Below are 72,089 nucleotides of genomic sequence, written 5' to 3'. Positions count from 1 at the left end.
ACATTGGCGCCTTGTAGATGGTCGATGGTCGAAACATTCTCCTTCCGACCAAACATTCAGCAATCGCCACGAGTTGTTGCAACCGCGAACAGCACAATATGTCCCGGAGCCGTGTCGGCGTGTAACACCATCCATAATTTACTTTTTCTGCGCTAACCAAAGACAGTAAAAGACGCTAACTCGCTAACCGGAAATTATTGGCAGACACAACCGGAAGACGTTGGCAGAGTGAAAGGATAATGGCGGCCCGCCTATTTCACTCAGGAAACTCGTCTATACGAGTGACGCGTCTTGCGTTATTCGTCTTTGATTATACACGGGACTGAAATGGTGGCTAACAAAGACATCTCTAGCATTAATTTTGATCTTGAAAAACGAAAACAATTTGACGTTCGTCGTAGGAGAAGTCACACTGAAGGACTGTGTGCCAAATCTACTGACACTGCCAGAATTTCGTCAGAGGTAAAATTTAATTGCAACAGTCAATCGGCTGTCTGTGAACATGTTAAACTAGCAATCAAAGACTAACGTTACAGATTTTAGCCTAGGATTATAGGAATGTTTTAGGATTCTCAAAATTTGTCACAGACGACCAAATCGTGGCCAAAATCGCACAGTGTTAATCCGGCTTTAGTTGACATGTAGTTGCAAAGTTACTTATAGTTATTAGGATGTCTAAAGTGGACCATCGAAATAAAGTGTAAAACCAAACGTTAAGGTTTGAGTTCCAAGAAAAGAAAAAGATAGAAAGAAAATCCAGCATCAGGTAACTTTTCTCACTCCCTGATTATCCACTAAACAGGAGAAAACTCTACATTACCCATAAACTTTCAACTAAACAGATTTCTTCAACAGAAAAATGCACATTGTGCCACATACATTGTAACCCAACACACTAAGAAGGATCGCTAAATTGTCTGAGACTGGAGGGTGGAAAACCTCAAATGCTGTGTGGTCTTGCCTTCTCCAGTGCTCTCTGCATCATTATCTTGAGGTCCCTGGGGCATGCACCAATCAGTGCGCGGACAGGGCCCGCATAGATGATTGGAAACAGGTGATCACTGTTATTGTATCAGGGAAGCAAGCACAGGGAGTGGTACACAGATTCCAGTAACACTTCTCACATGAATAACAACAAAAACAAATTATTACTATGTCCTTGGACATAACACTGAATAAAATTTCTAAAAACAAAAATAAAGTGACACCAAACTTTTGAACAGAAGTGTATGTAGGGAAGAGCGGGGCACAACCTCATGCTTTTTGACTTTCTCAGTTTGTGTAAATGTACTTAGGGTTCAGAGAATTTTTTTTTTTTTTCCACATTAATTTCACATGTGTCTGGTACAAATATGTGGCTTTGTTTCATTAATACAGTGTATACTTTTTTCTTTATTTACCCCGAAAGAAGGGAAAGGAAATGTGACAACATGCCCCATAGGTGGGGCACATTGTAACATGACCATATGACAACTAAAAATTTTATTTGATTTATTAAAAAATATATATACATGACAATCTAAAATATTTTGTCAATAATTACATTTTTTTTTCATATAAAATAATGGCATTTTTTTTAGAAATTCAAATTTAAATAATTTTGTGTTTTGACAGTGAACACTCTCACAGAACACGAGATAAATAGATGAGACAGTACAAATGCTGTACATTTCTTGAAATAATATTTTCTGAATGTTCAAGTTCTTCCTCTCAGTCTTTATTCACCTTTTTCCCATGGTTTCTTAACAGTCATTCATAAAAGTTGATTATGCTAGTTGTATCGTAACTGTATAGAATAGTATAGTTCTAATAGTGGGGCACATTGTGGGGCACAGAACCCTATCTGTGCAACTGGACTTTAAACCTGGTTAGTGTCTTCTGCTAGTTAGAGAAGCATTAAAGAACTACCCAAACTGCTAAACAACAGATTGGAGTTTAAAATAATATCAGATTTGTCTAATTTTAAATAAACACACAAAATATAGATGAAAAATTAGCTTAAGTTAGTGATATATTCCAAATATTTCAGAATTTTGGCACAAGTTTTTTCTCCATATATTGTCGATATGGCAACTAGTAAATATGTTAAAGGGGTGGTTCAATGGTTTTTTTCTAGGCTTGATTGTGTTTTTGGGGCGCAATTATCATGTTTTAATGCTTCGGGTTTTTTTTTATTTTTCATATATTTTAGCTTTATTCTACACCTCTGTTTCCACTGTCATATGAACGGCTCATTTGACTTCCTGCTTGAAGCCACTCTCTCCGAAATACGCAATGTGCTCAGATTGGTTAGCGGGCCCAGTGTAATCCAGAGCCATCGCAATTCGCTGAAGCGCCCGGAAACGCCATGCCCCTTACCATTTGATACCAGTTACGTGGGCTTCGGTTATATTATGCTCAATTTGATCATATTGCTGTATCAAATTGAGCCCGAATCAGATCCAGATGAACAGCAATCGCGGCTTTTAAAGGAAGTTTAAGAATGGTATTTCATTTAGTATTTGTGTCAAAGTGTTTAGATTACTGTAGCCGAATACATGACTGAGTATTCACATTTTTGTAAAGATAGCGTTTAATTTTTAACATGAACAACTCTTTGTCTATGAACATAGAAGTTTGTTGGTGTTTGTTGGAGAAGTATGCACTAGAATTTAGCTAACTGGCTAGCGAAGCAAAAACTAGTTGCTCTTTGTATATGTCCTTGATGCAACCAAAAAATAGCAACTATACATTTAAAAGACATGTACAAACAATAAAAAGTACTTTCAGTTTAAAGCCAATAAACAGCAGCTTCTGCTTTTAAATTGGGAACTGCTCCATCTTTCAGTAAAAGCCTTTGTGCAAATCCAGCATTGAACTTGTGTAGATTCTGGAAGCTGTCTTCAGCATTGCATCCAGTGTAGAAAATATCAAAGATTAGGTGTACACAACTCTTCCGCTTTCTTTATGCTGCATGACATGGCCTCGCCCACTTTGTTGCGTGTTCCTAGGGGCGTGTTTTGCAGGGTTTATGATGTCACCAACCCGGGAAGAAGCTCGTTGTAGTCCAAACCTGTTGTTTTTGTAGGCAATAAACTGCCATAACTTTAAAAGACAATATCTCCGTTTGCATTGAACTTTCAGCGCTGTAACTTTGCAGATACTGTTTATGCTCAAGCAATATTACACACTAACTGAAGTTAAAAAAGTGAAATTGCATTGAACCACCCCTTTTAAGTTTCTTCATGCTAGCATGTGTGGAAGTATTTAAACTATGCGTTTTACAACTAACCCTGCATTAGTTTGTGCCCCGCGCTCCCCTATTATATCCCCATCAGGTTTTGAAAGAATGACTAGCTGTGTTACAAGTGTGATCAGTTTATATTTTTGTACTATTTGTACTATTTTTGTGGCTTTGAAAATGTACACCTTGTAAAAATAGTACCAAAGTGAATTAAAAAAAAAAAAAAACTGTAAACAAAGCAAGTTACTTTCTTTCTTTGAAATCTGGACTGGAATGTTCTGTATATTAATTACAAGCAGAGAACCCTCGCAGCTGTCTGTTTTGGGGCCCCCTTGGTTGATATTCCTGCCTGTGTCCCTCCCTCTTTCTGAGTCAATGGAACAGTGTTACAGCGGCTCTGATTTTGAACACTCCTTTCTTCTGAATGATACGCCACTTAACAATCCACCATCACCAGGCTCAGAAATATCAGCCCCCAAAAGACTGTCTGATTACTAAACTGAAGACAATGCAATGTTAATTTCCACTTGTGCAGGAGGATAATATTTTCACTGTTGCTCAATGATGTCTGCACTGTTCTACAATGTTCATTTTCACATCTCTGCAATTCAAACTTTTTTCATACTTTTTTTCCCCCAATCTATTGCTTTAGTTATAATTGTTTTATTACTATGTATTTGTCTAATATTTAACATGGGAGAAAACAAATCCTGGTTACCAAATTTAGGCTTAGGATCCCACACATAAGCATATGCATGTCTGAAACGGAGCTTGTTTTGCAAAATGTATTACAGGAAAAATGATAAATAAGTACATTTAGTATTATTATCTGCTCAGTAAACCAAGGCCAATTGATTTAAAATTTAAAATTAAAAAGTACAAAGTACAAGTACAGCTGAATGTGTCAGAGAATGTGTGATAAACTGTCATGTTCCAGCTCTCATTTCAGCTCAATGTGACTATTGTTTTAAATAAATCATGTACTAAGTGCATCAATGTATTGGATGGATTTTGAATGCTGTTTTTGGGTGAATCTGAATAAATTTGTTTTTAAATGCATTTACTTTTGCTTTATACGCTTGTTATTTGGATAGATGTATGGGTTTTTGTTCTTATAGTTTTTCAACAATGAGGCCCATTTCAGAAAATGCGAGTCATATTTCCGAGCAGGATTTGGCACAGCGCCAGTGTGTGTGAAGTGATTTTTTTTTTTTTTTCTGTTACAAGCAATGTGAATTATAATGGAGAAAGCATGATTTTGAGTATTTTATTTTTTTGTTTAATTTAAATGTATGATGACAGCAATGAAGATTGGGTCACTTGAAAATTCTAAACAAAAAACTCTGCGAGAAAGTTAATTACACAGTAAATAACTCGTTAGACACTAGCACTAGTCTATTTTTAAATAAAAAAATAGATATAGGACAGAAAAAAAATTATTTGTTTAGTTTGTTTTTACAAGTCTTGAAAACATATTTCTTATATTCTACTCTAGTAAACATATGTAAGACAAGTTAAAATAGTCTCAAAACAGAAGTTAACATGTTAAATTAAAAAATTATGTCTTTAAGGTTAAACCATCACTGAACTTAATAATGATTGTCACTGGAAAGCTCTTGTTATACCATGACAATGATACAGAAAGTTAATCTAAAACCATGTTGGATGTGTTACATAATCTTTAGATTTAGGACCTTACACTACTTGATTTTTTAGCCTCTTTCTTATTGCCAAAGATAGCGAGAGAGTAGACTGGAAGGGATGGGGGGAGGTGGATGATGAGGGAGATGTAGGATTGGGAAATGACTCCAGTAGATTTGACCTCAGGTCACCACATAAACATGCAATGCAGCACATACTTTTTACCAGGCTAAATCTGCAGCCTCCACCTATATGTATGTGCAGAAAGCAAGACCACATATTGCAAGCATGCCTGATAAATGTGAAGCAGAGAAATGAAAAAAACAATGACCGTTTGTCCTGCTTTGGATAGACTGAAAGCTCTTTCTGGCAAGTTCCGCCCCAAGTCACGCCATTGGTTGAGTCGATGTTACAATGTTTGGCCACAACAAGGGGTCAAAATTTGTTTTTTTGGTTTAGTGTATAGTTAATTCCCAGCAAGTAGATGCCAAAAGGCCATCCAAAAATCTTTCTTCACTTACAGCAATTCAAATACATCCATGTATTTTATATTCCGGTGAAATATAATTTTTGCAAGCAACATATAAATTGAAAGTATTTCATTATATTTTCATTATATTCCCTATCAATATCCAGTGACTACTGAATTGTCTCTAGTAGTAATTTTAATCAAACTTTTAAATATATTTATATGTAACCACTAATGTTGTCATTTTGGCCACATCTGAAATGGGTCATACCATGTTTCCATCCACTTATTGTTATACAAATTTTGGGATATCACATAAGAAATGCTGGATGAAAATATGTGCATAAATTTAAAAAATGTGCATAGAATCATATGTGCTAAACTGAGACAGAAGAAGACATGCACATAATCTACAATGGAAACACATTTACCAAATAATGGTTTATAATTAAACTCAGAAGTCAGATGTCGGAGCTGGGAGTTGCGTTCCAGTATGATGGACTCATTCAGGTTTGTTCAAACTTGATTTGTTTTTTTGTTTTTTCATTTATAAATTGATTACTTTTAACAAGTTTAAGTAAACAAAACATTTTTAGCAATTTTTTTTACTTTGATCCAACAACAATTTTTTCAGCGTAAAACCCGGAACACACCATGCCGATAGTCAGCTGTTGAGCAGTTTTCTTTTCAGTTTGTTCTGCACCGTCGGCTAAAGTTGGTCCTCATCTGCTTTTTTTTGGCCGATTCAACGTTTGAGATGTGTTGTCTATGTGAACAAACAGATTATGGCCTCTTAGGTCTCTTAGGAAGTGCTTCACTGCCATGAAGACAGCCATCATCTCCAAGCAATTTAGGCGCTACGAAATATGATGACTCCTCCACAGACCCTTACCTAAGTGGCCAACCATTACCGCTCCCCATCCCGTAAGGGAACCCTCTGTCGTGAGAAAGACATGATTACAAATAAGCTCCTAACACAGGACCCTGGGACAAGAACCAAGGTTTCCACCACATAATCAAGGCGCATGATCTTGATCATACCAAGTGGATTGTCCCTCAAGGAAAACCCCTTGGTCTTGAGCCACCACTGAAAGTGTCTCATGTACAGCAGGCCAAAAAGTATCACATTGGACGCAGCTGCCATCCGACCCAACAGTCTCTGAAACTGTTTCACAGTGAGTGACTGGCCTAGCTTTGTCTCTTATGACTGTGATGATTGCAGCTACACGAGCAGGCAAAAGGACAGCCTGAATAGTCAATGAATTCCACACCACACCGAGAAAAGTGGTCCTCTGAATTGGAGAAAGTACACTCTTCTTGGCTTTCAGTCTCAACCCCAGCTTTTTTACATTAGCGAGAACGACATCTCAATGCCAAAATGCCATCTGCTTCAACTCTGCTAGATTAAGCCAGTCATCTCTGTAGTTCAGAATATGAATTCCTTGCAGTCTGAGCGGCATCTCTGTCAGGTGGAGGAACCCATTCTATAGCTACTTTTGCTAACAGGTACTTTACTTCTTGTTCCATAACCAGAGCTTATTCGGGATATACTACCATGTGTAGCACCCCATTGAATCGTGGTGGATGAGAACCAAACGGGATTCTGTAACCTTTTTCTATAATATGCAGGACCCATCGAGATACATTTGGAACTCATTATGGAGAACTGGGAAGAAAGGAAGGCCCCGTGGTGGGTGTAGTGCTTGATGACAAAAAGCGCTTGTCCAATTTGCTTTTCAGACGAGCGCCTTGTTTCTCGGTTGGCCAATCAATGTTTAACTTTGACACAGCATGAGAAATAACCTCCACCAGGTCCTCACACGCTGAGGGAGGAGGTGGCATTTCCTCCTTGATGCTCAGCACATCCATCTCCTCAGAGCCGGATAAATGAAGCACCTGGCTTTCCCCCTGGGCAAAAGAAACCTCAGAGCGGGCTTCCGATCCCAGCCAGATAGCGCTGGATTCCCCTGGCTAAAGCAGAGAAAGAGTGGTGCCTGTGTCTAACCCCTCTGAGAGATCCATCTGCCAACCCCATGATCTCAGTTTCCATGTTGCCTCAGCAGCAGTGGAGCCGGAACCATGAGGAACATAGTGAAGTTCCGCCTGTGAAGTTCCGTCTCGCCATTGGACTAGTTGACATGTGCTTCAGACTCAATCAAGCAAAGGCATCCTCAAAGTGTCATTGACATGGCTTAGATCATATCACCTCTCATCTGTCTGGTCCTTGCATATAATCAATAGCCGCTTTTCCACTGTCTGGCCAGTACGAGCCAGGGCTAACAGCATGCTGGGCTGGGCCTATGGCCACAGACCTTAGGCACCGAGGCCAAAATCAAGTTGCGTTTCCACTGTCGGTCCGCTAGCTCCGCAGCGCTGATCTAAAAACTACCCTTAAACACACCTCCCTTGATCAAACGTCACACAACCCAACCCATTTCAGCGTGTAGACCATTACCTGACTACGATTAGCTCCGCCTTTCACCTCAACCACGGCTCAAGCCCCAGCTGGCCCGCTTTGGAACAAGGTTTTCGGCAGGCCGAAGAACCCATGCCTTTGGCACAGAGGAAGCACCAAAGAGGCACAATCAAGCCCCGGAAGTGACAGTGGAAACGCGACCGGCCCTGGCACACACTACCATGCCTGCCTTTGGCCCGGCAGTGGAAACGCGGCTATTGAGTATATTATTCGACCCTAGAAGGGGAGCCTATAGCCAGATTAACCACGCTTTAAGATCCAAAAACTGAGGAAGATGACTGGTGAGAGAATGGGTGCAACCCCCTACATCTCCATCTGTCAGGCTCTATACTCATAGTCATGTGTGCCAGGGAGGAAATCACTGATTTAACCCCCACTTAATGAACTGGGGAGATTGACAGACCTTATCTGTCAATCTCAACCTTGCAGACATTCATAAGGAGCATAGCTCTGCTTCAGTACCCAATTCAATGGACTGGGGAGAACAACAGATGAGAGAGAGGGCTGCTTCTTGCGACTTAGTACACTTCAGTTCTCATGCGCCAAGTTCTACTCAAAAAAGGAATATATCTAATCTACCCTGAAAAGGGGAGCTTACCCCCTTGTTTTAAGGTGCAGTCTAATTATCGGGGAAACAACCAGTGAGAGTGAGAGCCGGGATAAACCAGCTCTCACCCCCTTAAGGTCTTATATACTCATAACGATATCTGTACAGGTACTGCTTTAAACCCCCCTGCAGCTAATAACTGGGGGGAACTTAAAATTAACCATATTGATATGCATGTTTAAAGCTACAATAAACCCAGAGAGGGCAACAACTGAGAGCAGGTCCTAGTCCAGCTCAATCTTTATTGATGCTCCCATAGGAGAGAGTTAGGGAAGTCTGCCTAGACTGTATGTTCAACTATCGCAATCAAATAACAATTATAAGCGATAAACTTACAAGCATAGCTTCTCAGGGGACTTTACACAACAAACTGGAAACAGATGCAATTGGATCATGCAATCTCTCTGCTGTGCAGAATGGGAACATGGCTGTTGTGCTTTGCGTGCTTGATGCTATGAAGCATAACAAATAAAGTTTTTTTGAAGGTAGTTTAACCCTCTGGAGTCTGAGGCTGATTTGGGGCCTGGAGAACTTTTGACATGCCCTGACATTTGTGCTTTTTTCAGTTGTTCATAAACATATTAATGGAAAAAGTGTCATTACACTGTATTCAGCACAAACTAGGCTACAATAATATGTGAGGAACATGTATGTACATGTTTGTGTTTTTGAAGGAATAACATTTATGCGTGGTTGTTGAAAAAACAAAAAACTTAAGTCACTGAAATAAGGCCAAAAAAAGTATAATAAATCTGTGTTCATAAGACTTTAGGGTATTGGAGGTTGTAGACTAGAGTTTTTGCTTCAAAATTATGTAAAAATTATGCTGCCTACTCCTTCATATTTAACAATATATTGATTTAGTTTTTGTAAGACACTTTTTGCCAAGAAACACAGTATGCGAGGAGGCGTGAATCACCACTGAAAATGGGCCATTCTCACCTGAGAAGACAAAAGAATTGGATAGTAATGAGCTGAAATGACTTGCATATTAATGAGGCATTTCAGTCAGGTAGGCTGTGAAAAAAAACCTTCTGTGATGTCTCAAGCTCATTATGATATATGAAACATACAGAAAAATATTATTACAATATAAAGTAATGGTTTTATATTATACTTTAAAATATAATGTATTTCTGTGATGCAAAGAGTCTGAATATAGGCTTTTAGTTTAAAAGCATGCACATTTGGAGAAATATTGGATTCTCATATGCTTATGTCAATTTTCTATACAGAGGAGTTATTTTTATTTAATATTCACTGTCATTACTATGAGCGCTGGTGTTTTCAATTCATCCTTGAAGTCGGAGGGCGCTCTGTGCATTTTAGTCCACAAATTCATCTAAAAGAAGAAGAGGCTATTCCATGAATGGAGTTTCCAATACATACAGCAGCAGGAGGGCGCTAAAGAAACAAAAACTCATCTAAAATTCATCTGTAGAAGACAAGTAAACAGGAAGTAACTGCATGTCTTCTAGAGATCGCTAACCATGACTTTTACATCCAGATAAACACTTTTCAAGACAATAAATACACGATTGAGATAATAAATGCATGTATTGACTGAATTTGCGTCTGAATAGCGCTGGCTCCGTGGGCGTGGCCGCATTAGCAGATAATGAGCTGAATCACGGATTTCTGACATGGCTCTCTTTTCATACAGATTACATAAACAAAGAAGGTTTGTTTTCGATTTGACTTACATGATTTAAAACCTGACATCTTAACGTTTTTTTAGACATAAGTGTAATTTTTTTGTCATTAGTATTCACTAAGTTACAGTTCATTTTCTGAGAACTATCAGATTGGAGTTCGTTCAGAGGGAGAGGAGAAATCACGCATCATGTTAGTTTTCTTTATTTTACAAAAAGCACAAAATTCTGTTTTTACTCTGAGTGTACACAAATGAAAGAAGATATTCCACAGATTAAAATGGTGTATAACTCTTAATTGTATGTGCAACATTGACGGAGTATTTTGAGTCTCTTTCACACTGATAAGAAAAAAACCACGGTGGTATCGCCGGCGATACCGTCAGACCTCAGAGTGTTAACTCAACCTATGGCGAACAGCGCCATCTAGTGGGAGGGAAGGAGTCACGTTAGACATGGCATTACAGGTATGCTAGGCATGCATTTATCCACTTCTCCAAAAAGTCTTGTAAGTAAGTGGCTGAAGAACTACACTGTAAAAAAAAATCCTGTAAAAAAACGGTAAAAAGTCTGGCAGCAGAGTTTCCAGACGGATTCCGTTAAATTACAGCAAATAACCATTTCACAAAATTACATACAAAAACTGTAAAAATACAGAACAGACTTTACAGTCAAAATTCATTAAATTACAGTATATTACTGTTGATAATTTAAATCTAGATTAAAGACGCATCTCTTTAGCCAAGCATTCACATAACGCATCTCATACCAGATCAACTGCACATGACTATCTTTGCTTAAAGTTATGAACAGCAGCTACGCTAATTGTTCTCCTTTTGCTTTTCTGTTTTACCTCGGGACACCCGCCCTGAGGTGACTAGAGAGTACATCAGCTTCAGTTTGGATCCAGCCTCTTAAGAAGACCTCAGATGACCATCACCTGTGAAGAGACGGCGCCAGCTCCTGCGAGGACTTCAGGAGACGCAATCATCTAGATCAACATTCACATTGCACAATCTCTATATCCTAATTTATTGTTAATGTAATTCATTTTCCTGGAGCTCATTACTTCTACCTTCAGTTAAACTGCTAATAGTGATTGTAATTACCTAAAGTATATTATTTGCTAACTACATTCTTTAAATTGTAATGTTGACATCCATTTTCTGTAAAGCTGCTTTGAAATGATATGTATCGTGAAAAGCGCTATACAAATAAATTTGAATTGAATTGAATAATAATTTATTAAACCGTGAAAAAAATGATAAATTATGTCAGATTACATAGAAAATTACTAACTTTCAGGTTAATCTCTGCAAATTTAAGGTTTTTATGGGTTATTTTATCAAGCTGCTCTGTCCATCTACAGTTATTTACTTTTAAAATATAGATTTTCCATGTACAATAACTAAGAAATTATTTATAAAAATGGCACTTAGCACATAAATTCAAAAACAAATGTTTGCATTTTACAGTATTAATCTTTATTTTTACAGAACCACTCACAACTACAATCAATATATAAATTAATTACTTAGAAATGCATAAAATTAAAAACCAATTTGTTAAATTAACAAAATATAGTACCAAATACATTTAATCAAAGGAACATGCACATGTACGGTATTAGTCATTGTACATAAGACATTGTATGTCAAGTTACTTAAATTATAGGAAATTCAAGCTTAGTATATAGAACATATACATTAAAAGACAATTTCTGTATACTTTTATACTGTAATATTGCTGTTACATTTTATCCAAAGTGACTACAAGGAGTACAACCCAGGTGGAAAAAAAAGTACATTTCTATAATATACTTAAAGTGCTCTATTTTAGTGCACTAAATTTGTACTTAATATACTAAAAATTTATCTTTAGTACTTCTTAAGATCATCTTAAGAACATCTAAGTGTACTCAATTGTGCTATTTTGAGACACCATACATTTGAACTAAAATGTGCTTTTAATATACTATCTCTGTATTTAAAAAAAAATGTATTTAGATACCACTTACAGTACATTTGATTCCATAGTGTACTACAAGTGGTAATTAAATATATTTTTTAAAAACAGAGATAGTATATTAAAAGCACATTTTAGTTCATATTTCATGCTGTCTCAAAATAGCACAGTTGAGTACACCTAGATGTTCTCAAGATGATCTTAAGAAGTACTAAAGAAGAAGAATTTTTAGTATATTAAGTACAAAATTAGTGCACGAAAATAGAGCACTTTAAGTAGATTATAGAAATGTACTTTTTCACCTGGGAATGGATGCAACAATAAGTACAATGACAATTTCCAGTTAGTCTAGCACAGTATGCATAGAAATTATTTTTTTCAGTTAATCAGATAGTATCATCAGGACAATTGTTCACACACAAAAAATGCATCTTTAGCAGTCTCTTGAAAATGGTTTGAGTTAGTCAGGTTATTCCACCAGCATGGGACAGTCCAGGTAAAGGTCAGTTAAAGTGAGTTTGTGCCCCTTTGGGATGGCACCACAAGATGCTGTTCACTTTCAGAGCGCAAGCTTCTGGAGGGCGTATAGGTACAGGCATGCAGAGCCAGTTGTTGTTCTGTTGTGTAGCATTTTCCGATAGGAATGGCCTGGTCTTCCCTATGTTGTACTGGGCAAATCTTCAAGATAAGGCAGTTCCAGCACTGTAGTCTGTGAAGTTTAACTGATTGATTATAACACAAAGGATGGGTGGCTGAAACCACGAGAACTTCTGTCTTGGCAAGGTGGAGTTGAAGGTAAATGTCATCCAGGTGAAAGTCGGAAATTTCCATCAAGCAGGCTGAGATGCGAGCAGCTACTGGTTGATCATCTGGCTGGAATGAAAAGTAGAGATGTGTGTGAGGATAGCAGTGATAGGAAAAGCCATGTTTCTGAATGATTCTAGTTACAATTACAACAAAAAATACTGTAGAGAACAGCAGCATGAAAAGATGTAAACAAAGAATTTGTTGTATAAGAATAGTACTTTCCACACCTGGACTGCAATGCTGCTGTAGATCTCTACAGTCTTTCCACATGACCTGAAATCATAAAGAAATAAAAATTAGTTGGCTATTACATTAATTCAAACATTCCTAAGACAATGCAAATCCTCAACCTTCTTTGATCTGGAATTTTTATATCCAACTATCCAATGTATCTAATGATTCAGTATTGACAATTTACTCAGGTCATGTAATTTTTTTTTCTATTATTAGTATTTATTATAACACTAATATATGCATACTACTCGTGTTTGCAAGCAGACTCGCTCAGAATATTTAATGTATAATGTTGTTCATATTGTACTCTCATCTGCTTTCATGTAACGTATAACTTAGACCTAACGTAACGTTATAGTATGAGCTGTACAGGCTGCAGAGTGGCAGTTAGCCACATTAATCGTTCAGTGTATCAAACGAGATTGAAAAAATGGCGGTACTATCACATCTAAACGAAGATATTTAACACTTGAATGGACTTTATAAATAACTAATCTTTCTTGGTTTAAAACAGATGGAAAATTGAAAGATACCTGCTGCAGTTTTGCTTTCAACGGCAGTTAACGTTACCACGTTATGTGTCTGAACACCGTTTAGAAATACTAACATTAGCTTTTTCAAAACTATAAACAATATAAATGTGTAGCCACACGATATAAAATATCACACATGTAGAATTTAACTCTTACCTCAGCCAGTGATCGGTTGGTATGATGTCCGCTGTGGTCTTCTCGCTGAAAGGACGTGTTAGTTTTTCGTTTTTCCTCACACTGTTCCGAAGAATGGACAGACGGATGTGTTCAAATAAATTCTCCTGCCCACGACAACTGCTCTTTACGATTGCTTTGCACTACTGTTAATCTCACGACCCACAAGCATAGCCTGCCCTGAAATAAATTCAAATTACCCGCGGCGCTCGCCCTTCCATCACTGTACACCTCTGACCGGGAACTGTTGTGGGCGGGACTAACGGAAAAGTAATCGGCGGCAAATTTGAATCTGCGTCGCGCGCGCACACACACACACACACACACACACATAGCTACGCATTTGCAGCTCGATTTGGAAAAACATAAAATGTACATATCAATTATAGATGTGTTCTGGGAATTTAGAGTAGAATAAGTCGAGGCCAATCAGCAGTTTCAAAATAAGCATGTGCAAGTTGAGGTAAAAATATTAGTAAAACAAACAATGCATAATATATAGAAGGCCTACACACCGTATGTACCAATACTATAATTGAACCTTAAAAAACTAACTTTCACCAACGCATTATCTTAAATGGAAGAGGAAAAAACATGTTGAATGGCTGTGGATTTCTGTAGTTCTACATTTGTTCCCTTTTTTTCTATTTTTACAGAAAAAAATCTGTAAAATATTAATCAACATTTTATGTAAATTTACAAATTTTTCTGTAAAAATACAGAACATTTCTTTTAAAAACAGAAATTTAATGTAATACTAAAATACGTGCAATTGCCTGTAAATAGTGGAAAATTAAATTAAAGCAAATATCATAATCTGTAAAACAACATGCATTTCAGTGTATAATGACAAAACGGGAAAAATCTGTAAAAAATACAGACCATTACCTGTAAATTTACATTTATTTTTAACAGTGTAGGAAAAGAATTGAGTAAACTTTATAATTACATGCACAGTGTAACACATTGCAATATTTGAAAAGATTAACATTGCCACTTAGACATCATGTGTGTATTTTACAAAATTATTATTTTTTTTTGCTAGTACTATGTGTATTTAAATATCAGAAAAATAAAATAATTATATGGTTGAAAACTGAACAGCTGTGGATCTATGGTTGTGATTCATGACAGGTGAGCACGTCCACCCCTGGCTCAGTGCCAGCCAAAGAGCGAACGCATATTTGAATTTAGCATTTGATGACATGCTGCACTGAATGTTCTTATCACACCTGTGTTATCATATCAAATGTACAAAAAAATGATTAATTTTTGTCTTTTGGAAACTCCATTTGGCTCAAAAGTCTGAGTGGGCTCTTCAGGGGACAATCCCTTACCTTGATCCAGGTTATTAAAGAGGTTGGTCATGCTGTGCAGGGCACCGCCAGCCTTATCTGCCACATATGCCTTGCCCACCAGCCTCTATGTTGTTTGGCATTGTTTTGATGGCAAAAAGGGAGCCTTCAATGAGGAAGACGACCCCAAGGAGTGATATCTTGCCAGATTATCCTTTACCGGGGACATCTTCCCATATCCCTGCTCACATAGCCCCTCCACATTCACGTAACTCGAATTAGAGAGAATTATGTGGGATGAATACAGATTCCTCCACAAGCCTGACACCTCAGTGTGCAGTTTCAGGAGAAAAGAAAGGCTCACTGGAGTTGGGTGCTTATGATCCAGCAGGAATCCCTCATCTAGAGTGACTTCCCGTCTTGGGCTAGACCTGTCTGGCCATAGCACAAGTCCTTGACTGCATCCGAAAACTGAAAAATGCTGCCTTCCGAGGACACATTTCAAGGTAAGAAGGCATCAAGGCACGTCCGAATCCAATGTTAGCTTCACTTCCTCTCTCATGAGATACCTTCCTCAGATCGATTTTTGAAGGAAGCATAGATGTATCCTTAGCTGCCTTAGAATGGAAAGCACAGGATTGTGGGATATCTGTGATAGTTGAGCTAGAAAAATAAAGATGGCATCCGAAGGTTGCGTTTGCTGCTCAGTTTGTGTATAAATGTACGATTTTGATCAACATATTTCAATTTTGATATCATTTCTATCGAGAAATTACTACTGTAGTAATTAAATATTTGTTTAGTTCTCACCAAAGCTTGCGCTATATTGCTGTAGATCATTAAACTGTTACACTGCCTCAGAAGTCTGTCCGAAATCAGTTTCGTGAGGTACCTTCATGCACTAACGCTGCCATACAAGTAATTCTCTTATAAGATCGCAAGGCAGCAAGACAGCTACCTAGGTTTTCGGATGCAGCCATAAGCTACACAAGCTCATCATATGTGGGGCAATGATTGGAGGAGGAACTAGAGGTGAGCAAAATGGACTCAGTCAATCCTGAAGAAGCTGCCGTGCAGGCTTCTGGATCAGCCATAAGAGCTAGCGAGAGAAGCGAGGGAAACCCCTAGCTCCTCCAATAAATACATCTGCAAACGCAGCCAATCACAATGAATCAACAGATGTGGGGCCGGAACTGCAAGGCACAGAGGCTTGATTCCCATCTCTCACGAAGAGAGCCAAGCACCACTCACAAACACACAAAGATTGTGTACATCACCAGGCGTTATAAAACACGAGCATGGTGGAGCACACTTTCTACATTATTTTGTTTGCTCGCCAATGTCTTTCATTTCTTTTGTGGATTTTATATAGCCTGCTGTTGAACAGCTGTTACAACAAATTGTCAATGATTAAAGAGATGAGATCAAATTTAAGTGCAACAGAACTTATGTCTAACTTCTATAGTTAAGTACAGTGTTTACAGTGTAGTAAATGTGACAACTAAAAAATAGCTATGGCAGCAACCTTTGATTACATTTAATCGGTCACCCCTGATGTGCAGTTAAAAGAGTCTAACAAACCATGTTTACATGCAGATGCAATAAATCAAGTAATGCCCACACGTACTACTTTTAGTAAGTTTTCCGCTTGGTGGCAGTTAATAGAGATTGAAGACAAAAGCCCAAAATCTAAAGGCAAATCAGTGCTTGTTCATATGAGCAATGAAGGCACAATCTGAGAGACAGTTTCTTCACAATACTTTGAATCAGTTCCAGTGAAAACATTTCATGCTACAGGATTTGGATTGTAGACAAGTCTAAATATTTAATCTCTCAGGCATCAGGAATTCATTAGGGCTTTTAGAGAAGTCTTGAAAACAGGCTAAAGGGGGACTGAAACTAGTAGGCTACCACACCCAATTTTCCTTTTCAAGAAGGACTACTGCTAATGCAAGTGAAGTTTGGACTAAACATACACCCAGGAGAAAGATATTAGCAAAATATTTCCCACCTTACATTGTACCGATTTGACATACAATACAAAATTCACTTAGATATTGGAGAGACTCAGTACACAACGTAGTTAAATCTGAAGAGAAAAGAACTTTAGGTTTTTAAACCAGAGTAACAAGCCATCTCATTTAGCATTAGTCAACACCAATGATCATGAACATAAGAGTTGAACAAGAAGAAATTCTGCTTTGCCAAAAGGTATGGTGTATATTTGCCACCATCTAGTGGCATCAGCATAAACTTCAAGCACTTCCACAAGCAAGTTTTATTAAAAGAGATTTTTATTTAGAAAGTCTTTTCCACTCCACAAAAACCATTTAATAAAATTACTTTAAAAGTGCATTCATGGCATTGCCACATGACTCCATAAATTATTTATTAAATCATTACATTTAAGTTATTCAATAACACTCACATATGCCTGCATAGCTGAACAAAACAAAGAGATACACTTTGGTTTTAAAATGAAAGTCTATGAGCGGTTCTTGCTGACCCAGTGATATCGATCAACCCTTGGGCCAGAGAAAGCATAGGAGGGCCTGTAGCCCTTAAAACTCTTATGAGGTGGGTATGGTCCTCCTGAAGAATGCTGCTGGTAGCCCTCAGCAACATATGGTTTTCTTTTAGGGTATGTCCCCCAGTTTTGCATGGGAGGGGGCTGCCCAAACTCACTGAACTATAGATGGAAAACAGCAGCAATTAAAGCAGTGCAAGTTTAAGAGCACAACTAGTAGTGTTAAAGACATTCTAAGGGACTGACAAGTGGTTATTAGGACTTTGTTACCTGGTATACACTGTTTGGATTGGAGACAGTCGGAATGCATTTGGGCTCTGGAACGGAAAGACTGCTGCTATTGCTGCTACTCACGGTGCTGCTCATGGTGCTGCTCATGCTGGTGTTTCCTCCCTCCTCATCAGAGGAGGTTCCAGAGTGGTAATCCGATGAAGCCCTTTCCACAGCATTATTTATCCTACGGGAGAACTCCCCATCTCTCTTTTGACCCTCGAACTGAGTAACACAAAATGGGGTTGACTTTTCACCATACCTTTAAGAGAATGAACAACATTTTCACTTTTGGAAGTACTGCGGTGGTACAATCAAGTCATCAAAACGACTCTAGATGATGCACTTCAGTGACAGGCCAGCAAATTTAGCACTACCGGCATGACACCTCTCCTGGATCAACCCAAATGGTCATTTCCTTTGGTAATCCAAGATCTTCATAAACAATGTCACTCTGGCAACAAGCACGTTCAATAACTGGGTCTCTCATTTGAGCTTTGTTCATCCTTAAACACCTAAGAAAACAAATCCTTTAATTACTCAACACTTAATGTCCACTACTTAATTTTCATAAGTTAAGTTAAAATTAGGTTACTCACCTAAAAGCTTGTCCTTTGGTTGGTTTTTCTGGGTACCAATGACTTTTGTAGCTCTCAAAGAGCACTGAAGTTAGTTCCACAGCAAATTTCTCCCTCCGAACACGATCCAGTTTACCATGTTTCTTTGCTAGTCTTGCAATAAAAAACACTGTTGCTGCAATCTCTTCCTTCATGTTCAAATCTTGAGATGGTGAATCAATAAGACAAACTTGGTTTCGATTATTTTTAAAAGTCTTAAAAGTATACTATTATAAAAAAAATTCAAGCAAACAAACTTGCTTTATATTATACACAATTCATAAGTTGGTCACACTGGTGTTTTGCTTCAGCTATGCAAAGTCATATTAGACTCCACAATTTAGAATTTCGAACGCTTTCAACATCAGTCAGCTTTTTAATGTCTCAGGATGTGCTGATCTGTAATTAGATTGAACAGGTGTATCAAATTGTGGGAGGAACTAATAATGTTCAAAATGAAGTCTTTACTAATCACTAGTCTTAATTTCAACAAAGAGGAACTTTTCCTAATCATTGTGTGAACTACCAACAAAATTAAACTTATATGTCACCTAAATTTAATGCCATGTTGAACCAGTATACAAATAGGTAGCCTATTGTAAATGTGTGTGAATCTATTTTTGCCTGTGCTCCCATTTATTACCATGATAATGGGTTGTTTTTAGACAGACCCATTCTTAATTTAGTAGGATGTTGATCATATAAAGAACATACACAGTAGAGATTTGATTAGCTTCACAGAACAGTTGAGCAAACTTGTTCCTTAGAAACAGGTTGGGCCTGCAAGGACGTGGTGATATATTTATTTTTTATTTTTTTTAACTTAGTCCCTGTGGGCAAGCCTAGACCTGTTTTCACATGGACTAAATGGTCTCTCTGGTAACCTAGTCCAGAGAGCCATTGTCCACTAAACACTGTGTATAGCATTGCCTCACAACCGCTAACAACATAGCTAGTTTTCAGTGTTTACATAGATATGAGCCTCAGAGGCAGTTTGTTGTCTCCAAGCCTCGTTACGCTTGCCTTTTGTTCTTTCAACCTAAGGAATGATAACAGGTAACGACTGAGCAATGTATACTTATATTACTGTGGATAATAAACTGATCATTCAGACTCTACAATATGATTGCATGAGCTTTGAAGCCGTTAAAAAATACAGATGAACGCACATGTTGCTATTACTTGGAAACAATCAAACAGCCTAAGGCTATCGACCTAGGCAATATTAGGCTAGTTGGTGGGAGAATTTATTATTATTATTATTATTGTTATTGTTTTTATTATTATTATTATTACTAAATTATAAGAATGATATGCTGTGACGAGATATCCTAGTCGGCCAGTCTGGCTGTCGATCACTACATCTTAAAAAAAAAAAAAAAAAAAAAAAAGACTAATATTGGACCTTAATATTTTACAGCCTATAGTGAACGGTATGTTTATCTGTGAAACATTGTTTTAATTCACTGAAAATTACAAAGACTAGGCCTATGCTGTCGATCTGAATAGCTAAGTTAGATTAATACAAATTACAGTTCACGTCAGGGTTTGGGGAGTGCGCAATCAATCAACTGAAAACATGTTTTATTATATTGTTTATATTTAGTGAAAATTATTTAAGAGCTCATTAGTTTAAGTTAATTAAGTACATTCCACTGGTTTTGTTCGGCGCGCATCTCTGTATTTGACTGGGAGAACGGGCGCCAGTATCCGCAGCGGTGAGCGCCGTAGTTCGCGCTCAAGCGGCTCCCGCCTCGGAGGGCGCTGAATTTGAACACACAATATCAGCTCTGGCTATAAATACAGACGGCGTGTGCTGGAATCCAAAGCAGGGGCACTTTGAAAGATGATAACACAGAGAGAGAGAGAGAGAGAGAGAGAGAGAGAGAGAGAGAGAGAGAGAGTTCCTGGTGAGATTCCTCAGGTAAGACTGACTCACTTTAAATGTTCGTTTTGTGTAGCTAGTTATAAATCAATTTATTTGCCAGGTAAAGTTACCTATAATTTAAAATGAGATATTCACTTTGAACCCCACCTGGAGATGTGACGTCAGCAGGGTCGTAACAACAGCAGATGAACACAAACTTGAGTGCAGAAGCATTCCGTCAGGTGACTTCTCACTGAAAGACTAATATTTGTTATATCTTACTAATCAGTGGATATTATTTGTTTCTTCGCTTTTGGGTATGTAGCATATATTATAGTTTTAGCCTACAGGCCTATTTCAATTCATTATTTGTTTTATTGACTTTGCTGTTTCTTTTCCCTTTAGGTTTACATGCAGTAGCCTACAAACAGATTAATGTGCTGATATATTAACCTGTTGGGGTTGGTTTGTAGGCAGTGTTGTTAGCTGATTGTTTTATATAATCTACAATCACTAACCATACTGCCAACACAACAACCTACAAGGAAACCCAGAGCTGATAGAATTATTTGACAGTGTTTATGTATCATATTGGTCTATTTGTAATTTAAAGTACAGCTTTTGTGAGATGCAGGTCTGCATGACTCTGGTGGATTCGTGTAGGTTCTGAAGGAGACATTAGGATAAAACAGTGATGGAAATGGACCCTGCCAGAGATACTGTGTGGTCATCAGGCAGTGTAGTTAGTTGATTACAATCCTTATAGCTAGTAATCACTAACCTCACTACCAGGTGAAGACCAGTTGTAAAACAACATTTTTTTTTTGCTGTGTTTTTATATGTGTTCTTTGCAGTGACATTCATCTGAAAATAAAGTGAAACATATCACACTTTGTTCTAATTTGTCTATTGATTAGATTAGAGTTAGCGGTAGGCTATTGCTTTGTTTTTCTATAAATATTTTTTTCAGTAACATTTGAATTTGTCAGCTGACAACTTTTGAGTTCAGAAAAATCTCCTTCTGCAATAATAATAATAATAATAATTTTAAAATTACAGATAATTTTAAATTTACATTTAAGAAATTCCAGTGATGGGCAGATATTTACTGTAAAAAAAATGTTTTTTTTTTGGTGCCTGCATTTACATTTAACTGTATATATCATATTGATTTAATATAGCCTACCAATCTTTATACTGCTTACATATTGTTTGTACCTTAAAATGTAATATAACCTTGGCTTGTACAGGATAATAAAAGTACAGGTGGTACAGGCCTATATGATATTTCAAAATTGCTTTCTATGAACTGTGGGTTATAAACATGTAGGCTAGACTGTGCACACTTACATAAAGAAAAAACACTATCAAGATAACAAACATAGATTACAATAATAAGAAGATTACTGTTTTTCATCTTATATTATAATTCAATTCTTACATAAACATTCTTACAACAACTATTGTCTTGTTGGGTATAATACAGATTTGCAAATTTATTCTTATTAATTTTCTTATTATTCTTAAAATTATTTTTTGCAAAATCATTGCAAATTATTTGATCACTCATACGTTTTACTCAAAACAAATTGTACATCAAGTTCTATTCTGCAATTAATAACTTGAAAACAGTATTGTCTGTTAAATTGTCTCGCCTAACTTACTGTTAAAAGAGAACGTTTTCTTTAATAGGCTATATATATTTTTTATTTTATTACTTTTAAAACTGAATATTTTGCAGCGTTGCCTGTCTTCTTTCCTTACTATAATTCACGCACTTCCGTTTAGTGAGCGTTTAGTCACCACGGCAACCGTAACACATCCTCACTTGGCTGGTTACCTATGGCTAGAACAGAAAGCTCGCTAATGCCTGAAGAACTTGACAAAGAGGTTTTAGACAGTCTTGCAGAAATCGAAAAACTGTATACAGTGTTTGATGGAGCGTCGCAAGAAGATGTGTCATATGCGAAGGTTTTCTGGAGCTCCCTTTCCTTACAGCCTCCAATAGAGTCTCGTCTCGTTTCTGCTGACATCAGGCAGCGGTTAAAAGTTGCGAAGACGCCGCACTGTAAGTGTAACGTTCAGTAAATGTATTTTATACGTGCCAATTGTCTTTAAGTGCATTGCAAACGTGTATGAATGAGATGTGAAACGCATAAAAACCTTTAATGTTGTGCTTACAGTGCTTTTTCTAATTGGACCATTAGAGGCAATGTGCTTAAAAGTAGCCTATATTTTGTCGTAAATTGAATTCAATTCCTGGAGGGCCACAGCTCTAAAGAGTTTAGCTCCAACCAGCTCCAACTCACACCTGCTTGGAAGTTTCTAGTTATCCTGAAGACCTTGATTAGATGGATCAGGTGTTTGATTAGGGTTGGAGCAAAACTGTGCAGAGCTGGGTTAAAGGAGTAGTTTCGAGTTGACAACACCAAACTACTCCAATCCGGCTTTGTTGGTACCATGATGCTGATCATCAACTTTCTCTGTGAACTCAGGCTTTGATCCTCAGTCCATAGAGCGTGTACACATGAATGAGTAACATCAGTGGCAAACAGCCAATCACGTGCCTTGCAACAAAGAGAAACTCTTATTCACTTCTCGCCAGAGAGTGATTCAAAACTCTATTGCTGAAGGTTAAGAGATTGAAGAAAATGAAGAATTTAAACTCATTTACACTGATGAAAATAAAATAAATTATCTTGCTCTATCAGTGCAAGTGAAACTTGTGTAGTTAGTTTATTTAGTTGATAATATATAGTGATAGAGACATGTAAGTTCACATGTAGTCATATTTAAAGTTTATTTACATCTTATTTATATTACATATGATCAGTATATATTAATATTCATTTAAACTAAATAATTAATAATAACTGTTAAACTAAAATCGCTTGTGTAATGTATTAATAATACTATATAATAATATATACATGAACACAGCTAAAAGTCAAGTTACTTTCATGGTACCTAAAACCCAGGATTGGCACGAACTAATCTGAAACTTACCTGGCTAGCCAGCGAATCCGGCTTCATGGTACAGGCCCCAGGAATTGAGTTTGAGACCACTGCTCTAAATATTGTTCCAAATTTGTGTTGGAGCATGAAAGGAATTTAAAATAAGATAAAGATGAATAATCTTCTGTTATTTTATTTGTAGCCACAGATGCTGCCTCAAAGCAAGAGTCATGGTCAAGTAAGTATAGTAGCCTATATTAATCATAAGTGTATTGTATTGTGTTATTATTAAATGTAATCTGTTTTGGCCTGTTTGTTTTCTTGGTAGAGAGGGATGATGAAATCCAGCAGGATGTTTATATGAAGCAAAAGCAAGAGGAGAGACAGAAATACATGGAGATGGTGAGGCCTCAGTGGCACTGCTCATGAGTTTCATGTTAACAAACCAGCTTCATTAAACTGTTTTGAATAAAAATGCTGTGTTTTATTCTGCTGAATTCTACCATACAACCCTTTTTACCCTCAGCAGAAATATACACGCATAGATAGTGATTCTATGTAAATGTATTCTATGTAAACAATATATATTGAACCCCACAAGAACAAAATCTTTTATATGAGACTAAATGTTCACTCAATTTACTATCGTCATTCCCTACACTATACCTAAACCTACCTGTCACAGGAACCTAATTTTAACTTTCTTATATATAACATTATATATAAGTATATATATAATATATATACATACAGTCATGTACAAAATTGTTGGCACCCTTGATAAATATGATCATAGATGAGTGAGAAAAATAAATCTGCATTGTTTATCCTTTTGATCTTTAATTTATAAAATTAGCAAAAATCGAACCTTTCATTGAAGGAAAATAATTGAAAGTGGGGGGGAAATAACATTATGAAATAAATGTTCTTCTTCTATAATGCTTGATGAGTTTGAAGAACACCTGACAAGAGATCAGAGATCATTCCTTCATGCAGAATCTCTCCAGATCCTTCAGATTCCCAGCTCCATGTTGGTGCTTCTTCTCTTCAGTTCACTCCACTCATTTTCTTTAGGGATCAGGTCAGAGGACTGGGATGGCCATTGCAGAAGCTTCATTTTGTGCTCAGTGACACATTTTTGTGTTGGTTTTGATGTTTGTTTTGGATCATTGTCCCGATGGATGATTCAACCACAGCCCATTATAATATTTCTAGCAGAAGCAGTCAGGTTTTGTTTTTTATCTGTTGGTATTTGATAGAATCCATGATTCCATGTATCTGAACAAGATGTCCAGGACCTCCAGCACAAAAATAGGCCCACAACATTAAAGATCCAGCAGAATATTTAACTGTGGGCATGGGGTACTTTTTATCCATGTGTGCACCAAACCCATCTGGTGGGTTTGCTGCCAAAAAGCTCTTTTTTTTAGTTTCATCTGACCATAGAAGCTGGTCCCGTTTGAAGTTCCAGTCTTGTCTGACAACTGAATATGCTGGAGATTGTTTCTGGATGAGAGCTGATTTTTCTTGAAACCCTCCCGAACAACTTTGTGGGGATGTAGGTCCTTTTCTTTTAGGCTTTCTGAGAGTCAAGACTCAACTAATCTCTGCAATTCTCAAGCTGTGATCCTTGGAGAGTCTTTGGCCACTCAAACTCTCCACTTCACATTAGGACGATTTAGACCCTTCCAGGCAGATTTGTGACATTTTTAGTTGATTGGAACTTCTTAATTATTGCCCTGATAGTGGAAATGGGGATTTTCAATGCTTTAGGTATTTTCTTACAGCCACTTTCTATTTTATGAAGCGCAACAATCTTTTTCTGCACATCAGAACTATATTCTTTGTTTTTTCTCATTGTGATGAATGATTAAGAGAATTTGGCCTTTGTGTTTCCTCATGTTTATACTCCTGTGGAACAGGAAGTCATGGCTGGACAATTTCATGTTCATGATCACCCTGGTGAGCTAAAAAAAAATGTAAATATGAATGGAAATATACTTCAGAGATATTTTACTCATAACAAATTCTAGGGGTGCCAATAATTGTGGCCAACGTGTTTTGTAAAAAAAAAAACATTTATTTCATGTGATTGTTTTCCATTTTTCACTTTCAATTCTTTTCCTTCAATGAAAGGTTAGATTTTTGCTTATTTAATGAATTAAAGATCAAAAGGATAAACAATGCAGTTTTATGTTTAGAGTCATCTTTAATCATATTTATCAAGGGTGCCAACAATTTTGTCCATGACTGTATATATATATATATATATATATATATATATATATATATATATATATATATATATAATGTTAAAATTACATTAGGTTACTGTAGGTTTAGGGATAGTGGAGGGAAAGGCCATACTATAGTGACTTTTAAGATTTTGTCAAACATTCTTATATATGATTTATAAACAAGGGTGTGTGTGTGTGTGTGTGTGTGTGTGTGTGTGTGTGTGTGTGTGTGTGTGTGTGTGTGTGTGTGTGTGTGTGTGTGTGTGTGTGTATTTGCCCAACACTAGAATAGATTGTAAAATGTAAAAATATACAGGGTAACTTGATTTCAATCAGTAAAATTAGGAATTTTTTTCTTTCTTTTTTTTCATGAAGACAGTGGCACTTGCTGTACATGTTGATAACACATGTGCTGACCATTGCACCACAGCTCCAATATGACATTTCCTTAAGGTAGTTGCAACACAGATGTGAGGGGCAGGTCCACAAGCTCAGTACACTACACATATCCACCTTATTTTTCAATGCGGAAGAAGGGTGTTTTCTGTGAATGTGTGAGACTTCCAATTTATTAGCTGCTATAGGGAAATAACAAGAAGAATATCAAAGTGTAAAACTGTTTGCACTACAAACCAGCGTGTCAAAATGACACAGTAAGCAAGACACATTAAATTTACAAATGGCCGTGCCCACTCTTACATGAAAAATAAGGTGAATATACTGTAAAAAGTCTACAGACCCCTGTTAAAAATTACAACCTTTGCAATACCACTGAAAACCAAAGTGACACATTTCGGAGAGAAAAAAAAAAGATAAAAATAAGAATCTTGGAATAGCTCTCTGCATAAGTGTGCACACCCCTGAACTAATAGAGTTGAAGCACCCTTTGGTTTTATTTCAGCACTCAGACTTTTTTCAATTTTTACATCACAAAAAAACAGCTGTTTTAACAGGGGTCTGCATGTAGTATTATTCAGTTTGTTGAAAATACACATGTGATCAGGTGTGTGGACTAGTTTCCCCCAGCTTGTCTTGATTCTCCCTTTGCTGTGATCTTTAATTCTAGACAGTGCATTGCTGCATAAAAAGCTAATGAGCCAGCCTGTGGAGGGCAGTTATAGATCTCTGATGAAAGATGATTTGAGATCAGCAGGGTTTCTAAGTGTGGATCTGGCAGGTTTTGCAGTTTTAAAGTAGTGCTCAGCACTCCGCATTAGCAGAACGAGTAGTCTATCTGAGGAGCATCACAGATAATTTAAGATAAAAACATAAAATAGAACTTTAAAAGTAGAGATTTTAATGGTGCTACAGCAAGCTTCACTATTACCAGGGCTGATACTTTAATGCTAGGAATTTGAACACACCCATAACCTTACATTTTGATGTGTACAGTAATGCATCCTTGCACCATTTATGCTGTTGAAGCACCTGATATGTTGTGCTTCGTATTACCAGGCGGTTATTATGCTGATTGATTGTACTCTTTTCTGTGCTTTCAAACAGAGGTATCCAATAAGTTTGCAGATTTAATTTAAAGGTTCCATCGCTGTCTGACTCGTGTAAATTTTCTTGCAGAGGAGTCAGTTGTAATGCTATCCAGCAGGCAGAATCCTTAAGAGCCTGCTTAGACGCTCTTAAGCCCTACATTTGTGCAGTGATGAATCTCTCCACATAGCTGCTTTCTCTCCCAACACTGCACTAACCACATCTACTAATCGGATTAGCAGGAAATCATTGGTCTTGCAGATCAATTCAACTGCGTACAAGAATAAGGAAGCATTGATTTGTCCCTTTTGGGGGGCAATGCTGGGACAAGAAACTTGTTTTGCTTTACAGACTAAGGAAACCGCACTTGCCACAGAACCTGATGAGCATTGAGTTTTTTTTTTAAACTTTGGTCATATTATGTGTAAATACAAAAACGTGAATTTGTGCAAACTGAGACATCATGCGCATGTGTATTGTGTGTTCAGTCTATAGGTGTGTAGTTTTTCTTTACAAAGTGACATCGCCAACTACTGGCCTGGCAGCATAATACAGCATTTTTAATCATTTTTGCGGATCCGTGTGAACAGGGATCATTTTGACAATGTTGTCGTCTGTCCGCGAAAAAATCAAAGTAAAAACTTTATTTGTTTTTAGTACATCATTGTTGTGTAAACGTACCCTTATTTTTTATGTCCTCCCTAATGAAAGCAGCACTCAAGCTGCCAACACAATCTCATGGCAATTCATAATATTTTTTTTTTTTTTTTTTTTTTTTTTATGTTTTGGTGAATTGGTGGCTAATTCATATGAATTCATCTCTTTCATACATTTTCATATGATCTGCTTATGTGGTAGTGTAGATGTTCATGCTTACTTTCTGTCTAAAAATCAAACGTTTTACTACAATTCACATTGTACAATTTTATACAAAACTGACAACTCGCAAAATAGTTATGTTCAACAAGAATCGGTGTGCATTAACTCCAAAATTTTGCTTAAAAAAAATGTTTTCCAGCATGATCTTAAGCTTCAGTGTAACGTCTGAGTAAGTAATTACGTGTGACTGTCTGTATAAAGGAATCATTTGTAACAACTCTACCATGTGCTGTATACTCTAGCCTTCCATATTCTATAGAAACTGGTGTTTAATGTGTTCTTCACAATTTGGTCTGTCATTCATCTCCTTGCATCTAAAGATAGCATGTGGAGCAGTTCAGTGGGCAGTGCCCTTTCTGTAATGTCTGCATTCACTCTGTGAGTAATCAACCTGGGAACCCCAAGATGGATGGCCCTCTGGAGGACAGATCCATTTTATGAGACTGCTCTTAGCTAATCAACCTTATTCCCATCACTCATCAAAGGGTTATACATTGGAGGTTTTCGTAAAATCTGGCTTTGCACTGTCATAGAAGCATTTGAGGCTGAATTAAAAAATTCTGTAACTCCTTAACTGTCACACTGTCCCGCTAGCAGAACGTTTGCAATTATATACTTAAAACAATAATATCTTAGTCTAAACCTAAAATAATATTGACAAACTATACACTATTGTCTGATTTCCAAGACAAATGACAGAGGAACAATAATTTATTGATTTGCAACAATATTTTCAGACACATAAGTCATGTTCAGACATTTATTTTCAAATAGCAATGAAAATGAAAAATCTTGTTCTTTTTGCATGTCTTTTATGTTTGTTAAAGGTTAAATTCAAACCAAATACTGCCATTCTGCCCATACTACATCTGAATAGGATGTTAGTTTCATCAATTGTATGAACATTATGGAAATAAATGGTTCAGGTCGCTCAAACCATAGGCTATATCGAAATGGAAGAGTCCTTATGTTATGTTCACTTCTAAAATAATCTACCAAGTGTCCCCTTTAAAAGGAGACCAAACGTAAGTCTGTGCTCAAGTATTCAAGATTTAAAACAATTTAAGTTGGGGTCCATTCCCCAAAAATGGGAGTGACAGTTAAGGGGTTACAGAAATATTATATATAATATATATATATATATATATATATATATATATATATATATATATATATATATATATATATATATATATATATATACACACACACACACACACACACTACTGTGCAAATGTCTTAGGCATGTCAGTATTTCCACCCACCACCCTAATAGACCTGCTACCAAATTATGAGATAATATTAAAAATTTCTTTATGGCAGTTTTTCCCCATGTATTGGTCAAAATTGTGGCAAGTGAAAATACTGAGTGGCTAGTAACTTTGGAAAACCACTAGCCACAGTGGCTGGTGAGCAATTGGAAAATTATGTTTTAGCAGATTGCAATATGACAGATGTTTACATTGGCTGATAATAATCAACAAAGACATTACATTACATTACTATAACTGACTAACCTGCCATAAAGTGACACTGGCTTGAAAAATAGTTACAGAGTACAAGCATGTAATGGATTTAATGACATTAAAGTGCAGCCAGAAACTATGGGCATTAAATCAAAATTATGAGGCTTGTTTAGTAAGTGCAGCTGTCGGCTGGAATATACTCAGACAGCTGCTGCATATTCAGCAGTGCTGTTATACTTGACACAATTACATGTATCATGATGGGCATCAATGTAGGTGTTGATAAATAACTGCAGTAACTGTTATGCAGTGTACAATGGAAGCTTCTTCTGCCACCAAGACATTGTGTGTGCATGTTTGTGTGTGTAAACATGCTTGGCAATAAATCTCATTTGTATTTCATATTTGTGTTAGGCCAAGAAACGAGACCAGATTATTGCCCTTCTGAAAAAGCAGAGGAATGAGCGAATTAAGGTAAGAATAATAAAGTGCTTGGCCCCATTAAATTAAAGCATCCCCTCAGGTCTCTGAGTTCAGTTTGTATCAGCCTTAACCTCATCTCGGGTTCCCTGCTAACACAGCCATTGCATATTTGGATGCTGCAGGACAGGGTTCCTCAGACAGCCAAGTGTTTTATTTCTCTCCCATTCATTAGAGTGCTCTCTCTCCCTTCCTCAGCACTTTTTCCCTAGAGCCTCAGCATTTCTTAGGGCATCCTCCCCTATAGAGGAGGAGAGTAAAGGAGGGGGTGGGCTTCCTCAAGACTTTGATGTCTCTCTGGGGAGCAGCCTGATGATTATGGGGTAGTGGTGCTTTATCCAGCCCCTGCTGAGTACTTTACAAACCTAGTTTGCTAATACAGTGTAAGTTGAACTAAAGTCAGTTGTTTTTAGAATGGCCATAGTCTATGTATGTACAATGGGTTGGAAAAATGAAACTGAAACACTAGCCAATAGTGTTGAAGGTTTCATGCCTATACAGTATCTCACAGAAGTGAGTACACCCCTCACATTTTTGTAAATTTTATATTTTATTATATCTTTTCATGTGACAACACTGAAGAAATGACACTTTGCTACAGTGAAAAGTAGTGAGTGTACAGCTTGTATAACAGTGTAAATTTGCTGTCCCCTCAAAATAACTCAACACACAGCCATTTATGTCTAAACCGCTGGCCACAAAAGTGAGTACACCCTTAAGTGAAAATGTCCAAATTGTTCCCAAAGTGTCAATATTTTGTGTGGCCACCATTATTTTCCAGCATTGCCTTAACCCTCTTGGGCATTGAGTTCACCAGAGCTTCACAGGTTGCCACTGGAGTCCTCTTCCACTCCTCCATGACGACATCATGGAGCTGGTGGATTTTAGAGACCTTGCGCTCCTCCACCTTCCGTTTGAGGATGCCCCACAGATGCTCAATAGGGTTTTGATACCCCCAGCTTCTTTAGCAAGGCAGTGGTCTTCTTGGAGGTGTGTTTGGGGTTGTTATCATGTTGGAATACTGCCCTGCGGCCCAGTCTCCGAAGGGAGGGGATCATGCTCTGCTTCAGTATGCCACAGTACATGTTGTCATTCATGGTTCCCTCAATGAACTGTAGCTCCCCAGTGCAGGCAGCACTCATGCAGCCCCAGACCATGACCTGGTTGCCGCCACACACGCTTCACACAATCTGAACCAAATAAGTTTATCTTGGTCTCATCAGACCACAGGACATGGTTCCAGTAATCCATGTCCTTAGTCTGCTTGTCTTCAGTAAACTCTTTGTTCTTGTGCATCATCTTTAGAAGAGGACCTTCTTCTGGGATGACAGCCATGCAGACCAATTTGATGCAGTGTGCGGCATATGGTCTGAGCACTAATAGGCTGACCCCCCACTCCTTCAACCTCTGCAGCAATGCTGGCAGCACTCATACGTCTATTTCCCAAACACAACCTCTGGATATGACGCTGAACATGTGCACTGAACTTCTTTGATCGACCATGGCGAGGCCTGTTCTGAGTGGAACCTGTCCTGTTAAACCGCTGTATGGTCTTGGCCACCATGCTGCAGCTCAGTTTCAGGGTCTTGGTAATCTTCTTATAGCCTACGCCATCTTTATGTAGAGCAACAGTTCTTTTTTTCAGATCCTCAGAGAGTTCTTTGCCATGAGGGGCCATGTTGTACTTCCAGTGACAAGTATGAGAGAGTGATAACACCTAATTTAACACACCTGCCCATTCACACCTGAGACCTTGTAACACTAACGAGTCACATGACACCGGGGAGAGAAAATGGCTAATTGGGCCCAATTTGGACATTTTCACTTTGGGGTGTACTCACTTCTGTAAGATACTGTATATGCATAGCCTAGTGGCCAATTAGTCAGAGTGTGAAGCAGCAGAGCGATGGTATAGTACATAAAATATTGCAATCCACACAAAATAATGGGCAACATATCAGAGTTCAAAAGAGGACAAATTGTTGCTGCATGTCTTGCTGGCTCATCTGTGACCAGGACAGCAAGTGTTTGTGGTGTATGAAGAGTGATGGTATCCAGGGCAATGTTTGCATACCACCACGTTGGACAAACCACATTCAACCGGAGTAACTGTCGACACAAGGGGAAGCTGTCTGAAAGGGATGTCTACTGTAGGTTCTAACCCAAATTGTATCCAAAAAATAAATAAAACCACAGCTGCCCAAATCACTGCAGAATTAAATGTGCAGCTCGACAGCTTCTGTTTCCACCAAAACTGTTCGTCGAGAGCTCCACAGAATAAATATTCATGGTTGGGCTGCTATAGCCAAACCTTCGGCCACTCATGCCAATGCAAAATGTTGGTTTCATTAGTGCCAACAGGGCAAATCTTAGGCTGTGGACAATGTGAAGCATATATTGTTCTCCCATGAGTCCACCGTCACTGTCTTTCCCACATCCATGGGAGTTACGGTGTGGAGAAGCCCCAAAGAGGCTTAACACCCAGAATGTTGTGTGCCCAGAGTGAAGCACAGGGGTGGATTAGTGATGGTTGGGCTGCATATCATGGCATTCTCTACTGTGCTCGATGGGTGTGTCACTGCTAAGGACTACCGAATCATTCTGGAGGACCATTTGCACCTAATGATTCAAACATTGTACTCTAAAGGCGATGCCGTTTATCAGCATGATAAAGCACCAATACAAACAGCAAGACTTGTGACAGAACAGTTTGATTAACTTGAAAGTGAAGTTGAACATCTCCCATGACCTGCACAATCACCAGATCTAAATACTTTGGAGACACTTTGGGGTATTTTGAGCAAGTAAGAAAACGTTCTCCTCCACCAGCATCACATAGCATATACTGCTTGCCGACCAGATTCTATTCACCAGACCACATCACCATCTACCTGTGTTAATGAGCTAAAGGCCTAGCTAAATTCCAATTTTTTGAGCAAAACAGAAACTTTAATTACTGGCCCCCCATCACAAACAAAAAATATAGTTAATGTTCCCAGTTTCAACCTTGATGCTACAACTCTGCTATTGTCAGAAATGTAGGCATTACTCTGGATCCTTCACTGACTCTGGATGTTTAAATTAGTAAACTTTCCAAAGATGCATTTTTCCAGCTTCGCCATTTAGCTCAACTTCGTTCTTATTGTTCCCCAAAAGATGCTGAATCATTTGTGCATACTTTTTTTACATCACGCCTCGACTACTGTAATGCTCTTTTTGCCTGATTATCATTGCACTCTATCTCTTGTTTACAATGTAACATGATTAAAATAAAATGAAGGAATAAGACAGGGTCAGCTTTGACTGAGACTGGTTTTTATTTCCAATAAACAATAATCCAAAACAGAACATAAATCTGCGCTATTTGCGCTGTCAAACTCAGTCCTTTGAAATCAAATGTCCCGCTGACACAGGTGTTTGTCATTTGTACTTGACCCTCTTATACTCACCACTTGTCTACTGACTGTCCAGTCACAGACCTCACTGAACCACGCCCCCTTGCCACACAATACATCCAAAACTCTGCTGCACCCTAATGCTGCGTTCCAGGCAACCCGTAACATTTGTTTTTCCAACCTTCTACCCGTGAAAGTGCACTGGAACAGCACTCAAACCCGTGACTTCCCACCCGTGAACTCGTACTAGATCGATGTACTCCCAGTTACGGGTTCTGACGTCACATAGCCCGCAAAACAACAATGGCAGCCCCTACGGATGCGGTGTTTAAGCAAGTGCATGGTAAAATAACGTAGAATAAAAGGAATAACAGCTTCTCTTGCCTTATGTGCCATTTTCCTCCTCTGTTTCCCTCAAATAAGCAAGGAGTAAGCACCTTTGGCGATATAAATAATTGTTAATGAGCATAAGCCCCGTACAGTCCGCCATGCTGGTTTGTTTACATTTATGCAGTTTGGCATGACTTTCTTGGAATGCTACAAAGTCGTGAGTCATGATTTGAAGTTGTGACTTACGGGTTCAAAAACCTGCCTGGAACGCAGCATAACCCACACTAAATGATCTGCTCATATTTCCCTCATCTTATTTAACCTCCATTGGCTACCTGTGTCATCTCGCTTTACTTTTGAAATTCTTCTGCTTACCTTTAAATCACTCAATGGCCTTGCTCCTCCTTATCTCTCTGATCTACTGTCTCCTTACATTCCACCTTGACCACTTAGATTTTCACGGAGTGAACTTCTTACTCTTCCTAGATTTCATCCATCTTAAATGGGCGGCAGGTCCTTTTCCATCATTGCACCCAAAATTATGGAACTCTCTACCACTGGCACTATAAGGACAATAACCTCACTCTCTGTATTTAAATCGCAACTCAAAACCTTCTTGTTTACCCAATACTATCAGTCATAACATGTTCTTAGACACTATCCTAATCCTATACAACCAGCTGTAATTCTCTGAGTATTTTTGTTCTGTATATTTGTTGCATCTACTATTCTTTGTTTGTTACTTATTGACACTATCCTTTTTCTGTTGTTACTTAATACTATGTTATGTATCTCTGTTTTCTATATGTAATTGTACCATGATATGCAACTGCAATCATTTCTATCTCTGGACTGGGCAAATGTCTACTGTACACTTAACTGATTAATTGATTATATGAAATGACTGTTTATGATTATGTGAATCAACTGTCTATTATGTTACTGCTTTTGTAACGTGTCTTTGAGCTTGGGAAAGGCGCTATATAAATTAAACATTATTATTATTATTATTATCATTATTAATAATAATAATATTCCCTGGCCACTGTTCTGGAAGAGGAATGGCTCTTAACTTTCTAACTTGAAAACTATACATTATACATCTAAAACTGAGATTGGTAACATCACATCCCAGTCCCCCAAAATGAATGAACATTACTACTAGTACTGTTCATTAAGACTTTTATTCAGCAATGATGAATTAAATAGATCAAAACCGATAATTTTTTTATTGTATTTTTTTGATCAAACAAACGTTGACATCAGGGGGACAACATTTTGGTCTCTGTGAGGAAAAAAGTTTATAAATCATATTAAATTATTATAATATATATATATATATATATATATATATATATATATATATATATATATATATATATATATATATATATATATATAATTTTTTTTTTTTTTTTTTTAAATATAAAAACGTGTTCAATGTTTTCTGGAGACTCATCAAGTGTGTGTGAGTATCATTTCGAAGTGCCTTGTTTTTAATGTCATCCAGAATTAATACAGGTTTGCTGTATATTCAACAGAAGGAGATGATTTCCTACCAACACAAACAAAGAAAAGGCAACCCAGTAGAAAAAAGGTATACCTCTAAAAAATGTTATCTTTTCTCTGTCAGAGATTAACATACTGAACCTGATTATAATTTCATCTAGCAAATTATTTTTCACTGTATCTATCACTGTAACATCGGGATACCAGCACAATAAACATTTTATAATTAAAGGTGATTGTGCAGTGCAATGTATTACTGCATTCAATAGAGTAATCGTGTGCTTAATAGTAATTTACTGCTGCGGACAGCATACGAGGAGCTGTTTCACTGCTGCTGATGCTGCTGCTGTAGATCACATCCAATTATAAAAGAGAAACCACATAGGGCCTCACCCCCAAGAATTATTTAAACATGTAAACTGGTAAGGGGGAAAATGGTATTGTCAGCTTGAGAGACAGAGGGGAATTACTGACAGTTTCGAACATTTTCATTATTATATGGATTCTTAGCCTACTAAAATTGATTTCCAGACCCAGTGATGAAGGGTTATTGGAAAACCAACTTAAGCTTATATTGAGGCTTAGATATTGATCTGAAATCTGTCTGATCTTTTCTACTCTGCTCTGTAGACAGCACAAACCGACATTGATTACCTGTCCTATTATCCAAAACAATTCCTTTTCTGATAAATACATCATTGCAAAATCCTTTACTTAATGTCATGTAGGAAGACTTTCATTAGCCTGTGTGGCAGATTGGAAGTTAAATGTGCAGCATGACAATAATAATGCTGAGATGAACTTGTTTGCTGCATCAATGCATTAGATATTTTGTATAAAATAATATCAAATAATGTTTTAATATAATAAACTAAGGTTACATTTTATTTTAAAGCATGCTACAGTGTAATTATACATTTAATTACTGAGTAATATTAATTAACAACATGTACTTTAGGGTGAGGAATAGGGTTTGTTTTAGGGTCAGTTTGTAATTATGCATAATGTTTTACTATAGTAAGTGCATTTAACATGCAAGGGCACTGTAAAATAAAGTGTTGCCTAAACCAATTTCAGTTTTGAAAAACTTGAAATCATTTGTGTGTTTTTTTTAAGATTGGCTCCAAAGACACTTTCATCACCAGCGGATGAGGACCAGAAAGAAGTTCAGAAGCTCCAATAAACATATTGATGAAAATAAACACTAGTCCATGGACAACATAATGTGTCTTTTTACCATAGTAGACAAAATGTTCAACAAGTTTATTTAAAATGCACCTGGAGCATATGTGTAGGCTATATCATATAAAATGTTTTGTTTAGGCTACTTGTAAACTGTTATGTAATTTGTTCATATCTATACAAATAAAAGCCCACGGAGTGTTGGTTACTGTCAGTTGATGACGTGTTATGATCGTCTGTGTGTGTGTTCGTTCAGTCACGCGCCCTCGTCTCACTGTGAACCGCCTCTCTGGATGTTCACAAAGATTTCAGCGGATAACGGAACAGGTGATTAGTTTTCTACTGTATGAAGCCGTGTTGGATGCTTATTTTTTATTTTATTGGAATTCCATCGCTTTTGTGAAATTACTTTTAATACCCATGGAAGTTCGATCAAAGGTGATAAAATGGATCTGATGAGAAAATGTGGCTGCGTGTTGCTTTTATTCAGCGTCTCCGCGTGCGCGTCAAAGCTTTTGGGCGGTGAGTTACACATTAAAGAACGAAAATGTTGCCTATTTTTAAATATTAAAGTCAATATGTAATATTTGGAGGAAACGCTTGATAAATTGAATAAGTAACAATTTGAGATATTACTTAGTATGTGCCATTTTACAACCTTTAGAAAAATAGAAACTGTTTTATATTTTAAAAGGCTTGTCATGAACTTTGTTTTTGTTGTTTTCGCTCACTTAACTATCAGACTCGTTCGTTTCCTGTTTAATTCATTTTAATTAGATGCTTGAATATAGGGAGTGAGTGACTTCTTTAGATGATGCTTTAACAGTGGCTGTTTTCTCTGTTCACCACTTGTAAACCCGATGTGTTGTCCATTCTCCCTGCGGCGCAGACATTTACGAGCCCAGAGGTATGTTCTGCCGCAGACACTAATGGCTTTCTCTAAATTAAATGATAGCTCCATCTCAGCTCATTTCTGTATATTTATATGCCATCCATAGAGCGAGATGTAATCATAACAGAAACATAATTATATTTCATTTTTATTTTTAGCCATGGAAAAGGTACTTGTACTTTATCTGGAAAAAAAAAAAATCTTAGTTTCAATCGAGCAATTCGATCTGCTACAGGATGTTAAGGTTTTAATGAAAGGGATTTATTTATTTTTATTCTTTCTTTTCCTTTTTTACATTGGGAATCTAATGAAACTAATGAAAATGCTTTTAGAAAAATAACCAAACACGTAGCCTAACTGAAAATGTGTGTTCTGGTGAAAAAAAAGCCATTTTGACATCTGCCTGACATTTTGTACAGACAGTGCACTCGGAGTACAGTCTCACTTTTCAGTGCTTCAAAATGTGGCTTGTTTTTCTTTATTGTTATTATAAATTAAATCAAGTGACACAAACAGTTTTTATATAGCCTACTTTTCTATAATTATGTAAATAAAACAGGAAGCCAATGTAACATGTAAAGATATTAATCAAAATATCATAATTCTATTCTTTTTAAAAAATGATTTACACCTAGCCGAAGGTTTTGCTGTTGTAACTTTAAAAAAAAGCATTACACCATGGGTTTGCCCCTGTGGCTTCATGTACAGTAGCCTAAATCTTTACATGAGTACAGTAATGTACATCTCTTAAGGTTTAGATTAACATAAAAGTATTGCATGTACTTTCTGAGATATGGTGTGCATCTCAATCAGCTCCCTAAACTTCCTAGGTTGTGAATCATATATGGTGTACATGAATTCAGGCACTGATATCTTTCCGACATTATTTTTTAATGCTATTTAAAGTACATTATGATACTTTGCTTGTTACATATACATGCAACATTTCAGCCATAAATAAATTATAAATGTTATGTTTAATTACTGCTTAGCAATGTATGTTTGTGCTGAAATATAATTAAATAAAGGTTTGTATTTTAAAAAACATCTATCACAGACATTATGTGTGCACTGTAAACCCTAATGCTCAAAATACTTAATTCGTTTCAGTAGGACAAACTTAAATTAAACAAATTAGTTCAGTTAAATTAACAGTTATGAGTATTTAAAACTTTCTTTTACTTTTGAGTTCACAGCACTGACATATTTCAAGTAAACTAAATTGTTTTAGTTGCAGCAGATTTCTAATTCCCAGCATGCTTTGCATCAGACTGTCTAAATGTTGAAATAAAGTGTTATTTTGTGTGTTTTTGCATAAGATTAACATAGGGAGACATAAGTTAGTGTTTAATGTTGTGTTATGTTGGGATTGACAGGGGGTTCTGTTATGTTAGTTTTGTAGGGTTACCATTCTAGTGAAGAGTAGACCGTGTGGTTAGGTTGAGGATGAGCTGCAAAACTTTTAAGACCACATATACTGTATGTTGTTTGATTATATACATGCAAGTATATATTGATAGTCTCTTTGATAATTATAATAGCATGTGTTTTTTGCTAACTAACATTTAACCAAGAATTGAATGTGATGTTTATGTAAATTAACTATATGTACTTGAGTAGGGCGAGGCTGAGAACTGTGGGAGTGAAAGAATGCCAGTGATGTGATTGTTAATGAGAGACACCTGTGCACCACATTAGCATTGCTCCACTTCCATGGCTCTCGGCCCCGCCCCACTTGTCACAAAAAAATTAAGTTCAACTAACTTAAAAAAAATAAGTTAGTTAACTTAAATGTTTTGAGGTAATAAGTTTCCTCAAATGTTTTGAGTATTCTGAACTTATTGAGTTTTACAGTGTGGTAAGTTGTCTCACGTGATTTGTTTTGCACTTTAAGAACTATAAGAGCATCAATGCTCCCTGGTTTTCACAGTGAATTGTGGGACTTTTTAGGGAGCAAACGTTTGAGTGCACTGGTTGGATTTTGCAAATGAGACAGCCTTCAAAATGGCCAACTCCCTGATCAGGGCCTTGACTACTGAACTAGGGAGCTGACTGTTTTTGTTTAATTTTCTAAATAAAAAATTGTTTATCTTAAAGGGATGGTTCACCCAATAATGAAAATTGTCATAATTTACTCACCCTCAACCTGTATGGATTTCTTTCTTCTGCTAAACACAACAGAAGATATTTTGAAGAATGTTACATAACAGTTGATGGACCCCAATGATTTCCATAGGTTTTTTTGTTTGTTTGTTTGTTTGTTTTTTCATACAATGGAAGTCAATGGGGCCCATCAACTGTTTGGTTATTAACATTCTTCAAAATATCTTCTGTTGTGTTCAGCAGAAGAAAGAAATTCATGCAGGAACAACTTGAGGGTGAGTAAATGATGATAGAATTAGCATTTTTGGGTCAACTATCCCTTTAAGTGTTCTAAATAAAAGTACACAGGATGAATCAATATATTTAAATATATTTACATTCCTTTTCTAAAATCTATAATGTGTCTCTCAAGGCCAACAGATATGCAAGCGTGGCACTGAGAAGCCTTGCTATAAAATCGCCTACTTTCAGGACAGCCGACGTAAACTCAACTTTGAAGATGCGAGTCGAGCCTGCAGGAGTGATGGTGGAGACCTTCTCAGCATTGAGTCAAAGACTGAGCAAAAACTGATTGAAAATTTCATTGATGAACTGAAAGCATCGGATGGAGACTTTTGGATCGGGCTTCGTAGGGATCAAGAATATGAGGAGTTAAATGGAGACTGCCCATCTCAATACTACTGGCTGGATGGAAGCCAAGCAACCTTCAGGTGTGACGAGAGCTGCATTTGATGGTTTTCTTACACGTTCCCTATAGGTCCTTTTTGCTCATTGTTTTGTGTGTGACAGGAATTGGCACTGGGATGAGCCTTCTTGTGGGTTTGAGGTGTGTGTAGTGATGTATCATCAGCCCTCTGCTCCTCCGGGTCAGGGTGGTCCTTACATGTTTCAGTGGAATGACGACAATTGCGAAACCAAAAACAACTTTATCTGCAAGTACACCAAAGGTTGGGGAGTATTTTATTCAATTTTTTCAATTGGGCGTATTTTATTCAATTGATTTCTCAGTCAATTAATTTTACTAATGATATTGCTCATAGAGTACTTCGGTTTGGTGATTTGAACAGACACCTAACACTAAGCATTAAACTTGCACGTAACTCATCCAGAACTGTTTATGCTACAGACATGAATGACACACTGAATACAGTGCAGCTTTGTAAAGAGAGACATGCTATTGTCCAAAACAAACAGGCTTATGATTTCCATCTGGTGAACAATAAGAAAACGTAAAAATCCCATTCGCTTACACTGAAGAGGAGTCCACATATCTGGAGAACAGAATATCCTAGATGTCCTTTGTCCTATTTACCATTCTTCAGAAAATGTAGAAATGTATTTTAAAGTTAATATTCGTAGCATTATTTTCAGATCTAGTAGCAATTTTTGATTAGAGCTAGAACAAGAAGAACTGTGCGTTTCCCAAAAGCATCATTAGCCAACTATGGTCGCAAGTTTCGTTAAACTCTGTTGGTAGCAACAGAACTTGTGACAATAGTTGCTTTGGGAAACTTACCCCTGTTCAGTATGTGATAACATGGTCATCATGTGATGTTTCAGATAAACCTCCAGCACCAGTCCCTGCAGAAAATGAAACATTTAAAGGTAAGCTTGAGATATTTATTAAAAATGTATTAATTTGTATATTAATATAGAGCTTCTGCATAATTAGTACAATTTATTTATTTATTTATTTATTTATTTTTCTAAAATAAAGATGGCTGATGTAGTGGTTATCAACCAGTAGGGGGCCTCAATAAGTCTTAACATTATTTAAATTTAGTTATGTTAACATACCCTTGTGAAAAAGAACTCCTCTTAATTGTATCAAATATCACTTGTTGTGTACTTCAAATTTTAAGAGTATATTTTAAAACAAAACTAATTGTAGATTTACATTACATTCGGTATGCAGTTAAAGGAATAGTTCACCCAAAAATGAAAATTCTGCCATCAATTATTCACCCTCAAGTTGTTCCAAACCTTTATACATTTCTTTGTTCTGCTGAACACAAAGGAATATATTTTGAAAAATGTTTGTAACCAAACAGTTGTGGGGCACCATTGACTTGCATAGTATGGGGAAAAAAATACATATCAGCTTAGATAGGAATTATGTTGTCAATACAAAGAGGGACCTTGGAGTCAAAAAGTTTAAGAACCACTGGCCTAAATGTTGGATGGATTGATTTTAATACACCATTTGTGAAATATGAGAAAGTCTGCAATTATTGGTTTATTTGTATGTTTGTTCTTTGTTTTTAACTTTTTTTCTGCTTAATGTGTCTAACACCAGATAATAAACAAAAACCTAATTATCGTAAATTACAGATGCTCTTCCGACACCCAGAATACCCAGAGACCCTTCTGTCACAGAGAAGGATGATGGCATGAGGGTGGTCGTATCTCAACCTCCAGGTGAATCTTTTTCTCACAGACATGGTTGAAGATGTAGATACCTAAATACAGTGGGTCCAAAAGACTGGGATTTTTTCAGTTAAACATGGTATAAACATAGTTGTATGGTTTCGAAAGTCAAATATGGTCAATGAAAGTTCAGATATACTTGCATGAGGCACAAGAACTTTGGTTTGTTTTTGCTCATCAAGACTCCGTGTTTATGAGTGTGATATTGCGCTTATACAACAGTTCGACGGCACGCAGTGTGTAAATAAATAAGAAGAACAACGGAGTGTCTTTAAAACCTTCTTTTGTGCAGCACTACTTCCTTGCCACGGATTCAAATCTCAAGTTGACAGTTGGACCAAGCCTCCGTTACTAATTCTAAAACGTCACTTTAGAACTAGTAACGAAGGAACGTTGAGTTGCTTCATTGAAACTCATTGCATTTTGTACAGTATTAGAGAGAGAGAGAGAGAGAGAGATCGCCTAAGAGTAGGCTATTACCTGTCTGATATATTGCATAACATTCATTCTTCAAGTCGACGTCCATACTATTATATCCATTATAAAAATCCGAATGTCCTGAGGAAAGCGATCTTGTATTTGTCATTTGTCCATTTGACCACAGCGCTAAAACAACTTGCTTTGCAAAAGTTCCTTTCAATTTAAAAGTCTCTTGTGCCTCACTGACTCATTCACCTGTAAAGTTTTGCCGCCGTGTAATGGCGTATTAATGTAACTTTCATTCAATCCATATCATGCACTAATTGACATATTTATATAAAATAATATTTATTGAACAACAAATAAACACAATTGTTCAGTCAAACATAAAGCACTACTGTGCCCGTGACGGTTGTCAAGTGTGCCGTGGATAATTACTAAAATGGCAAAAAAATAAATAAATAAATAAATAAATGCTACACCTTGTAGCCTATCTATTTCCTAATTTTTGTTTTAATATTTAAAAAAAACAAAAAACAATGATAGGCTATAGGTCACCCTTTACGCTTGTATGTGGGTTTTTACAAATATTTAACAAATGGAAAGGATGCAATGCAAAGGTAAATAAAGATCTGATGTTTGAAAAAAAATTGTAAAGCGTTTTCTTTACTCAAAACAACACTATGTCTATAAAGGGTATGTATTTAAATGGAGCAAGAAGAGGAAGTGAAGAGTCTTCGTCTGATATGTCCCGTCTAGTTGTAGTCAATATGCTATATGCTATATAAATGACAAGGTAATTATTATCAAATTAAACATAGCACAATTTGACTTGCTCTGGAACAAATAATAGATTAATAAGACCAAAGATTGCCCATTCTATGTACTCAAATTGAATTATGTCTCGTGTTTAACCACTATAAGAGCCAGCGGTAAGTCCCTGAAGCACTGGCCGAGATTAAGCTGTTCTCGGCGCGTGCACAAGCACTGAACGGCCACTGACGCTCTGGAGCTCGCATCTCCGAAACCGTCAAAACAAATTGTAAAATAGGCTCTATTATTAAATATAAGTCACATAATTCAGGTCTAAACAACTACATTCTCACCTAAAAAACTATTAAAACTACAGTTCGTGGTACGACAAGTAGTATTTGTAAAAATTACGGTTGATTTAATCGGCCGCCATGATGGTCATTTCAAGCGGAGTGATACAAACGGACGGTGAAAAGGCAGTAGGAGTGCTGTTATCACTGAAATATCGCACGGCTATCAGCCAATCAGATTCGAGAACCAGACAGAACTGTTGTATAAATATATATATACACAAACCCGATTCCAAAAAACACTGTACAAATTAAATAAAAACAGAATGCAATGATGTGGAAGTTTCAAATTTCAATATTTTATTCAGAATACAACATAAATGACATATCAAATGTTTAAACTGAGAAAATGTATCATTTTAAGGGAAAAATAAGTCAATTTTTAAATTTCATGGCATCAACACATCTCAAAAAAGTTGGGACAAGGCCATGTTTACCACTGTGTGGCATCCCCTCTTCTTTTTATTACAGTCTGCAAACGTCTGGGGACTGAGGAGACAAGTTGCTCAAGTTTAGGAATAGGAATGTTGTCCCATTCTTTTCTAATACAGGCTTCTAGTTGCTCAACTGTCTTAGGTCTTCTTTGTCGCATCTTCCTCTTTATGATACGCCAAATGTTTTCTATGGGTGAAAGATCTGGACTGCAGGCTGGCCTCTTCAGTACCCGGATCCTTCTTCTACGCAGCCATGATGTTGTAATTGATGCAGTATGTGGTCTGACATTGTCATGTTGGAAAATGCAAGATCTTCCCTGAAAGAGATGACGTCTGGATGGGAGCATATGTTGTTCTAGAACTTGGATATACCTTTCAGCATTGACGATGCCTTTCCAGATGTGTAAGCTGCCCATGCCACACGCACCCATGCAACCCCATACAATCAGAGATGCAGGCTTCTGAACTGAGCGCTGATAACAACTTGGGTTGTCCTTGTCCTCTTTAGTCCGGATTACATGGCGTCCCAGTTTTCTAAAAAGAACTTCACATTTTCATTCGTCTGACCACAGAACAGTTTTTCCAATTTGCACCAATCCATTTTAAATGAGCCTTGGCCCAAAGAAAATGCCTGTGTTTCTGGATCATGTTTAGATATGGCTTCTTTTTTGACCTATAGAGATTTAGCCGGCAACTGCGAATGGCACGTTGGATTGTGTTCACCAACAATGTATTCCTGAGCCCATGTTGTGATTTCCATTACAGTAACATTCCTGTATGTCATGCAGTGCCGTCTAAGGGCCCGAAGATCATGGGCATCCAGTATGGTTTTCCGACCTTGACCCTTACGCACAGAGATTGTTCCAGATTCTCTGAATCTTTGGATGATATTATGCACTGTAGATGATGATAACTTCAAACTCTTTGCAATTTTTCTTTGAGAAACTCCTTTCTGATATTGCTCCACTATTTTTCAGCGCAGCATTGGGGGAATTGGTGATCTTGACTTCTGAGAGACACTGCCACTCTGAGAGGCTCTTTTTATACCCAATCATGTTGCCAGTTGACCTAATAAGTTGCAAATTGGTCCTCCAGCTGTTCCTTATATGCACATTTGACTTTTCCGTCCTCTTATTGCTACCTGTTCCAACTTTTTTGGAATGTGTAGCTCTCATGAAATCCAAAATGAGCCAATATTTGGCATGACATTTCAAAATGTCTCACTTTCAACATTTGATATGTTATCTATGTTCTATTGTGAATAAAATAAGTTTATGAGATTTGTAAATTATTGCATTCCTTTTTTATTCACAATTTGTACCGTGTCCCAACTTTTTTTGGAATTGGGTTTGTATATATATACACACACACACACACACACTGTAACTTCTAAATCATTTCCTTTAACCCTAAAACACAGCGCAATGAAATGCAAAATTCTAAATACAGGTAAAACACCTATAAAAAATAAATACTGAAAATTATGTTAAATGAATACAGTACATTGTACCTTATTTTTACAGATTTTTTGAGTGATAGCATAAGAGGAGACTTCTCTCTTGAATAGTAGTGTATATAGGCTGTATACTTTTCATATTAACCAATATCCTGTTGTTGCATGTCTTTCAGACAATGCTCTCAATATCGCTTACATTGTGCTGCCAACCATACCACTTCTACTGCTGCTGATTGTGACAACGGGAGTTTTCTGCTTTAAGCTGTTCACAAAGAGGTGCGTTGTTTCACCACTCACTACACTGATGAAAGCCATTTTAAATTTGATAGCAAATAACATAATCTATACATGCAGGAAGAAAAGAACAGACTGAAACCCCTCCAAAGGATCCAGGATACTGGGCCGCTGGAGAAAGATGCAACAGCCCGAGCCCTGACGTCTATAACGTCATCCGAAGGCAGCATGAATCAGACCTGGCCGGCACACGGCCTGACATCAAGAACACTTCCTTCCTGGGTTCTTCTCCAGACACTCCACCTGGAGATTATGACAACCTGGCAGGCAGGGACACTGAAAGTGGTTTTGTGACACTGGCCAGCACTGAGAGCGGCTTTGTGACCAACGATATGTATGACACGCTTCAAGGCCGTGGAAGTGGGAGATACTACAGAGACCAAGGATGGATGGATGAGTTATATGGCTACTGATATAAAAGATGACATTAGCATTTAACACTGTATTCTCTTGTTAAGAATGATAATAGCTGCTGATGTCTTTCCCAAGTATTTCCTTTGTGCCAGATATCCAATATTATCGACATTCAAGTATTTTAACGTAAGAATGAGTGTGGTCATTTGTAACTTGAATGTGCAGGGCTTCCGGTGTCATTCGCTTCCAGTAATTTCACCTCTACAAAAACTTCAAGTTTGCTTTTCACAATACACTTTTTTTTTCAAAACAGCTTTATAGAAAGTGCTTGTTTCAGTGTTGCTATTTAGAAAGTTTTCTGTTATCAGCCAGAGATGAGTGTATCAGTATGGCAATATATACAGCTATAAAATAGACTACATGTGGTTTGTTAAAGGGTTAGTTCATCCAAAAATGAAAATAATGTCATTAATTTCTCACCCTCATGTCGTTCCACACCCGTAAGACCTTCGTTCATCTTTGGAACACAAATTAAGATATTTTGATTAAATCCGATGGCTCAGTGAGAACTCTATAGACAATGCCATTGTAAATCTCAAGGTCCATAAAGGTACTAAAAACATATTTAAAACAGTTCATTTGAGTTCAGTGGTTCTACTTCAATATTATAAAGCGAAGAAAATACTTTTCGTGCGCCAAAAAAAACTTTTCAACAATATAGTGATGGGCCGATTTCAAAACACTGCTTCGGAGCTTTACGAATCGAATCACGGGATTCGCTTTTTTGGCACACACAGTAACGTTATTCTCGTCGAGTTACAATGGCATTGCTGTCTATAGAGGCCTCACTGACCCATCGGATTTAATCAAAATATCTTAATTTGTGTTCCAAAGGTGAAAGAAGGTCTTACGGGTGGAGATCGACATGAGGGTGAGTAATAAATGACATTATTTTCATTTTTGGGTGAACTAACCCTTTAACATCATGTATCCAGTTAAATGTGTTAGTCTAAAACTTGTGCTCGTAATGATTACAATATAAGGATAATAATACGATATACGGATAATGTTTTATAGTTATCATATAATCATAAACACATGGTTTGTAGCTCAAACAGTTTTACCGTTTACTGCACTTTGTTATTTATCCAGTTAACCGGAAGTCTCGTACATTTAAAAAAATATCCTACTTCCACGTTGCAAAAAAATGGATAGGTAATCAAATCAGGTTTTGCGCTAGAGCTCAAAAGGAGCTTGGATATGTGTGGACTCACTGGACTGTGTCAGTATCATGTTTTAAATTTCCAAAATGTATTGAATGAATGAGATAAACGAATTCACAGAAATCTGCAGATTTAGGCTAGGCTAAAAGTTTCAGTGCAAGAACATCTGAAGTTTACGGGTCATGATTATCAGACGTACAGTACTGTGCAAAAGTCTTAGGCACGTCAGTATTTTCACCCCCCAAAAAAGGTTTTAAGCCAGTTATTTATAACTTTTGCTGTAGCGTGTCAATGGGAAATATCTGTTCACATTTCCAAACATTCATTTTGCCATTAATTGTAATAATCCAGTGAGATTTTTGAATACACAATAAGACTGATAACAGCTGGTGCTCCACATGGAGATCAGAGGTCACCATCATCAAATCCGTCTGTGATTACATGAAGAAACATATGAAACTGAGACAAACCAAATCCAGAAGAACTGTGGCCATGTCTCCAAGATATTTTAAGAAACCTCACTGGATTATTACAATTAATGAAATGTTGAAATGTGAACGGATATTTTTCTATTGACACACTACAGCAAAAGATATAAATAACTGGCTTAAAACCTTTTATGGGGGTGAAAATACTGACGTGCCTAAAGACTTTTGCACAGTACTGTAGTTTACCTTTTTCTCTTGTTTATTCATATTATTCTAGTTTTCATAAGCTCCTATGACACATGCGAAAATAACACTTTTTGTGTACTTTTAATGCATCTTTAAAGCCAAACTCTGACGGATGAACACTAAGGTGGTACAAACAAGCTGCTCAACAAATCAGACAGAGATGGCTTGGATATGCAATAGCTTGTTTGCTCCCACTGATTGATTCGCATGACCATGTTATGCTGCTTTTCCTGGATGTGCTGTATCGGGCTCAGTAATTAATTACACTGTGACAATCTTTTGCAGACTGTCTTTTCCTGTGAAATAATGAATGATCAAACAGCCTTCAAGTTTCTTATATGCAAATATTGGAATGTGTATATGCAGTGATGTTAATGAAGCCTTAATAAACAAAAACAAATGAATGAAATTGAAATTAAATATATTTACTTTCACATTTCGGCAAATTTATCACCAGTCATAGTTACATGTGTAGTAATAAGAGAACATACAGGTGTATCTCAATAAATTAGAATGTCGTGGAAAAGTTCATTTATTTCAGTAATTCAACTCAAATTGTGGAACTTGTGTATTAAATAAATTCAGTGCACACAGACTGAAGTACTTTAAGTCTTTGGTTCTTTTAATTGTGATGATTTTGGCTCACATTTAACAAAAACTCACCAATTCACTATTTTTAAAAAATTAGAATCCTTCATAAGATCAATTAAAAAAAGGATACTTTAAACAGAAATGTCAGGCATCTGAAAAGTATGTTCATTTCTATGCACTCAATACTTGGTTGGGTCTCCTTTTGCCTGAATTACTGCATCAATGCGGTGTGGCATGGAGGCGATCAGCCTGTGGCACTTCTCAGGTGTAATGGAAGCCCAGGTTGCTTTGATAGCCGCCTTCAGGTCATCTGCATTGTTGGGTCTGGTGTCTCTCATCTTCCTCTTGACAATACCCCATAGATTCTTCATAGGTCAGCACAGTCAATCAAGCACAGTAACACCACGGTCATTGAACCAGCTTTTGGTACCTTTGGCAGTGTGGGCAGGTGCCAAATCCCGCTGGAAAATGAAATCAGCATCTCCATAAAGCTTGTCAGCAGAAGGAAGCATGAAGTGCTCTAAAATTTCCTGGTAGATCGCTGCGTTGACTGTGGACTTCAGAAAACACAGTGGACCAACACCAGCAGATGACATGGCAGCCCAAATCATCACTGACTGTGGAAACTTCACACTTCAAGCAACATGGTTTCTGTGCCTCTCCACTCTTCCTCCAGACTCTGGGACCCTGATTTCCAAATGAAATGCAAATTTTACTTTCATATGAAAAGAGGACTTTGGACCACTGAGCAACAGTCTAGTTCTTTTTCTCCTTAGCCCAGGTAAGACGCTTCTGATGTTTTCTTTGGTTCAGAAGTGGAATGTGACAGTCGGAAGACGTCTGTGTGTGGTGGCTCTTGATGCACTGACTCCAGCTTCAGTCCACTCCTTTTGAAGCTCTCCTTAGTTCTTAAATCGGCTTCTCCTGACAATCTTCTCAAGCCTGTGGTCATTCCTTTCACTTGTACACCTTTTCCTATCACACTTTTTTCTTCCAGTCAACTTTCCTGCTTTGGCAAAGCACCCTGTGAACAGCCAGCTCTTTCAGCAGTGACCCTCTGTGACTTACCCTCATTGTAGAGGGTCTTTGGGATCTTCTTCTGGACAACTGTCAAGTCAGCAGACTTCCCCATGACTGCTGTTAGATTACTGACCTAAACCCAGTATTTATACCCTGAGAATGGTAATTTAATACAACTTGAAATTAAATATTCTAATAATTTGAGATACTGTTTTTTTTTTTTTTTTTTGGATGAGCAGCAAGCTGTAATCATCAAAATGAAAACAAAGAAGTCTAATAAATCTAGAATACACTTAAGTTTCACTTTTTGAATTAAATTACAGAAAGAAAGAAAAAAAAAAACTTTTTCATGATATTCCAATTTATTGAGATGCACCTGTAATAGCAGAAACCGTTTTTTGACAGCAGGGGTCGCTCTCTGACAACATGCTCAGAGTCCTAGCAGCACATATCTACAGATGTTTTAAAAATGTACAAACATATTTATTTAAATTAAATACTAATACTATATATATATATATATATATATATATATATATATATATATATATATATATATATATATATATATATACGACATCTTTGTGTTGAACAACACAAACTCTAAATATGAAGCAATATATAATGATGTCAGCTGCATTTCAAGCACACATATAGAGAGAGAGAGCTCTCTATCCCTGTGAAATTTATTTATTTATTTATTTATTTATATTTATGACAGTTATTTTTGCACGTATTGAGCAAAATCAGTCCTCTATGAAAAACGTATGCAGCACAAATGAATTAAAATGCGTAGCCTACTCTTCGGCGCAACTGTTTGAAGAAGTGTGCAGGATCATTTTAATAAATATATGCTAAACAATAAAATGCATTTAAATAATTTTTGAAGGTCAAATGTACGAGACTGAGTTGAAGTGTTTGTAGAGATTGCAATAGCCGCTGATTGACGTATACACAGTGGATAAGGTTGTCTTGGTGACATGCTGGTCGCGGACATTGAAGCCGCTTTGTGAGATCCGCCCCTTTATAAAATCCCTTCAGCACTGACGTCAATGCATGTCGAGCGCCAGAACATCATTCCTCATGCCGAGCATCAGAGTGGAATGCGCTCTCATTTCAGTCATGTAGAGCCCTTATCTGGCAACGAAGAAATGTGCAGGAGCCTTTGGCACCCATATGCCCCATTTGCATTTTAGCTTTGGCATTAGAAGCATAATCATACCCGCACACTTCAATTGATTTGTAAGAGCAGGTGAAGGTGGCCAAATCATCCACACACCTCTTTATCCAGTAGTTCACTAGAAAACTATGGTCATGGCCGCCCAGGACCAAAAGCCGTCGCAGCGGGCTCCGGTTCGCGTGGGATTTTATGATATTGAGCGCACGCTGGGAAAAGGCAATTTTGCAGTTGTGAAGCTGGCGAGACATCGCATCACAAAATCTGAGGTGAGTAGCCTAATATACGCACACACACTAGGGTTTCAGTGTACTTGCGCTTTCTGCGCAATCGAAACAACTTGCATGTTCACTTTTATCATTCATGAAAGAAAGGGAAAGAGTAGTCTGTAATTGTTGAACCTAAATATTTGGTGAGCTGTGTTTGGGTCTGTGACATGGGATCTGCGAGATGAAAAATAAAGACATTTTTTTTTAAATGCTGTTTTTGTCAAACATGTGCCAAGTGCTAATATGTTGATACTCGTGTTGGTTTCATACAGTTTTGAACTACGTTTATACCATGTTGTACAAAATAAAAATGTAATGACTTCTACCATGTCAAGTGGTGTAACCAAAAACTAAAATAATTGGGTAACACTTTATTTTACTGTCTTTGTTACATACCTTACCATATACAGCAATTTATGCATACTTACATGCAACTAACCCTCAACTAAATGTAATCCTACCCTAACCCTATAGTAAGTACATGTTGTTAATTATATAATATATATATATATATATATATATATATATATATATATATATATATATATATATATATAATATAATATATAATTGCACTGTAAGAATGACACCTTAAAATAAAGTGTAACCAACATTTGACGAGGTGTGTGTGTGTGTTTGTGTGAATAATACATATCCAGAACTTTTCTTTGGGTAAAAAAAAAAAAAAAAAAAAATATATATATATATATATATATATATATATATATATATATATATATATATATATATATATATATATATATATATATATAAAGGCTCTAAAAGAGTCCTCCGATTTTTGTCACATAACAGTATGGCTTCCTGCATATTGGTTACACCACACTGACTGATTATTACAAATATTAATATTTCAAAACTACATTTCTTCACTACCAAACTACTTTTAATAATATTTCAAGAATTGAAACCTTTTAATGACTATTAAATTAAACAGTTACTGTACATCACCTAGACCTTTTGACTTTAAAATAAATCAATTAAAAAATCATATAAAAAGCATGTTCATCACAGAAAACGTGTATTTAAGTGATGTTTTATTTTAATTACATTTTAAAATATATTTTTGAATAACTTAATAGATTAAAAACAACAACAACAACAACTGTGACCTTTGATATCTAGGGCATAGTAGCAAATCATAAGTATCAAAACATATTTTGCATGTTCAGGTTGTTGTTTACCTGGATAAAGTACTTTAAATAAATGAAATTGTGCATTGCTTAATGTGTATTTTCTGTAAATAACTGGATCTGCCCTTATGTGTCTGTTATCAGTTTACGTTAGTATTACATTGTTGCTGTGCCAGGGTCAGTTTACTCTGAACTTGAGTTTAGGAGTGACAGTCAAGATCAGTTCAGATAAAACCAAACAAGTCATGCAGCTTCCCACCATTTCTCCCATAGAAGCAAAAGAGGAAACAGCTGTATATCCAGTTGCAGTTGCATAATTTTTTTAAAGGTGCTGTAAAGACACAGAGACAGAAAGCAATCTGTGAGCGAAATTATTTTATGTTAGATTGAAATCTGCCAAAAGAAAAAACTTTATTACAGTTATAAAGTCATATACATGAATGGCATACTGTATGCCTTAGGGGTCTTTTGATTTTTTAGAAATCTATAGGTCTAAAATTGGTACTGTTTCATTGTATTGTTGTTTATTATTGCAGTGCAGCTCAGTGAATAATCCTTTATTTTTCTAGAAACCATAAATAATTCATGCGTCAGTGGCGTCAAAATAAAAGCCCACTATACATAACATTTACATTTGCTGAATTGCAGGTGGCCATTAAGATTATAGACAAGACCCAGCTAGATGCAGTGAACCTAGAGAAGATCTACAGGGAAGTGGAAATCATGAAGCTGCTGGACCATCCTCACATCATCAAGCTGTACCAGGTACTGCATGATCATTCGTCTGCATATTTGTGATAACCCATCAGCTGCCCAGCGATTTTTGTTTCTTACTTGTATTAGCATTTGTTCCATGAGACTGCTGTTTTTCTAGAGAATAAGGCCTGTTGAATCCAGTGGTTTCGGCTGGGAGCTTTATAGGGTTAGTCTTCTTGTTATGTTATGTAAGATTTTTAGGTCACTCTGAGCCTGGATGCTGATGCAGTATCAACAGCTGCCTGTGCTGTTACACAACACAAATACAGCAGCCCAATCTAGGAGCAGTGGTCATATTGTGATTTGTCTGTCTGGTATTGTACATAGAGCTTTCTAAAAAAATTCACTGTTCACTGCTCACTGTTCCTTTGGCAGACGCAATTGGGAATATCAGTAACCTATAGAAATCTACCAAATACCCACATGGTCATTAGTCCAACACTAGACCTCACAACCAGGCAAAAAAGTGCTAAGAAACATTCCCTTTATATATATATATATATATATATATACATACAGTCAAACCAAAATGTATTCATCTTGAACTTTTCATTCCATTCATTACAGTTTATTCACTATAGTTTAAAAAAAATGAGTAATAAAATATAACAATATCTCAGAGTTAAACTGTGTCAGAAAAAATTAATCTTAATTATGTCAGATAACACTTAAGCAAAACATGGTCAGGTCAAAGTGTCTGAATAATTTTTTGGTTCCAAATTTTTATCAGTTTTCCAGGTAGTCCACTGTATGAATAGAAATTTTAAGGGTATATTAATAATGTCACAGCTTACTTTAATTCACTATCTTCACTTACATAAATGAACTATAGTGTCCTGCACCCACTAGAAAATATATCAAAAATATCAAAAATGTTTGAATACTTTTTTGGTTTGACTATATATATAATTAATATCATTATTATTTATTACAAACCCAATTCCAAAAAGTTGGGACACTGTAAAAATTGTGAATAAAAATACAGAATGCAATGACATGGAAGTTCTCAAATTTCAATATTTTATTCCAGAATACAACCTAGATGGCATATCAAAATGTTTAAACTGAGAAAATGTATCATTTTAAGGGAAAAATAAGTTGATTTTTAATTTCATGGCATCAACACATCTCAAAAAATTGGGACAAGGCCATGTTTACCACTGTGTGGCATCCCCTCTTCTTTTTATAACAGTCTGCAAACGTCCTACAGGGACTGAAAGGAGGACAAGTTGCTCAGAAGTTTAGGAATAGGAATGTTGTCCCATTCTTTTCTAATACAGGCTTCTTAGTTTGCTCAACTGTCTTAGGTCTTCTTTGTCGCATCTTCCTCTTTATGCATGCGCCAAATGTTTTCTATGGGTGAAAGATCTGGACTGCAGGCTGGCCATTTTCAGTACCCGGATCTTTCTTCTACGCAGCCATGATGTTGTAATTGATGCAGTATGTGGTTTTAACTATGGCATTGTCATGAAAATGGAAGGTCTTCCCTGAAAGAGACGCACGTCTGGATGGGAGCATATGTTGTTCTAGAACTTGGATATACCTTTCAGCATTGATGGTGCCTTTCCAGATGTGTAAGCTGCCCATGCCACACGCACTCATGCAACCCCATACCATCAGAGATGCAGGCTTCTGAACTGAGCGCTGATAACAACTTGGGTTGTTCTTGTCCTCTTTAGTCCGGATGACATATGGCGTCCCAGTTTTCCAAAAAGAACTTCAAATTTTGATTCGTCTGACCACAGAACAGTGTTCCACTTTGCCACAGTTTTGGACCTATCGAGTTTTGGCGACTGGCAACGGCGAGTGGCACGGTGGATTGTGTTCTACGACAATGTTTTCTGGGCCCATGTTGTGATTTCCATTTACAGTAGCATTCCTGTATGTGATGCAGTGCCGTCTAAGGGCCCGAAAATCACGGGCATCCAGTATGGTTTTCCGGCCGAATTTTGACCCTTACGCACAGAGATTGTTCCAGATTCTCTGAATCTTTGGATGATATTATGCACTATATATGATGACATAACTCTTTGCAATTTTTCACAGCAGCATCGGGGGAATTGGTGATCCTCTGCCACATCTTGACTTCTGAGAGACACTGCGCACTCTGAGAGGCTCTTTTTATACCCAATCATGTTGCCAGTTGACCTAATAAGTTGCAAATTGGTCCTCCAGCTGTTCCTTATGTGAACATTTCAACTTTTTCCCGGCCTCTTATTGCTACCTGTCCCAACTTTTTTGGAATGTGTAGCTCTCATGAAATCCAAAATGAGCCAATATTTGGCATGACATTTCAAAATGTCTCACTTTCAACATTTGATATGTTATCTATATTCTATTGTGAATAAAATAGAAGGTTATGAGATTTGTAAATTATTGCATTCCTTTTTTATTCACAATTGTGTACAGTGTCCCAACTTTTTTGGAATCGGGGGTTTGTATTATTATTATTACTATTATTATTTACTGGTTTTATTTTTATAGTGTTGACATTATTATTTTATTAAGTATTATTACATGTGTTACATTATTTTATTTAATAATAATTATTATTGTAATATATTTTGTTGAAATACATTTACTATTCAATGTTTTGGACACAATTTACTTTATTCTTAAGTATTTCTAGTACGTTAATAATAATAATAATATAATTATTATATATATTATTATTATCTTACTGGTGACATTATGTTTTACGTGTATGTTGACATTATTATTTATTTAATTATTTAATTGTTTAATTAATTGTGTTTATTAAAATATTATAGAGTATTTTTTTTACATTTTTTATTAATGATTAAATATTAAATAAAAATAATTTAAAAATAGTAATAATCTATAAAATAAATAACATCAACAAAACTATAAAACACCCCAGTGGATAATAATAATAATCATCATCATTATTAATATTATTATTATTATTATTATTATTATTAATAAATACAAATATATCAATAATAATAATAATCTATCAGATTATTTAATTTATACAACTTTTACATTTTTAAGATTTTACAAAAATATAAAATTTTACATTATATTATTTATAGTATTATTTGTTATGTGTATATATTGTATTTGTCTTAGAACATTTAATTATTTTTTTTATTTATTTTTTAACCTCATCATGAACATAATTGTTTAGGAAACTTCTTGACAATATTTACATGGTAATCCAATTATCATGGCACTGCCATGGTTTATGTCCAAAAGCAATGTTAATGCTGTGATACTAGTGCTCTCAGTAACATGTAGAGAAAGATGGCTTACTTGAATATTATTACACCTATGTATCCAAAATAACTAGCCATAACATATTATTGACTAAGTGTGAATCACTTGTCACCATCATGACGTTTGTTTCTTCTCCTTTGCATCACACACAAAAAAAGGATGTAGAATTGTTTTCTCATTGAAGCTCAAGTGTGAACACTGAAAGTGACAGAGTGAAAATGCTGTCCGTCTCCTGTTCTCTATGTGATTTCAGGGGTTTTTTGTGCATATTAATATTGCATTGCCTTAACATTCCACATTCCCATGCAATGGATAGAGGAATCACGTCTCTTCTCTTTCATTAGGTCATGGAGACCAAAAACATGCTCTATCTAGTCACAGAATATGCCAGAAATGGAGAGATATTTGGTGAGTGCGTCCGTTTTCATTGTATGTGCAGACAAACGTTATTTCATTGTGATCCATATATTCACCCCACACTGTTAAGTATTGCATGTGCAGTGTAGATGCTTGCCTGCAAAGTGGATTGAGATGGTCAAACCACATTTCTGTGTCATATTTGCATGCAATCTATACACTGGATTCACTCACTTAAAGCTAAATGGATGAGCTGAGCTGGAAGCTATTTTTTGTCCTGTGATGATTAGCAGTGTCACCTGTAATGGAAAAAAGAAAGGTCCTGGTGTTTTAGATGAGAGCCTAGCGTGACCAAAGAAACAATCATCTCACCCATAACAGCCCCATGCAGTAACGCCACAGTCATACTTGAAAGACAGTGAATGAGATTTATAGCCTCATTAAGGGTAAAAGGTTGCGTTTTGACAAAGCAAAAGAGAGAATATGATATAGGATCAGGCTGCTGCCAAAAAAGAGGAATAAGATAATAATTTACTACTGGACTACATCCTTGTGACTTTGTCAGCACGTCTTCAGTTTTTGTGTTAATATAGCCTGCTTCTTGTATTTGACTGTACATCGTACTTTGTTCTTAGCGCAGATACCGTGAGAGTCAGCAGTCATTAAACTGTGCAGATGACTATGTTTACAATAGCATACTCTTTCTGCAGTGTACAGTATGTACATTTTCTATGTGGATTACAATAGAATATTACATTTGCCAAAATGTGCAGTATGCTAATGTGACAGATCACGCATTTGAATTCATAAGCGCACCATTGCATTGAAAAAGACAGTAATCTTGAAAAACACCAAGTGTAATTGATTGTATGGAGCGTGGGCACCCACCGGGAGAAACATAATTTGGTGCCTGTGGTGTGGAATACTGTTTCCCAGTGGTTAATCACCGTGAATCGTCAGGATAGCAAAATAAGTAGCTCCCCACCCTATATATTTTGATCCAAGAACATGTCTTACTTGGTAATATCGTGACCATTTACAGATATAGGTAGAAACTCACTCATAACTTATATTTTTATATGCAACCAAAAGCATTACACTCTAAAAAATAAAACATTGGTTAAAAAAAATAAATAAATAAATAAAAAAATATATATATATGTTAACGTTTTCCACTAGAATTTTTAACTTAAGCCAATTGGGATAATTACATTAATTCAAAGCAATATGTTGAGTTTTTGAGTTTTTTGCCACAATAAAAACACATTTCTAAGTAACATGAACTTAATAATTGTCAACATGAATGCAACTATTTAAGTTGATCCAACATAATGTTTTAAGTAAGGTGAAGACGTTTTTTGCCACAATAAAATGCATTTCTAAGTAACATGAACTTACCAAGCACCGCTTATCACCATGATGGTAAATCTCCAAAAACCCACATAAACAGAAACTCTTCTAAATTAGCATAACAAAACACTAATTACTGCTAAATCTCCCTTACCATTAATCTTATTGCAAAAAATATTATATAACACTTAATTTTAGCATTTACTCTCCCTTTCAAGTGCCATGGGCAAAGCATGATGGGAAATATAAATCCCAGCCCCAGTTTTACTTAACTTAAGTTCGTCTATATTAAAAGAATTAAACTTATTGTTGACCCAAAAATGAAAATTCTGTCGTCATTTACTCACCCTCAAGTTGTTCCAAACCTGTATGAATTTCTTTCTTCAGCTGAACACAAAAGAAGAATATGGGTAATCAAACAGTTGATGGGACCCCATTGACTTCCATTGTATTTTTTTTTCCATACTATGGAAATCCATGTGGTCCCATCAGCTTTAGTAATCAGAGTACATACATAATGTATTACAGGCAGTGTGTGAATCACATTCACAAAATGAATTGAACCAATGATGAGTCTGGAAGAAAACGAGAACAGGAATCTACTGTTGCTAAAGTAACGAACACAAATTTCACACGGATTTGTTTGACTGATAAACCTTGCACTCTTTTTTCAGTGTTGTTTTTAATATTGTGGATATTTCAGTTAACAGTTTGCTTCATACATTCAGTTTAACAACATTAAGTTAAAGTTGCAGTAAGCTTAACCTATAAAAATATATCAATATTTAACAAGTAAAATATCTAGCTTCCGCCAGACCGCCCTCCGTATTCAACTTACGAAGAAAGTGTAAGTGAAAGCGCAATGTCCTATGCCTTCCGTATTCACCTTATGAAAAAAAACGCAATGTCAGTTACGTTTTTTTTGTAAGTTGAATATGGAAGGCAGTCTAACGGAAACTAGATATTTTACTTCATAATTTGTTAAAGCTGCTGTCCGCAACTTTTTTTGTGTTCAAAATTTACAAAAAATTATATAATGAGAATGTACAACATGAATACATTTTCCAAACTGTGTTTTTGTCTTACCCTGAATCATTATGGTACACTTATAATAAGTGTTTATATTCAGACTATTTCAGACCGGACTGGTAGGACCCGCCGCAGAGTATCACAGTAACTGCGTGACTCCCCATAGACATACACGGAGAAAAGTAGCTCCGGCTACAATGTTCTTCTGCAAGACGCGTGCAGTTCTGTTAATTAACCACTAGAGGGCCAAAAATCGTGGACTGCAGCTTTAAATATATTATATATATAGACAGGGACGTGCACAGGGGTTGCTCAGGTGGCCCGGGCAACGGCCCAAATGCCCGTCTCGACTTACGTTACCCTTCCGAGGTGGAAAAAAAAAAATAAAAAAAAAATCGTACAATGGATGCAGAATTTCACGTAGGCCTAGATACAATTTTTTTTTTTTTAAAAATCGCAAAGCCTCATTCACTTCCATGTTCGGGCACCCGTCCGAAAGTGAAAGTCAGTAGGGGAAGGGCAAACTCTGTTTACGTGGCTGCAGCGCTGCACGCGACCGGCACCTGAGCTGAGCCTGCATGAGCGGCACTAGAAGGAGATTGTCGCGGTTGTCGGGTGAGACGACTTATCGTTGTCGGAAAGGTGAGTAAGGTTGTAATCGTTAACGAAAACGAACGAAAACTAGGTGGGAAAAAACATCGTCGTTAACTGAAATAAAAATAAAAACGAGGCATTACAAAAAAACGATAACTAACCAAAACTGTAATGTGTGTTTGGCAAAACTAACTAAAATAAAATAAAATTATAGATTAAATGTCCTTAGTTTTCATCTTTGTCAATGTCTTTCATAGAGCAAACGTTCAGCTGCATTTCATTTCCCTGCGTCTCTCACTCACGCGTCTCTCTCACATACTCGCGCGCGCACAGCCCCACCCCTCCGTGCACACCGCGCCTCCATGAGAACGAGTGTTGGAAGCAAGTTCGCGAAAGGTTGGTATCTCGTGAAAACCTTTACACAATCACACATTGCCCTTTTTTTTAGGTCAGAGCAACTGCCCCTCAAAATTCCTGTGCACGTCCCTGTATATAGATATTTTTCTTACACAAACACATTGCTTCGAAGGCCTTTATTATCACCCTGGAGCTGTGTGGAGTATGTTTATGACAAATGAATGCACTTTCTTGAGCTTCAATCTCATTGGCCCCATTCACAGCCATTATAAAGCTTGGATGCGTCAGGATATTTATTAATATAACTCAGATTGTGTTCATCAGAAAGAAGAAATACATATACACCTAGGCTTGAGAATGAGTAAATCTTGGGGTAATTTGTAATAAAGTGAACTAATCCTTAAAATCTCTTTCTTGACTTGTTATTTCAGACTGCCACAAGATAATTTTATGTAACATTAGATTAAAAATACAAAAAGACTAGAAAAATAACAAGCTAAATTAAACGTGCACAGAGCGACAATGCAACTTTGCACTTTATATAAGCGTTTGCCCATATGAATTAGCATGAATGCTGTGGTCAAACATTGTGTTGTCCATTAAAGGTGTAATGCAAGTTGATATGAATGCTAAATATTTAGTCACTTATTTATGATTTAGATCAAAGGTCACTAGGACTGCTCTCCAGTTCTTAACACAAGATTATCTCCACCCCGACCATGAATAGTTTATCATAAATTAATACAATTACAAACATGTTCTTTTTCTCCACATGGAGAAATGGGGGATTTGAAGCAACATACATTATATACTATACAAAGAAAATGTGCATTTTACAATATAAATTTGGAATCTTTAAGAGACTGTCTAGGATTTATTGTTTGTTTTTTGTTCTTATTGCTGCCAACCTGAACATTTACAGTGACTGCACAAGTCTTAATTAATTTCATAATTTGGACATTTGATTGTTTGGGCTTTTGCTTGAATGTATATTTAGAGCCTGGACCTCATGAAACTTGAATACCCCTGTATTTTTTGACTTTCTCAGGATGTCACCCTGCATGTTATTTGGTATTGAAGGGTATTAGTCTTGATTAGGCTGTAATTTTCATTGTAATTGTAGAGATATTTTTATATCTGCTGTTTTTGAGGGTTTTGTACCTGAGAGGAGGTTAATGACCATCAAGTTGCTCTTTATCACTATTCTCTTTACATAAAATTCTGCAGAAATGTAGTGATTACCATAACTGATTCATGCAATGAAGTGAATTTTCTAAGTGAACTTTTGCCAGCTGTTTGCTCGCCTCCTTTTCACTTGAATCATATCTATATATTTCACTTTATCTTAGCTTTTTAATGTTTGATCTGCTCACCAGTCATTTTCTTTCATATTTCCCTCCATTCTGGATGTTGGAAGGGAGTTCCATTTTTGTTGCAAGAAGGGTTTAAATATCATGTGTGGGCATGATATAGATTAGATGTTCAATTTCCTTATCCTACCTGTTGAGTGCAAATTACACGTTGTCATATAGTCAATCCATAGGGATGTGAAGCCATCTGTCAACTCAGTATCGTACCATCCCACTCATACTGCACACTGCCTCGCATTCACATGCACAGCGCACCCTTTGAAGTCTCCTACATGTCCCTAACACATGAGCCGTATGACGCACGCATGCATACGCATGCAACTGGCATCTCCATGCCCTTGTCGACTGATTAACTCAGAGGACTGCTGTTTTATCAGCGCTCGGCTCGCATCTGAAGCAGGCATTGCTGACAGTCAGGTCCTGTTTTGAATGTGTGGTCGGCTGTGGATGACAGGCTGGCCTTTCATTTTAGAAGGGAATGAATATATGCTGCTTGCTTCAGGTTGTTTTCGTTGGATTTGAAATTCATGAAAAGCTGGTTGCATATTCACGTCACTCTGACATGGCAAAAGGTATTATTACACAAACACCTGTGATGCATGAAAGAGGACATGAGATAATAACATGTTATTAAAGGGTTTTTTTTTTTGCATGAGGAATTCAATTTCCCTTAATCTTTCGAGAAAAAATACTCAATATACTATGAAAACATAATGTAACTTTCAGAAACATATCTGAACCTGTTTTTATTAACTGTTCAAAATGGTTTGCATTAATTGAAATTAAAGGTAAATAGAAAAAAATAATAAAAAAAAGCACATAGTTATTAAAATTACTAACAATTAATCTAAAATTATATTCTGTATTATTATTATTTTCAAAAATATGTGACTCGTGTTGGCAAAATGAGCCACAATGAGCCAGTTGTCACAAATGAGTTATTGTTATTTTCACATTCTCCATTAAAACACTTTCAAAATGATATATGATTTGTTGGAATCTGACAAAACATGTCTGTGTATATCGGCATCACGCGCTGTCTGAGACGTCTTTGTTTGCGCGCTTCGGATCTGCCAGTCAGCGCGAGTAAGATCTCATGCCATCTAGAATTCCCAGCTAACATAGGATATAGCCTACAGCGAAACATAAAATAAAAGCATTCATGACGTTTTGCACTCAGTATCATTAAAAACATATACTATGCTAGCGTAACATTTTGCTAGCATACATTTCAGACGATTAAAGATACCATAAGATACCATATAATCACAGAGGTATAAATATTAACAAAAGTACTTAGACTGTAAGTAATGTTACTTAACCAATCTGACGCAGTTGTTGAACTTTGTTGCTATAACTGATGAGAAACACAGAGAAATGTCGACGCTGTCCTTCCCGATGTTTTAGTTACGTTGTCAGTTAGTAAGTCATGAAATTACCAAAAAGTACGAATACAGTTACTAACTAACTTTTCTGGTTGCCACAACGTAACTAGTTACGTCGCCGCGGCAAAAGTTTGGTCACCAAATTACGTTGAAGTTACGTAACAGTCATTTATTTTGGTTAGCTGGGTCGCTATGATGAATATTCACAAAGTTGGAATGGTGCGCTTTACAACGATACCAAACTTCTACAGTAGTCGAGAAGCGAGCAGAGAAAAAACTGCATTTTTCATAGTCAAAGGAAAGGTACTCCTCTCAGAAAACGTACAAATAAAGATACTTTTAGATGTTTAATTGCTATTTGGAGCATTGGGATCACTAGATGAGGGCTTGATTAACTTATTTTTTGTGGAAACCTCAATTTTGACCAATATTGAGATTTTTCACTTGTTTTGCCTGTAGCTCGAAATTAGCCTGTGCGTGTTTCGACTCATTTTGCCAGCGTGGGTCACATATATTAAAAATGCAATTCAGATATACACTGACTTAAATACACTTATGTATTGAGCATGTTTTTAATTTTCTGATTTTTTTAAACAAACTTTACTAAGATTATAAGCAGATCTCAAGGTGAAATACTAATAATTTAATTTTGAAGTAAACTACTTTTACATTTCAATTGATTTCAAATGAGTGTGATGAGCCCCAGCTGTTCAGCTTCAAACAGAGTTTGTTTGCTGCTGTCTTTTTGTCAAGTTCAATACAGCATTTAATCAGGACTACTATGACCAGTACAGTTAAACAGATGTTTCCCTGCCCTTTCCCTGCTCATTGTCACAATCTGCATACCATTTTCATGAAAAATTCATGACTGTGACATGTTGCCTGGATGTGCAGATGACGACCCAATAACACCTGATCCCTGTCTGGCAACACAGACTACCTGGCCAGCCGCGGGCGGCTCAGCGAGATGGATGCGAGGAGGAAGTTCTGGCAGATCCTTTCAGCGGTGGAGTACTGCCACGAACGCAATATTGTTCACAGAGACCTGAAGGCTGAGAACTTGTTACTGGATGCTCACATGAATATGAAGATAGCAGGTAAGAGATCTACCTTTCCTTGTGTTGCGATAGGTGTCAGTGATACTAACAGACTTTAAAGGTGCAGTAAGGGATTTCTGAGAAATACTGTTGATGTCTGAAATCAACCCAAACAAACACACCCCTCCCATCAATGATCTGCCCTCAAAATGCACAAACACGCAATGCAAGAGTGGATGTCTCTTTATCATAGCTAAGACAAGGAAGAACAATACATGACAAACAGTACACAAGAGTATATACAAGCAAGCATTTGTTGTTATTCGCCAGCAGCACACCAGCTCCAGACGAACAATGTCACTCAAAACTGTCCTGTTACTATAGCTAACATTACAACAACAGCACATCTTTGTTCTGTGAAACATAGCAAAATGTTAGTCATGTATGGAGCAGAAACAACACAGCCTCTGTGTCTGTTTTCAGGCCTTCCCGCTTGGGTCTCTCCAGCGCTGGAAAGCTTTTCTAATGTTAACGCCGATCCTAAAGCTCTTGTCTGATCATAACCCTCTTTTCTAGTGATATTCCTCTGACCATTTCTCTTTTGTAATGTCTCTCATCATCACTCTTTCTACAGTCTTTCTTCAAATCTTCCTCTCCTCCCCTAGATTGAGTGTATACGCCCCTACTGCTGATTGGCAACAAGTGTGTGGAGGTTCTCGGTCCGATACACTTTCAACAACATTTCTCAGAAGTCTCTTACTGCACTTTTAAACGTTTCTTGATGTTGAAATTTGTTCCTCTATCCCTGTTTAATATGCTGAAGCAAGTAATTTGTTGACTTCTGTGAAGAGTGTAAGCTCTGTCTCTGTCAAAACATTGCTCTGTTTGTTTGAGCAGTCAGAAATGTCAACTTCTGGCTCAACCAATAGCGTTAGTTTGGGGCAGGACTATCTGTAATAAGCTGTTTAGTGGCTGTGGGGGCGGTTGGAGTGTTTTGGATAGGAAATCCGTTCGGTGTAGGTAGTGGCGCAGAAATGGCACTTTTCAAGTTTTACCTTGAATTTCAAGAGAAAACATTAGCAATGATTAAGCACATGTTGTGCAAGATGAGAAAGTTAGATTGGGCAAAAAGAATGATGTGTGAATGAACGTTAAATAATATGCTATTCATGTCAAGTAATTCATATATACTATACCCTGTCATATATGTGATACTATTATTGTTTTTATTTTAGCATTATTTTTGTGTGTTTTGTCATTTATATTACAATAAGGTTCAATTTGTTAGTTAACATAATCTTAACATTAATCTTAGTTAATCATAGTTTTTATTAATTTTTATTTCAGTTTTAGTTGTAGTTATTTTAGTACATCAAGTTAAACTAAATGAGCATGAGAAATGTTTCCTTGGCAACTAGCTAAAATAAAATAATTTAAAGGTTTTTCAATATTTTATTTCATTTCTGTTAATGTTTATTTTAAGTAACGGTTTTAGTTCATTAAGTACTTAGAAGTAAGTAATGAGACATTACATTTTTTATGCTTTTACATTTATTTCATTTGTGCTTAAAACTGAATACAGCTACTTCAATTTCCTGAAGATTTTCTGCTTTATCTAAGAATAAAAAGGTGTAATTGCCTGTTCCTCACTGGCTTTTGTGCATTCCACAAGTCAAATCAGATCTTTTTCTCAAAGTACACAAACACACACACACACACACACACACACACACACACATAATGCCAGCCAAAGTCTATCAGAGGATCACATATTTACTCAGTGACATCAGTTCAAACTGAATTTAGTTCATTCCTCAAACACAGACGTACACCGTTAGAATGACCACAACTCTTGCAGTTCATCCAGTACACTGTTCACATAACCCTGTTTGTACACTGCAAAGCTATGGTGAACTTGCCCTTATATTACATAATATAACAGTTTTTGTGAATACTATTAGATGTTTGGAGTATCTGAGGAAGTGTGATGCATACTAGTGGGAGATATATCGACCAGAATATTAAATGGCCAATAGTTAGTCATTTTGATTCATTAAAGATTTTTGCAGTAAAATATCCAAAAACCACTAGGCCAGTGTTATATATTTTGTTCACTTGAGTACTTACAATATCCCAAATGTTTCCAACTATTTGTAAATTGTGAGAAAATTGCAGTTTTAACCAAGGCTCCGGGACGTGTGAGGAGTCGCCTGTCAATTGAGTCATACCCGCGTTACCCTCAGTTTCCGGTTTTATTTTGTAGAAACCATGGAAACACCAAAGACGCTTTAATATATTACACATTTTAATAGACAAGGGAACATCTGTTTTTATTTATAGACAGACAACTAATTGTTGTTATATAGCTCAGCACATTTAGTCTTATTGTTTAAATCTAATTTTCTTGATTTTTTGCAATACTATGCCTCAGAGAAAAACACCATTTTGTCAAATAGTACATAGCATAATCAGAAGCAGCATTATTTTTAGTAACATTAATACAAAATTTTCTCTATCATACAATATGTTTTAAAATGAATTGCATGCCATTTATCAACACAAGCCATCCAGCATTTAATATGATATTCTAAAATCGATCTAGCTTACTGCAGTGTGTCTCAAACAAGTGTCTCACAGCAGCCACCGAGCGGAAACGCACAGAGGTAATGTTATAACATAATTTTCAACACTTTCAAATGTATCTAATATGATAAACAGAGCTGTGTTACGTCATACTCATCACTGGAAAAGCGGAAGCGGCATGCCAGCGACTGTGTCATAATAAAAAGTTCTGACGCTTATGAGGTGTGTGTTGCGCAATCGCTCCACCGGCCTCGTTCAGCTCCCCACAACACCTCGGTCCTGCTCCTGCTTCATACTACAGTAACATTAATAATCGCATCCATGAACATGATTTCTTCCTTCGAGTCCTATCCCTATTCTTTTGCACCGTACGTATGAGATGGAGACCACATGTCCCAAGATTCCGCTCTCAAACTTCAGGCGTCATCAAGCTACGCCTTTGTTTTGAATAGGCTTCTAGTGACCTCTAGCAGACAGAATTCTTACATACTGCATCTTTAATCTGTGAATTATTGACTTGTTGGACAAAAGTGTCATTTTTTTAGTCAATTTTGTGCAAAATATGAATTAAGTTTCCCAACAATGTTGTATATATTGCATGTGCATTCATATATGCACTGATGACCCAAAAACATTATGACCAACTGCCTATTGTGCTGTTGGTCCTCCATGTGCTGCCAAAACAGCGATCGAACCGCCAAGGCATGGATTCTACAAGACCCCTGAGGCATCAGCCATACATTAGCCGCAGATCCCTTCAAGTCCTCTAGGTGTGCTGCACATAATTTACGACCTAGCAGAACATTGCCCAGAGCATCACCACTACCTCCACCGGCTGCGTCGTCATCCCACAGTGCATGAGCGCCACCCGCACTTCAAACAGGTAAACGGTGCACACGTACATGGCCATCCACGTAATGTAAAAGAAAATAGGACTCATCGGACCAGGTGACCTTCTTCCACCACCCTGGCAAGGTCCAGTTATGGATGCTTCGTGTGCCCATTGTAGGCGCTTTTTAATGACTGATATTGCAAGGGTCATGAGTAGGCACTGGATTGGTCTGCGGCTGTACGCGATGCATTGTCTGTTGTGACATTCCTCCCATAACCATCATTAAAATTTTGTTTGACTTGTGCCACAGGTTATGGACCATTGTTGTCCTTGTGCATTCAATGATCCTTGGGCTTCCAACACCCCATTTGCCCGTTTGTGGTTTTTGTCCCTCCTCGGACCACAGTTGGTAAATTCTCACAACTGTTGACCGGGATAAAACCCACAAGCTCACTTGCCGTTTCCAGAGTTAAACCCTTGGTATACTGCACGGTCGAACACACAGCCTTGGAAAGTATACTTCATTTGACTACACAGGCAGTCAACACATGCGCAGTTTTGAGCAATCTCTCACCATGAGTTGCAACCCATGTAAACATCTTTGTATTCTTTCTCATGCTAGTGTTGTACAAATGAGGGTACTTTCTAACCTCTTTCCACAATCTCAATGTCTATGTAGGCCTCCATTGTCGCTGTAGATTGCATGTGTTCCTGTCTGTTGTTTATGCAGTTTTTCTTTGACTACCTTGTGAATCGTATCACGCCCCCAGGGCACAGTTGCCACCTTGTGGATAAACTAATTACTGCAAAAAAAAAGAAATGCGTATGTGTACTTGTACAATGTACAAATACACGCAGTTACAAAAATCCAGCGGTGCGCGTACAGTACGTGCATACGCTTCTGATGAGGAAATTCACATCACACGCACTGTAAGTGAACTATACTTTGGTCTGACATCATGCATTTGCAATGGAAACAGATCAACTTTTGTTTTGTCCTTTTCAAGCGATGCAGCTCGTAGTGTTGAGATGTAAAGTAATGACTGCGGTACAAAGATGCTGGTGGGGTGGAGGATGACCAGAGAGGCTTCCAACATGCTGTGCTCCATAAGTACCAGTCACTGCAGAGAATGGATCTTTGTGCCAGATGCGTTTGTCTGTATTTATGTCATACCAAAGCCTAAGAGAGAGACAGAAAATGCATTATAGGGGGCGTTGCCGATTGTGTCACTCATGCACTTAGATAACAGAAGTGAAGTGCTTCTCATAACAAAATTTGAGGCTTTTAAAACACACACTCCATTCTTCAAAATAATTTTTAAAAGGATTGTTTTTATTTGCTGGAGTTCAGGCAGTTACAGTGTTTCAATGGCAATATAAACTTTTTCTCTGATGTCCCTCCTAAAATTTTCTTCGGGAAACTGAGACAATCATTAACACAGTAAGAGCAGAGAAATAAAATGAATTTGAACAGCATAGCTCAGATAATTTGGTCTGGGAAGAAGTTATAGGGAAATATTTAGAGTTCATAATATTAAAACCCAACTTTTCATTGAAAGATCTGATATCTTGGCATAGCTGAGCACAGTTTTAGATACCGTTGATATCTCTTCTAAAACCTTACTTGTAGAAACATTGTGTGTAGGTCAGTGGAGACAGCTTGAAAATACAGTTTTTAGATCACTTTGAGCTAAAATGGAAACAAAAATGCTGCAATGATTTATTAGATTTTATTGCTAATGTTATTGATATGTAATCTCAACAAATAGTTTTTGAAGATTTCACAATATGCGATAGCCGCTTTCAAAACTTGGTGAAGCTTTTAAACCTTTGTGAATATATTTTAAATCAGTGGTTCAAAACATGTATCAAGCATACCCAAAGTCATGGCATGATTTTAGTAAAAAAGGCTTCATTGCATTATATCTGTGCTAAAGCATTTTTCAAAATTTCAGTAGTTTTGCAGACAGTGTGAACTCAAATTAAACCATTAACCAGTCTCTCATATGGTTTTTACTTCATCTTGGATCAGCTATATAATTTAAAACATTTTTAATTGCAAATTTGTATAATAATTTGCCGAGCCCGCGAAGCTCAGTGGCAGAGTTCTACCCGGGCAGTCAAAGGCCCGGTCCCCAAATGGCACCCTAAACCCTCACGGTCTTCCTTTCCTGAGTCCGCACTTTCATGACATAAGGTCGCTTTGACTGCTGGGTAAGAGTACTCTGCGTAGCTCACATGAAGTGCGTAAAGGGCCTTGGCCGTAAAGGGGCGCTCGCGAGCACCCTTCTGAGAACATAAAATGATGAATAGGACACCCTACGGTCTTGTGGACTTAACAGACACAGGTAACGCAGCAGCCATTGTAAGTCCACAAGACCAAAAGTGCAAAGTGTGGACTCAGAGGAAGATTGTGGCGAGGGCGTAGGGTTTCCTCTTCTGAGACAATGGCCTTTCTTACCTACAAAGAGAAAATGGCTGCCTGGGGGCATTACCAAGATGGCAGTGAGTGAACTGATTTGCCTTATAGGAACTGTAACATTTTTGCTGGAGATGACGAGCGGAATTTAGGCAAGTGCGAAATCTTGCCTAAATTAGCAATCTACAGTGTTATGCAAAAGTTTGGAAACACCTTGTAGAATCCACCTTGAAAATGTGAAAAATTTTAACAGAATAAGAGAGATCATACAAAATGCATGTTATTTTTTATTTAGTACTGTCCTGAGTGAGATATTTTACATAAAAGATATTTACATATAGTCCACAAGAAAAAAAGAAATAGCTGAATTTATTAAAATGACCCCGTTCAAATGTATGTGAACCATTGGTTCTTAATACTTGTGTGTGGTTATCTATGACTTTTTTTTTGTTTGTTTTGTGGTGGTTGTTCATGAGTCCCTTATTTGTTCTGAGCAGTTAAACTGAACTCTGTTCTTCAGAAAAAAAAATCCTCCAGATCCTGCAGATTCTTCAGTTTTCAAGCATTTTTTGCATATTTGAATCCTTTCTAGGATTTTGAGATCCATCTTTTCACACTGTGGACAATAGAGCGACTCAAACTACAACTATTAAAAAAGGGTCAAACATTCACTTTGATGCATTAAGATCTGGGGGTGAAAACTTTGGTGAACAGGATGAGAAGATGTCCCACGTTTTTTCTTTTTTGTTGGAAATATCTTTTTTTTTCATTTAGTACTGCCCTTCAGAAGCAACATAAGACACTGCCCAAATGTTTGCCGGAGAAGACAAATTAAGTACAATATTCCTTGATCTTTTACCAAATTCAAAAAGTTTTCAACCCCTGGATCTTAATGCATCAGTTGAAGCAACAAGATCACAGCACATCTCAGTTCTGTATCCTCGCACCGTCCGTAAGAGTTTGCTCTTTTAAGGTTGCCTGGCAAGACTGGTCTCCACAGAGCACTTAGCAAGCCTGTTCTTTGTGTTCTTTGAATTAAGAAACAGCCAGGGTCTATTTAGGGCAGGGATGGGCAAACTCCAGTCCTGAAGGGCCACAGTTTAGCTCCAACCCTTAAAAAAACTCACCTGACTGTAGCCTTCTTGTAATCCTAAAGACATTGATCAGCTGGTTCAGGTGTGCTTGATTAGGGTTGAAGCAAAACTCTAACGCGGGACAGTGGCCCTCCCAGGACCCGAGTTTGCCCATCCTGACTTAGGGCAAACAGGAACTAGACAAAACTACAAACTAAAAGTCCACATTACATTATTTTCTGAAACAGTCTCAAACTAATCAACGGTTTTTGTCTTCTTTACTTTTAGAATTTGATTTCTATATTGTGTGTTAAATATCCTGTTTTATGTCCGCCCCTCAGAGTGTCATTCTTCCCGCATACATGCAATCATTACTCTACGTCAATCAGCGGTGAGCGTACATCAATTAATCTTTAAAATTATATAGATTACATTACACAATTGAACCTGTCCATTATCTGCTTTGGGAGTAAAGATCAGGGGAAATGCGTCACGCTGGTAGTCTGTGAGTAGACACAGACCCTAACCGAGCTGACACACAGCCAGGAATCTCTTCAGCCATCTGGACAGTTTATATGTACAATTACTTGTGTCATATATTAGTTTGCACCAGTGACCAGATCTGTCAGATTAAATGTAGTTTTCCATATTGGCTGCATAACACCATTGGTTGCTTAGCGCTAGGGATTTGAAGAAAACTTAAACCCCAAGTATCAAAACTTTGTTGAATAAGCTCATCCCAAACCAACCAGGCTCTTAACTTCCTTAATTTCTAGCTAAAAATGAGTATCGTGATCAGTGGTGTAATGTAACGTAAGTAATAATAAGAAGAATCTGTACTTTACTTGAGTTTTTATATTTCTGTCAAGTTTTACTTTTACTCCACTACATTTCCTAAATAAATTATATACTTTTACTCCGATACATTTTCCCAAAGCATTTTCGATTACTTACAGACTGCAAGCAAGCATGTGCAAACAAGTGCGAGTTGATTTCATTTTCCGGGTTGCGTCCATTGCTGGAGGCGGCTGAGAAGAGTGCGCTGTCATTACGAGCATAGATTATGAGACATTACAGAGAAGCTGGCCTCCACAGAGGCGAAATAAAAACTATCACTGATGCCTCGTATGGTTTCTTTTGACACGTGATGTGAGGCTGCCTTTCGCTGCACAGAGCGGGACACTTCAAAGAAAACGGATTTAAAACGGACAACAAAACGGTATGTTATACAATGTACACTACAGTACATGTTTTCATATCACTATAAAGTAATTAGTTTAATTTGACTAGATGCTGCATTAGTGGAGAACAGTATGTTTGTCGTCGAGGCTGACATTAGTAGTAACCTCAAGCGGTTAAAACAATGTGACAAAAAAAAAAAAACACCAACTGTTTAATGTCCAAGATTGTTACCATTCATTTGCATTAGTTTATAACTATTTGTTCGCTGTTATGCATTCATTATCCTTCGAAGTTGCATATTTAAACTGTATTCTCATACAGCGACAGAAACTTAACAAATCAGAAATGTAACGTTAGCCTATTCAATTTCAGTTTTTATCAGCACTGCCTTATATTTTGATAAGATAATCATCAATTTTTCTAAAAAAGAGCCAAATAATGTGTGAAAGTACACATATAATAGACCCATACTGTGCCTTTGTGTGTAAAGATGGAAATTTTTAAGCATGACTGTTTGGATTTATATGGAAATAGTAACATTTTACAATAAGAATACATTTGTAACGATAAATAAGGTTAATAAAAAGTATTGTTCATTTTTAATTTCATCATTTACATTTTAACATTTTAAGGTTGTCTCTTGCATTAGTTATAATGCACTA

General features: G+C 36.9%; 5 protein-coding genes across 5 annotated transcripts in view; 3 read left to right on the top strand and 2 right to left on the bottom strand.

The window, feature by feature from the left end:
• The window catches only part of LOC137034090 (uncharacterized), a 1,501-nt gene extending 1,366 nt beyond the window's left edge, over positions 1-135 (bottom strand). The window contains exon 1 of the mRNA XM_067406699.1: positions 1-135. This exon is cut by the window's left edge and continues 241 nt beyond it. Within this exon, the coding sequence (XP_067262800.1) occupies positions 1-135 (135 nt within the window).
• A 17,337-nt stretch (positions 136-17,472) lies between these two features.
• On the bottom strand, positions 17,473-18,810 carry LOC137034493 (maternal B9.10 protein-like). The gene is made up of 4 exons (XM_067407475.1): positions 18,473-18,810; positions 18,251-18,388; positions 17,874-18,135; positions 17,473-17,765 (listed from the first exon to the last, which is right to left on the bottom strand). The coding sequence occupies exons 1-4, from the start codon at positions 18,643-18,645 to the stop codon at positions 17,562-17,564; spliced, it is 777 nt and encodes a 258-aa protein (XP_067263576.1). The 5' UTR covers positions 18,646-18,810; the 3' UTR covers positions 17,473-17,561.
• Positions 18,811-22,223: 3,413 nt separating this feature from the next.
• On the top strand, positions 22,224-36,365 carry LOC137035131 (cilia- and flagella-associated protein HOATZ-like). The gene is made up of 6 exons (XM_067408455.1): positions 22,224-22,425; positions 23,515-23,550; positions 23,641-23,714; positions 29,794-29,853; positions 35,126-35,181; positions 36,210-36,365. Exons 1-6 carry the CDS (start codon positions 22,224-22,226, stop codon positions 36,274-36,276), a joined length of 495 nt encoding a protein of 164 aa, XP_067264556.1. The 3' UTR covers positions 36,277-36,365.
• A 228-nt stretch (positions 36,366-36,593) lies between these two features.
• Positions 36,594-45,817, top strand: LOC137034500 (layilin-like). The gene is made up of 8 exons (XM_067407484.1): positions 36,594-36,797; positions 37,165-37,182; positions 39,683-39,980; positions 40,060-40,217; positions 40,831-40,875; positions 41,602-41,688; positions 45,284-45,386; positions 45,469-45,817. The coding sequence occupies exons 1-8, from the start codon at positions 36,722-36,724 to the stop codon at positions 45,815-45,817; spliced, it is 1,134 nt and encodes a 377-aa protein (XP_067263585.1). The 5' UTR covers positions 36,594-36,721.
• A 4,553-nt stretch (positions 45,818-50,370) lies between these two features.
• On the top strand, positions 50,371-63,457 carry LOC137034089 (serine/threonine-protein kinase SIK2-like). The gene is made up of 4 exons (XM_067406698.1): positions 50,371-50,712; positions 52,512-52,628; positions 56,204-56,267; positions 63,237-63,457. Exons 1-4 carry the CDS (start codon positions 50,575-50,577, stop codon positions 63,455-63,457), a joined length of 540 nt encoding a protein of 179 aa, XP_067262799.1. The 5' UTR covers positions 50,371-50,574.
• The last annotated feature ends 8,632 nt before the right edge of the window (positions 63,458-72,089 follow it).

This window comes from Chanodichthys erythropterus, chromosome 13, assembly GCF_024489055.1.
Source record: "Chanodichthys erythropterus isolate Z2021 chromosome 13, ASM2448905v1, whole genome shotgun sequence".
In the NCBI taxonomy this organism is placed as follows: Eukaryota; Metazoa; Chordata; class Actinopteri; order Cypriniformes; family Xenocyprididae; genus Chanodichthys; species Chanodichthys erythropterus.
This window is presented reverse-complemented; position numbering and strand designations above follow the sequence as displayed.

What these genes read in the sequence shown, in the direction of transcription:
- LOC137034500 (XM_067407484.1), top strand. Translation starts at nt 36,722, where the DNA reads ATGGATCTGATGAGAAAATGTGGCTGCGTGTTGCTTTTATTCAGCGTC. An exon ending in TATCTGCAAGTACACCAAAG is followed by an intron (nt 40,218 to 40,830) that starts GTTGGGGAGTAT and finishes GTGATGTTTCAG; the next exon opens with ATAAACCTCCAGCACCAGTC. An exon ending in TTTAAGCTGTTCACAAAGAG is followed by an intron (nt 45,387 to 45,468) that starts GTGCGTTGTTTC and finishes ACATGCAGGAAG; the next exon opens with AAAAGAACAGACTGAAACCC.
- LOC137035131 (XM_067408455.1), top strand. Translation starts at nt 22,224, where the DNA reads ATGCCTGAAGAACTTGACAAAGAGGTTTTAGACAGTCTTGCAGAAATC. An exon ending in AGAGGAATGAGCGAATTAAG is followed by an intron (nt 29,854 to 35,125) that starts GTAAGAATAATA and finishes TATATTCAACAG; the next exon opens with AAGGAGATGATTTCCTACCA. An exon ending in GGCAACCCAGTAGAAAAAAG is followed by an intron (nt 35,182 to 36,209) that starts GTATACCTCTAA and finishes GTTTTTTTTAAG; the next exon opens with ATTGGCTCCAAAGACACTTT.
- LOC137034493 (XM_067407475.1), bottom strand. Translation starts at nt 18,645, where the DNA reads ATGAAGGAAGAGATTGCAGCAACAGTGTTTTTTATTGCAAGACTAGCA. An exon ending in ACCAAAGGACAAGCTTTTAG is followed by an intron (nt 18,389 to 18,472) that starts GTGAGTAACCTA and finishes TTGTTTTCTTAG; the next exon opens with GTGTTTAAGGATGAACAAAG. An exon ending in ATCCAAACAGTGTATACCAG is followed by an intron (nt 17,766 to 17,873) that starts GTAACAAAGTCC and finishes TTCCATCTATAG; the next exon opens with TTCAGTGAGTTTGGGCAGCC.
- LOC137034089 (XM_067406698.1), top strand. Translation starts at nt 50,575, where the DNA reads ATGGTCATGGCCGCCCAGGACCAAAAGCCGTCGCAGCGGGCTCCGGTT. An exon ending in ATCGCATCACAAAATCTGAG is followed by an intron (nt 50,713 to 52,511) that starts GTGAGTAGCCTA and finishes GCTGAATTGCAG; the next exon opens with GTGGCCATTAAGATTATAGA. An exon ending in CAGAAATGGAGAGATATTTG is followed by an intron (nt 56,268 to 63,236) that starts GTGAGTGCGTCC and finishes CTGGCAACACAG; the next exon opens with ACTACCTGGCCAGCCGCGGG.